At 41.0% G+C, this 72,089-nt stretch overlaps 1 protein-coding gene across 3 annotated transcripts; it reads right to left on the bottom strand.

The window, feature by feature from the left end:
- Nucleotides 1-31,666: 31,666 nt before the first annotated feature.
- On the bottom strand, nt 31,667-70,257 carry DSP (desmoplakin). 3 transcript variants are annotated; one of them, XM_064663939.1, is made up of 24 exons: nt 69,738-70,257; nt 60,878-60,980; nt 59,209-59,357; nt 58,695-58,869; nt 56,439-56,567; nt 55,353-55,403; nt 54,216-54,377; nt 53,171-53,275; nt 51,891-51,986; nt 51,552-51,677; nt 50,494-50,646; nt 49,274-49,428; nt 48,744-48,870; nt 47,999-48,203; nt 47,274-47,491; nt 46,311-46,477; nt 45,865-46,003; nt 43,706-43,899; nt 42,666-42,828; nt 41,997-42,080; nt 40,969-41,076; nt 40,235-40,333; nt 37,097-39,388; nt 31,667-35,544 (listed from the first exon to the last, which is right to left on the bottom strand). In XM_064663939.1, the coding sequence occupies exons 1-24, from the start codon at nt 69,938-69,940 to the stop codon at nt 32,350-32,352; spliced, it is 8,598 nt and encodes a 2,865-aa protein (XP_064520009.1). In that variant the 5' UTR covers nt 69,941-70,257; the 3' UTR covers nt 31,667-32,349. The 3 variants fall into 3 exon arrangements, with proteins under 3 accessions (XP_064520009.1, XP_064520017.1, XP_064520026.1); XM_064663947.1 differs by having other exon boundaries at nt 38,423-39,388; nt 69,738-70,084; XM_064663956.1 differs by having other exon boundaries at nt 38,891-39,388; nt 69,738-70,084.
- Between the last annotated feature and the right edge of the window lie 1,832 nt (nt 70,258-72,089).

Below are 72,089 nucleotides of genomic sequence, written 5' to 3'. Positions count from 1 at the left end.
TAATGGTGTTGCCCTCTGAGCTTAAAAAGCATGGTTGGTCATTAAACTGATCCATTTGTGCAGCTTATGAAACATGAAAGAGTGAAAAGGGACAACTTTTGGTAACAGGATCTCAGCGACCATTTGAATGGCATGGCAGCCCTGCCTCATGCACACACAACACTAGCAGCAATCCCCCAAGCAGTCTAGACAGTCGTTTTGTGGTTTTAAAACTTCTATCAAATCTAGCAGACAGCCTGTGCATTCCATTACAGTGGCCATAGCTGCTGTGTCCACAAATCTGGGGATGAAGTGTTTGGCAAGCGCAAAGGCGGAGCCCTATGGAAACGTCTCAGGCCACCTCACGCTAAACTCATGCTGCTGTTTCCTATGTGCCTTCAGACTGACAGCACCATGACTGAACTCACCATTTGGATAACCTGGAGGCTGAGCAGTCTGCACAGGATCCTGCTACTTGGATGATAACGCTTTTATCATCCCTGCATAATAGCTTAGGCAGATAATCTATGACCCAGACATCCCAGCATGAGTGAATCCTCAGCTGCAGACATCACATAATAGCATGTGTCTGCAAGGGAAACTTTTATGCCTTCTAGAGATGATCCTAGCTTGATTTTTCCAGTTCCTCTCCATCTTAAGTGAGACCCTGTTGAAAGTCCTTTTCACTCCAAAAGCATCTTCTTTACTTTTGGATGCTGCTAGTCTCAGGTATATAAGCAAAGCCAACTTTCATCTCATCTAGTGCAAAAGTTTTTGAAGTTAGTATTTTGAGCATTTTCCTTTAAGAAATCTCAAGCTTTTGCTGATAGATGGCCTTCTTCAGGCCATTTGTGAGTATTCCTGCTCGCTTTTTCTCCATAACCTCTCACTAGATAAAAGAAACACCGCCAAATAATAAATATTGTAGGTCAAAATACATGTATCTGAACACCATTACAAAGTGGCTCCCTAGGTCTTGCAACCAGGCTCTGGCTTGAGATGTGAGCTCTTTACTACAAGTTAGACTAGAATAGTGCTTTGGAGTCTGATACAGGCCCATTATGATACAGAATCAGCTACAGCACTGTCTGTTAGTAACACACACTCCTCACTTCACAACATGAATATGGAAACTTCCATATGTTCAGCTATCGTTTTTAAAATGTGGTTTCCTGTTTGCTTTTTCAGTGAACGCTCTTCCTTATAAAGTCCACAAACCATAAGCATTCTGCAGCAAGTCTGGACTAAACTTGAAATATCACTTCCAGATACCATGCTTATATCTGTTGTAAAACATGTACTTTTCTTGTTTTTAACCTAAATATATTTTTAGTCCTTAATGCACCAAATACTTGTTACAATCAGTCTGGGCCTTTCTACTCTGTCAATACATGAGGAAAGTTTTGGAGGAAAAACCTCTAGAACTCATTATATCCAATTTGCTAAATTTACCTTCACCTCCTGAAATTTTATTGAATTACTGTTGAATTTCTGTTGGTTCTACATTCTCCTGTAAACAAAATCAGAGGATGAAAGGAGGAAAGATAGTCTTCATTTCAGTAGCCAAAATTTCACCCAGAGTTCTAAGCTTCAGGATGACTAAATAATCGGTGCCATTTCCATATACATCTACGGCCTTTAATAACTTTTTGTCAGAATTTGTAGAATGGTAAATGGTAAAATGGTAAAAAGACTGTTCTTCACACTACTATCAATCTGGATACGTCATTTGGCAAACTGTAATGCCTTTTTAATTATTTTCTGCTATGGAGTGTTGTGTCTCTCCAGAAAGAATATTTGGCCAGTTACACAAGTCACCAGGTTTCCAGTAAATTAGCTGATGAGTAACAGAGGTGGTCACAGTAGCCTCCCTGCTGCCTGTAAAAAAACCTCCAACAATTTATTTGCGAGGGGCTTGGCCATTACCCAGAGAAGAACTCTGAAAGCAAGGAGGCAGTTGCATATCTAACTTGGGCTAATACATGGACTTTGAGGAAGTGATTTAAGTAATATGTGTATAGTTGTGTGGTATTTTAAAAGACTGAATAATGTCTGAAGTAGAAACCCTGAAAACATCCTTCTCTAAAAAATAACAAACAAGGGAGACATAAGCTTAGACTTTCTTTCAGGATTATTAGTGCTGATATTTTTCAAAGGACAGTCCATTGTATGGCGCACTGCAGTGTCGTGTGATTGCCTTTCATTCTGTGGCATCATGAGGGAAAAATCCATTGGTTAAAGTTCCCCAGGGCAAGGCTGTGGCTGGCTAATGTGGGAGGGAAACTGAAAGGGGTACACTTTCCTTGTTCCCCATTGCTGTGACTAGAAGAAATAAGAGCCTCAGTATGGAAGAAATTGGAATCTGCTCCTCAAGTACCTTCTCTTTGGGAACAGATGAGTTGGGAAAGGGTGTGAATTTTGCCCTGAGGTCCCTCTCCCACTCTGTGGATGCAGAGCGGTCAGGCAGAGCCTGGGGGTACTTTACATCCCCTGGTAAGACCTGCCAGTCACTCTATTATGGGATAGTCCACCAAGGAATGGTCTCCCTCCTGAAGCAACATGTCCTTACACCACATCATGGCTAAGTGAGAAGTTCTGATAGCACCAGTCAAGGCTGTATACATCTATTACCAGACAGAAGTCACAAACATACTTTGGCTATGGAAAAGGAAGGAGCGATGCTTGGGTTGGGAAGTTTTAAATAACATCTTAATCTGGAACTTCTCTTTCTCTACCGGACTAGCCACTATGAATCATGCAAAACCTAAAGATGAAACAATTTTACAGTACATTGATTTCCTTCTGTTATTTTTCGGTGTGGGGTGTGTTGGTAGTAAACAGTAGTGTCCTGACAGCAAAGCTTTTTTTTCAGACTTGCAGAGGCAGTGGCAGATCCCTAAACACAAGTTCTTCAGCAACCAGAGATTAAACTCTGGTATCCTGCCTTATCGTTCCTCCTGTGCTTTCTCTCTGCTGAGGCTGATAATTAAACAATTAAAAGGGACTCAGACTGCATTCGCTCAAAAAAACTTTTGGACTGATTACTTTTTTTACTTTGTCAATACAGCAACTAATTTCACAAACTCAATCAGTTCATTATCATGGCTAGGCTTCGCGAACGAAGATTTAGGAATCAGTTCATTAATAGATCACCTATAGGCAGCAGATCTATACGGGCAAGTACAGATCCTTGGTCATCCTGAAGATGGGAACACCAGATAAACAGTTATACAAGACTGTTACCTGACTGTTTTATTTCTGAAGGATTTGTTTTACAAACTTAAAGCTAAGCGCAAACAATAAATGACAAACTAGAAGGCCAATTGCCTTGCTGACCATGTACCTTGTTGCCTGTGTTCCCTGTGTCTCGAGGATCCCATTCAAAGAGAAAATAATTAGAAAATTGCATTTGAAATTACTCTGAATGTCCTTAATGTGATGTATTCTATTTTTCTCCCCACCATATGTCAACCACATGTCTCAAGTTTCTGTTTCCTAAGTGACTCTGTTGAGCCCCACCCAAGCATGTTTATAGGCTACATTTCAAAAAGAAACACATTTTAAATGAAGGGTCATATGCTTAGAACTTGAGGAAGCATTTGCAGTTTGCTTTTGCAAATGTTCTGTAGTGAGGTAAAGACTTTTTTTCTTTTTTTTTTTTTGCAAGCTTTCTGGAAAAAAACTTCACTTTTTGAAAATGTTTTCTGGGAAGAATTTCTTTCATTTGATAATGCTTTTGATTAGAGAATGAATATCTAAAATATTTGTGTGGGAGAGGCAGGAAAACATCAATTTTTTAGCATAACTTTATGCATCAGTAGAATTAGGAAAAACATAATCATTTTCCCTAGCCTAATGGCTCCTTATCATTCACATATTCCTCATTTCAGGGGACATAATTGGGTTTAATATCAAAATATCTATCAAAACCAAAAAATTGATGTTCCCTTTTAATGTTCCAGATGTAACTAATTTCAACTTTAAAGATCAGGAATATGAAATCTTGAATTAAATTAACCAACCTATTTCCATGGGACTTTGAGATTGCTATATACTGATGGTTCTTTGTGGGTTCTTTTCCTTTGTTTTTGGATTTTTATCATATGTTATATCATTTTTGTAGGTCTTAAAAGATTAAGAAGTATGTCTAGGTCTCAACACCATGGTGCCTGAGTGTCTTCTAAATTATTAAAAAGAGATATAGCAACATCTATTTTTATATATAGTGCAATTGTTAGTACTCTGACCCCCATTCAGAAAATGATGTACAGTCAGAAAAAAATCCCAAACAACATATGTCTAACTAAACATTTGAATGCACCACATGGAAGTGGCAAGTTTTAAGATCAAAACTGGAGCTTAACAAGGTATTTCTGTGAATCATGTATTTCATCATATATTCAACTATCAGTGCCACATGAAAGTAGAACTGAAGAAAAACCCACTTGCTATTAAATAAAATATAGTTCAGGACCAGTTTCAAGACAGTTATACATTGCCTTTAAGTTACAAATGAGTATAAAATTTCTGCTTATCCAACTGCTTCTTGCAGAAGTTTTATCTTTCTGCAGAGCTTCACTAATTCTGACAGATATGTGTAAATGGAACCAGGAGCAAATAGTCCATTTATTCCAGCCACAAGAGAAAAACCCAGAAGAAAATTTGAGGCTTAAATCAGTGGTAAGTGAATTAAAATTATAACTTCCAAGAATGATTCCTAGTCTTCTGGAACTGTAAACAGACAAAATAATACATTGATTTATATTGACTTACAATGCCTTTACCAGTTGTAAAGAAGGATCAGTAATCAAAGAGATGATTTTTGCAAGGAACTAATGCCAAACTAAGAACTCTAAACTTTACAGTAATAAAGCTACCAAGAGCCTGTATAGAATACAGTGACCCTTGGAAAGCAATTCAGTTGTTACACATAGATACAAAGCTTTTGGTTTTGTGTCAGCAAAATCTGGTTGAAAACAAAGTTTGATTTCCTTTCTCCAGTTTTCTAGTCACAAAGCCAGGCGCTCCATCCAAATGAGACTGACACTTTTGCTAAAAATCTGTCCCATCCAGTTTGACCCAGTTATTTTGCCTCTATATTTCTAAGGAAATAAAATTCATCAGTGATTTTCACTCTGTCTCTGAAGACCCTTATAGGTCTGCAGTCAAATTTAAGGTATTCATGAACAGCAATTCAGAAAAGCATCTCTATTACTAATCAGCTTTAGTTGGGGATTTAGAGGCTGTTGTCTTCCTGGAAAAAAAACAGATGGCCTGGCAACGGAAAAATAAACCTCAGTTATTTCTATGTGCCTTTTGTTTGTATAACTCTGTGCACTATTTCATTTTCCCAACCAGGTGCAGCAGCGAGATTCACAACCCCATTCCTGGAAACATGTGCACGAGTTTCACTGTCATGTCGTCTAGCTGAGCCAGGCTACAGCATTTGCACTGCTTATTGCAGGCTGCAAATAGCTACTAAGGTCTTACCACTGACCGCCTTGACTCTGAAGCCAGCATGGCCTTTGGTCTGACCCCGAAATTTGCATAGATAAACTTCGCTTTCTGACACAAAAAAGACCCCTCTATGAAGCCACTAGATGGCACTTTGAAAACATGGTTTTTTGCACACTCTGTCCAGCTAGCTAGGGATCTGGGTCTGAATCATAAGGTACACTGTAAACCTTCCGATTTATTTGATTTATTTCATAAATAATGAATGCTGTTCTCTGAAACTTACGCTGATTACCCTGAGCAACACGCATATTCAGGAGGCTGACAAAGCAATTTTACCAAGGACAGAGTTTCTCCTACTTTCCTCAGTGGCAGCATCCTCCCTGAAACACAAGGCCATCAGTATATAACTGTGGGCTTGCTTAGTATGACATCTAATAATCCTTAAAGCATCTGTAGGGAGAGAAACTTCATGACAGATGAGATATATGGTATAGTGGAAGAAGCAGTCTCTTTCCTAATTTGGAAACTATCCTAAAGACCTGTATTTCCAGCCATGAGACTAGAAAATCCATTGCATTTTGAGTATATTTTGTATGCTTATTTCCTGGTTTATCCCTACTCAGCCACTCATGCTAGAGGCAATATTGATGAGGGAACTCAGTTTTAAAAAACAGAAAATGAAAAAACATATTTTAGGCTACAAGTTCTTCTGGGCAAGGCCGTCTGACTCTTTGTATGTTTCTCTAGTGCTCAGCACCATGACAGGGCACATTGAGTGAGGTCTCAAAACTTTCTTGTAGATGATTACTTCAAAAATAATCCCATCACAGGACATCATAATATCATGCTAATTAGCTATTCAAAGTAAAATTATACTTCTTTTACCCCAGGGCAGAAAATATGGAAATGTGCTACCAGTGCAACAGAAGGACAGGATCTCTCAAGCCTCTTTATAAGAAGGTTTCAAATCAAGGTAACCTTGCAACACCTGACATACAGAAACTGCTAGGCTGTGTGCTGATATTCAGGATTCATCATCATGGATTGAAATTTTCTAGTTTTATTTTCATTTTCATCACTTATTGTGTACTCCTGGCCACCAACAGTCTGTCAGCAGACACTTTCAGTCCTTGAATCTTGTTAATTTTTGCAGCTCTGGACATGCACAGTACATGGTGTGCATGTACAGTACATGGGTGTAGCTGGGGTTTAATGGCTCTGGGTAGTTTTATTTTCATGTCACTAGAAAGACTGCCCTTATAAAAGTTATATGACCTCAACTCTTGAGGTGTTTCCTGCAGACGGAGTAAAATGGATAATCCACAGCAGGACCAGTAGTGTGCTAGGTATTTGACTGTTTGAGATACTAGAAGCATAAAGCTCTGGTATAAAAGTTCTTATGGTTCAGACTTCAAGAAAAGGGGCAGAAGATAGCTGTGTTCCTGAACCAGGCAAAGCTTTATTCCACTAAGCTAGCAATCTTGTTAACTGTGATGGTCGGCTTAGTCTGCAAGGATTTGAAATTTTAGTTAACAAGGTAGCATTTTAAGTGTTTTCCAGGGTAATTTCTTTGTGCAAACATGAGGAAAGACAGGTTTTATGAAAATATGTATGTCACATACACCAAAAAAAATACTGAAAGAACCTCTTTAAGGTGCAAAGTTGAGCATATAAGAATCAAGAAATACCAGAACTGAAGTTAGTTATGGACCATTAATTTAGTTCCTTTGAGTCTACAAATTGTGTTAGTCTTTAATTTCATTATATTAGGTTGATGGGGTTTCTTTCCATGCCAACCTCATTTTATTGGGAATAAACAACAGATTGTCATGTTATTTTGTTACTGATATATATTTTGTCTGATGCCGTTCGATGTATGACCCTTATTTGCTTCACATTCTTTTAATCCTTCTAAGAATTTTCTCATTAACTTTTCTAAAACATTCATATTTGAATAGCAAAGTGCCTCATAAATAATTTATTTTCATAATGCTTGTGGTAATAGGGGGTAAATGAGAGGAGATCTTATAGATGGAAAAGGAAGCAGAGGTTAAAAACGTTCCCTTTTGGTTGCTTAGCCGGCAGTTCCCACAACATGACTTTTTACCTATTTATCATTATATGTCAGTTTATGTGGTCAGTTGGGACTCTTGTGGTGCTCATGTAGTAAATGAAATAGGAACAATTTTTTTTTCATGAATTCTGAGTGTCTCATTAACATCAAGACTAGAAGAAGCAAACAAGTTCAATGGAGAAGCATATATGTCATAACCTTATGATATCTTTCCTTTTTTTACAACCATTTTACTGATTTCCAATGATTGATGGTCCAATATGTGTGACAAAAGAGAGAAATGCAGACATTAAATCGCATCTTCACTACATGGCCTTAACAGTAAAAATTCACAGTAACAAAGATGGTGTCTTCTTTGTGAGTCAGCCCTACAGGGAACAGCAACATGATACTTTGCCTGAAAAATGGCAAACCTCTGGAATGACCTTTTGGTGAAGAAGTGTGTACTCTGGCAGATACAGATTGCTTTACCCATTCAAAAAGAACCCTTTTTGTTCACCAGTCTGTATCATGCTCTTGTCCTTATTCATCTTTGCCATCTTTTCTGTAGTTCTAGATTCCTTAACTGCTAAACCTGCATTGGATTTTTCATATTGGTTCAAATCTCCATGCCTTTTCCCTGCTACGCTCAGGACAGGGTCTCCCTCCTTGCCTTTCTATTGCCCTTTTTAGATTCTTTGCTCAAAGTTTCTTTGCCCTAACTTTGCCTTAGTTTCTTGTTCCCACTTCTCCAATCAAGTTGCCTCCTACTATCCCATCTCCATGACTCCCAATCTGTCTCCAACACCAGGCTTTTCCAATCTCGGTGACTCTACCTTTATAATGCATTTATTTGTATCCTTCCCTGGACTTCTAAGGGGAAATATTCCTGTAGTATACGTGTAAAAGAGAAACATTGTTTTAGGATTTGCCATATATGTCCTGCAACTTGGGGCAGTTGGTCTATTGTGGCTTTTAAAGTATTACTTTTTTAGTGAAACTACACTCTACATGTGTAGGTTATTTTTAAAAGAATAAGGGTTCTTTAATTTAGTGTTCTGTACTTACCTCAAATTCACATTTGTCATGTATTTATATCAACTGCCCTGACTGCCCTTATATGTAAAACAAACCTCAGGAGAGGAATCTTTGAACACAGACTGAGCTGGTGCCTTTGAGTCATCTTACCACTTTGCATTGTTCACTACTTTAATTGTTGACTTTTTTACACCCTGAATAGGATATGATACATATTAAAACCACAATGCCTGACTGCAAAGAGAAAGTACAGAGGGTTCAGAGATATCATGAATATGGAGGGGAATATTGATCAATGCATCTTTTCCGTCTGTGGCATTTTCATGGAAAGCTATTGATAGTACTGCATATCTTTTTGATTTTAGAATTTTCTCTATGGAATCATCAGGCTCAGAGCAATGGCTTAAAATCACCCCATCCACTCATACTTTCCATTATTATCTTCTCACCATTGTTTTTGCTGTCAAGACAGTTGTTGTGCAATTTGACTATTGAATAAGGCCTAGGATAATTAAAAAGTGTAGAAGGTGACACAGGATAATGCAGGAAAGACAAAAATCTAAGGAGCAAGGAGTCATCTTATACAAGACACAGATTACAACACACGATTTTTTTTTCTCTCTCCTGTCATATAATTTCTATAGGGAGAATTAAGACATTAAATAAAGATGACACAGAATCAAGTTTCAGGGGGTTTTTTCTTCTGGAAAAGTGAAAATTAGATTGGTTTACTTGTTGGTTTGGGGTGCTTGGGTTTTTGGTATTTTTTGGGGGGTTTTGGGGTTTTTTTGTTGTTGTTGTTTTTGTTTTGTTTTGGGGGTTTTTTGGAGTTTTTTTGTTGGTTGGTTTTGGGTTTTTTTGGGTTTTTTAGAAAATAAATGTCACTTGTCAGTTAGACACTAGTATAAGGGGCAAAGTTCTAAAAATGCTTTCCAGATTGAATAAATGGCTGTACAATTCTGCTCTTTGTACATCAGTACTGTAGGTACTGAAAATTTCTGCTTATTCAAGCACAGAATTTGAGCAAGTCACTATTTAGAAATACTACCTGAAGAGTATGACTAGTATGTCTTACAGAAAATGTTTTGGTGCACAAGATTGCTTCATTGTAGATGAAAGATTATTATCTGAATAGCTGTGACTCACAGTCTGGCTAATCAGAGTCTGAGTCAGAAACAAAAAGCAAATTCAGTGAAACTGGTTTTTATCTAGTAAGAGACAGGCTATTTTGGTTCAGGTTTTGTTTACAACGTCAGGTAATTGGAGAACACAAAGCTCTAAAGATGTGGATTATATGTTCCAGCATCTCTCCCTTTCCTTCTCTGGATATCCCTCTTTATTCATTCAATGCATGACAAAAGGAATTGCCGCATCCATTTCCAAGAGACAAATTGTCCAGTAAACACAGAAGCAAGGGCGAGGACTTCTCACAGCAGCACTGGCATGTGCAGTACCCCAGGCTGCTGTCGACCATGAGGACGCCAGCGTCACATCCCATGAAGAAAAGATTGCAGGAGTCGCGTGTGCCCTCGCACCCTTTAGAGAGGCGGCAGCTCCCCGGACCGCGCCCTGGTTCAGCACCACGGACAGAGCCCGAGCCCCCGAGCCCCGCTGTGCCACTCTAGGGTCCGTGCCTCGCCGCCCCCTCCCCCTTGGGAACGGTTACTATATGTGTGTATGTGTGTATTTGCAAAATATGTCAGAAATATAAAGAAAATATATTTGAAATGAGGCTGTATTAAAAGTATTCTAGGAAATGTCCTTTACTTGTCATTTCTGCACTTCAGTGGGACACAGGCAATATTCCCCTGATAAGAGTTTTCATGTTTCCTTCTTACAAGAAAGAATAATGAAAACTACAGAAATCATAGATACTAGTTAAATCCCAGATCATCCTGAGTTGAGGGATGGGTAAAGAGGCAAGACCTGAACAGAGAAGATAGGATAGTCAGATACATTTACATTTTGGAAGCAGGTATTTCCCATCATTTCGAGACTTGCCACAGGCATGGCTGGAGCACAAAGATCAGCACGCAACAATTGCCAGAGAGCTGCTGGTGGAAAACTTCCATTATACCAGGGAAGGGGCAGCCAAGGAAAACAGAAAATATACACAAAAGTGCAGCTATGAATGGCAAGTGTTAAAAGAAAAATTGTTACTATGTGTGGAATTACTTATACCTATCTGGTCAGTCCCTTTAGAGGCCAATCACTGCAAAATTAAATTTGACTTGGAGACAAAGGTATAGTAAAACTTTTGTTTTCCCTTTTAAATTCAGTTAACTAATTATAAGCCTCTTTATATCTCCATTCTGAATAGTATCCTCAAAATTAAATGTGGAAGACAATGTGACTTTTAAATTATTTATCCTAGTGACAGAATCTTACAAAAAAAGATTTCCTGAAGTGTATTTAGGCTATCTAATTTTGGACTGATCTTTCATTTTTATGGGCATCTATTTCCATGTCATATAGCAAAGCTGGTCCTCTTTATTTATTAAGCTAATGTTTATGGTGTGACAGTAAATCAGACACCTTATGTGACTGAAAAGAACAAATATATAGCATATTTTGCATGTGAAGAAATGGGCAAATGTGTTTATTCTTCTAACTTCCAACTAGAAAAACTAAAATGGAGTGAAGAAAAATATACAAATAATTCATCATACCGTTCTATAATCACCTATCATTAAAGGTGGACCTGCCTGCACAGTCACCTATGCAGGACAGACCCTTGTCCTTCCTCTCCAGTGGAAGCTAAATAACAGCAATAAGACTTGATTTTCTAGACACTCTGGCAATGGTATAACAACATACAGAATAGCTGACAAACTACCAGCATGTGAACAGACTCGTTGAGATTTGCATCTGGGAATATTCAGGTTGTTTTTTGACCGATCTGGCGGGGGGGACTGTTCAAGAACTTCTGTCACTGGGAACCATGGTCAGAGACTGCAAATGAGGAACCGTGTGATCCATGAAACAAAAATGCTTCAACAATGTGTTGTCTCCTCTAAGAAGTGATTCCAGTACCACTACCTCAGTACTGATTTTCTGTTTAAGTCTTCACTCTCTAGGTAATTAAGAAATAAACTAATATTTAATTCAGACCCCCATAGCCACTTCACTGGAACCCCTTCCGCTCACTTTAGATTGGCTCCTTCCAGCTTTCATTTCAGCAGTTCCCACATCAATGCCAAGTGCTGAGTTTAACAGCCTGATTTAAATAGCCTTCTACCAAACACCCCATTTAAAACTAATGGAAATGAAATGGAAATATTTTCATGTCCCAAGGGAGAATACCCAGACAGGATGATAATCTGCAAGGCAAAACTGTACCTCAAAGGTTATTGAGGTGACACACACATCTGAGACATAGTGCAAATTACTACACACTGATAACTTGGGTGGCCTACTTTGGTAAGCAGTTGCTCCTCATGTATTACAAAAGCATATATATATATATGTACATATATGTACACATATAAAATATACATGAACATGTATGTGTCTCTTATTATGACATACATGTCAAATAAAAAAGTATCTGTTATCAATCTTTAGACGAGACTGCAGAAATCAAGTAACTGCAACAGAGAGCTGTAAACTGTTGACTTTTAGGACTTCCAGACTAAGAGAGTAAGCTGTTACCAAATGGTTACAGGGTCAAAAACACTGTCAGCCTGGAACAAAAACTGGGAGACAGAAAGTCACTGCTTAAAGTTGTAACAAACCTCATGACTTTCTGACACATCAGAGTAACGGGGCAGTTGATTAAGTCACTGCCATTTCAGAATTTTAAGCAACTGTGACTGCAGTAATTTGTTAGTAAGTTTTGTTCCACTTCTAAAGAAATTTATTTCAGAGAACCACTGTATCATTAAAGTTGCCTGTTTTCATCGCTGTGTTGATCTGTATTCATTCATGCTCAAAGGCAAGAACCATGTACTTAACCATGTACATAATTTTAAACACATCTCCAAGCTCCATAGTATCTTTATTCAAAATTAAAACTGGAATTTGTTCGATGAACTGGTGCTTCCAACAAGAGACAACTCCTTTCTCCCTCCCTATCTTTTAAAAAGAAAACAAGGCCACCTTTCTTAAACCTCAGAAGGACATTAAAGTAAGTGACTCTCCAATAAGAGGCAAAAGAGAGCTTCAGTTAAGAAACCTGCCAAGTAAAGGGATTAATGAAACAGCAGAAAGGAATCCCAAAGTCCATAGAAGAAGACTGATTTTGCAAAAGACAGGGATAAACATTGATGAGGCCATAGGTTCACATGACACAAGATTTTTTAGAGCAATGAGTATTAGAGAGATTTTTGGAACTTTCAGGGGTCATTTCTAGACCAGAGGGCACCCAAGCTGTTATAATTCAGTGTTGCTAAAGTATGAGATAAGGTACACCAGAAGAAATAACATGCAGGAATTGCTGTGTTCCTACAGCCATCTAGAGAAAGGGCTGTCATTCACATAAGTCTAGTTTCCACTGAAATCTTATTAAAATTTATTTTTAAAAATGTATTATCAAATATTTTTACATCATGTTTTATCTCATAAATCGTTGAAAGTTATTATGTCTAGTGCCTCTAGTGTCCAGTCCTGGGCTCCTCAATACAAGAGAGACATGGAGGTACTGGAGAGTTTCATAAAGAGCCACTAAGATGATGGAGAGAGTGGAGCATCTCACATATGAGGAGATGCTGGGAGGCCTGGGACCATTCAGCCAGGAGAAGAGAACGCTCACAGGGGGATCTCATCAACGTATATAAATACTTGAATGGAGGGTGCAAAGAGGACAGAGCCAGGCCCTTTCCAGTGGTGCCCAATGACAGAAGTAGAGGCAATGGGCACAAAGAGAAACTTGGGAGGTTCCCTCTGAACAGCAGGAAGCAGTTCTCATTGTGAGGGTGACCAAGCCCTGGCACAGGTTGCCCAGAGAGGTTGTAGAGTCTCCATCCTTGGAGACACTCAAAAACCTGAACATGGTCCTGGGCAGCCTGCTGTAAGCAACACTGCTTGAGCTGGGGGGTTGGACAAGATGATCTCCAGAAATCCCTTCCAACTTCAACTATTCTGTTAATTTATGTCATTAAATGAATGCTAGTGATTGAGTTTAACCTGCACTCATTTGTATATACTGTAATTTAAAGGGATTTTCATTGAGATTTCTGGGTGTGTTTGCCAAGGGACAAACCACTAGATGAAAAAAGCAGGCAGTTAAAATTACCACATCACAGACCAAGAAACCTTAAATCACATTTTAGCTGAAACCATTTGCATTTTTTAGGTCTTGGAATTTTGTTCAATTCAATCTTTATGTGTATGTCTGTATATAAATAAAAACACTGTTCATTAAAGATATTGGATCAGAAGCAAAATTCACACTAAGATTTTGAACTTGCCTGTTGATTTCACAAACTCAAAGAACCAATATATCTCAGCAACTTTCCACATCAGGAGCTCTTCCTCTGTGTTCACAAAAGACTCTGTGTAACCTTCTCCTGTAGATAGCAATGTCTAGTCTTGCTGCCAGCTGATCTTGGTTAATCACATTCTTGACCAGATTTATAGTTCCTAAACACTGGGGAAAATTGTAACTCAATTCCTTCCTTCAAATACAATTTAAGAAGTGTTAAGGACATTATTTTTTAGAAAATAGGCAAAAATTAGATAGGCAAGCACAAAAATAAATAATGAAGAAAATTATGCTAATGTGTTTTTACATATTTTCAAGCTTACCTTATTTAAAAACAAACAAACAAATAAAAAACCCAAAACCAAACCCCAAAACTTTATTATTAGGCACACTGTTAAAACAGTAAAGGAATGGATGAGAGGTAATGTTTTGGTTTTTTTCCTAAGCTTATTCAGTTACAGAAATCCTCCAGTCTCTAACATTTTATTTTTTTTTAATCTCAGGGTAGATTACTGAACTATTACACTTTTTGTTAGTGATCTTTGAGTCTGATTTAAAAAATAATTGCAATTCAGGTAATTGCCTAAGCCTAGTACTTCCCATTGACATGCACCCAAGCCCTGCATGTTCCAGATATTACAACTGAGGTGGTAAAAAGTTTTCCCTCTCTGAGGGGGAACAACTGAGTATTGGTGTGTTGTGGTTTGTTAGCCAGCACCTTTGAGTAGTGGTGTGGTAGCCTGTGTGCCAGCACCTTTGAAGAGTTTGTTTTGGGAGTTGAGAACTTATTGATGTGTACTGTATGAAATTAAGGGCTTGTTAGCCATCGCTCTTGTGGAAGTGTGCTGTAAGAATTTAAGGGCTTGTTGGCCAATACCTTTTCAGTCTGAATAGTGGGCTGGTTGCCAGAGTTATGGCAACTGTAGAGTAAGTTCCCAGACATGTGTCCAGTGTCTTTGCTCAGCCTGACAAGGATTTATAATGAACATCATGCCCCTGACCGGTGGGTCGGGACAGCTGCCCCTGTCAGCAGCAACATGGTGGCAGAGGCCCATCCTCTGATGTGGTGGCGGTGACCAAGACTCCCTGTTTGTCCTCCAGTCTCTCTAGAACCCCTGAGGTTTCCCTCTGGTCCCCTTAACACAACAGTACTCTGCTTAGAAACCCTTCCAAAACCATTATGGTGAGGGGAGGTGGTGATGCAGCAACAGCAGACACATTGTTGGACGCCTGGACAATCACGGGGAGGCAAAGCTGAGCCACTCTTTCTGTGCCTTGTCCTCGCTGTGTGGCAGGGGGACTGCCCTGAGCAGAGACAAATGAGGCTTTTCCTGGGGAAAGCCTCAGCCAGGGGTCAACTTCTCAACATAGCCTGGGCCAGTGGGTGTGCTGAGGGGAAGTTGTCTGGCAGGCAGTGGTACAGGCCAAGCAGGATGCAGTCTGCTCAGGATGCTGCGCATCTGAAGGACACCACAGGTTTGGACCTATTGTTCCAGATTTATTATATCACAGCCATCCTCCAGATGGCTCAGTGGCCAGAAGACCAGTACTTGTAGCTTGAATCTTGTTTTTTGCTGAAGATTTGAAGTCATCAGGACTCCATTTTTCTGGCTTGTATGAAAGACAGTGTTTCTTTTTTTTGATAAGGTCCATGCCTGGAAAGCTCCCCAGGCAGCCACCAGGCCCCAACACGGCAGCAAGGGTGTTTGGAGCAGTTATCCTACCACTTGACTCCCAGCCCACACCAAACCACCAGCCCCAGACCCCTGGATGCCAACATGGCTGTCCCTGATGCCACCCTGCTCACCAGGTCAGGTGTCTCTGACAGCATGAGGAGGCCTTCGAGCACCTGGGAGGCTGGGAGTGTTGGAAGCTCCTCATCGATGTTGAAGTCATCATCCAAATCATCATCCAAATCATCCAGATGAAACTGCGTGCTACTGTCACTGGGGAATGGCTGTAGAAGCAAGCACAGTAGTAAGATACTGGCAGAGTCTGCAGGGCTCGTGGCAGGGGATCAGGTGCTTTTCTGATAACTCACAGCCAAGTCAGAGATGGAGCTGCTTTCTGAAGAAGAAGAGCTGGGACTACTGGGCGGCCAGTCAACCCAGAGCAAGACAGAGAATGCTCATAATATCCTGCGTTTTGGCTCAGAGAAGATCTGTGCTACAGTTGCATGGCCACTTCAAGGCAGAGCACTGTCAGCGGGGCTGCCTTGACCACAGCATGGCCTGGGCCAGCCCCACATGGCTTGGGGTGCCTGGGGGCCCTGCCTGGGCAGGTAGGAGGGGAACTGAGGTGGTGTTCCCCATGGGGCTGGGAGCAGCATGGTGGCTCTGGGCTGGCTCAGCCAGCTTTGGCTGCTGCAGGCGCGGACAACCCACCAGGACTGGAAAGCCTGGTGGGATGGAGAACCCTGCTCCTTAAAGGTGTCCTGCAGCATTCCTTGAGTCTGGGAGCCAAAGAGTCTCAGGGTCCCTCTCTCCACAGCGAACAAGCCCTCAGGGTTTTCAGGGCCAGTACCTGTCTCCTTGTGGACCGATGCTCAACAGTGTTGTGACTACCTTCCTGGGGAAAAACTCAGCTACCAGGAGAAGCAGCGAGTCAAAGCAGTGCTGCTTTGGTCCTTCCTTGATGCTTTGCAGGCTTTCATGCACAAAGCTCACAATCTTTGGCACCTGGAGGGGACACAGGTGAGGATAGTGCTGCCACTGGAGTGCAGCCTCAGCTGCCCTTTCCATACCTGGGTTTGGGAGGGAGGGATGGAGGGAGGAACAAGGCCTTAAAGGGTTGAAGGGCAGGGCAATCCAGCCACAGGCCACTTACATCTGTTAGCAAGGGGCATGGGTTACATGTGGCCACCCACAAAAACTGTTTTGTGGTATTCCAGCGGCCCGTGTGGTTTTTTTCATCTCCTCCATGGCTGCAAGGATGATGTGTGTCCTCTCAGAGCATGTGAGGTACCTTTCAAAGGGCTGTGGCAGGAAGAAAGAGAGCAAAGATGTCACACCAAGCATTCTGATGGTGCTGCTTAGCTGGGCAGCAAGAGCAGCCCTGGCCAGAGGTGCCCAGCAGTGCCATCAGCACTGCCCACAGTCACTGTGTGGGGGAGGATGAGAGCAGAGGGTCCTTAGGCTGAGGGCGGAGGGCTAGGCTCATGGTCATGGGGTGCTGGCCCTGCAGAGGACCAGGGAGCTCATTACCTTGGTATGGTACTTTTTGGAAGTCATCAGCAAGGAGCTGATTTCACCTTCTGCATGATGTGCACAGCGTTTACTCCTTAGCCTTGTCCTGCCTATAGAGTGGGGCAGACATGGAAGTAGCTTTGCCATTGGGCTTTCCAAACCACTCTGAGATCTATTTGCGAGATGGCAGGACAGGAAATTGTGGAGGGTGTTAGATTGGGGTCCACAAACTGCCAGGTGAAAGGAGCAGGGAAGAAGAGCAGCAGAGAACAGATCCAAGACATGAGGAGAGCATTCAGCTTCTACAGCGAAAGAGAGCTGGGATGCTACGGGAAGCAGCCAGAGGGGCAAAGGTGGTCAAGCAGAGAAGCAGAGCTGTGAGGTGATGTCTGTGTGCAGAGGGATGAAGGCCACCACAATGTCCCTTAATTTTTTGCTTACGGATGAATTCACTGAGGTGATGAATAGCCTTCTTTGCTATAGGTCTCATTTCTGAGGATTGCAAAAGGAGAATATGTCCCAGCAGCTGTCTGAGGAATGAGATCCTGATGTCATCACAGTGGAGTCCTCTTTTTTAAGGTGGTTAAACTTACCCCCTGCTCTAAGTAGTCAGACAGTGAATGCAACTACTGAAAGGCCAGCAGACGAGGGTGAACATGTAGAATAACCACTATTGGTAGGCTATAGCAGAAATGAAGCCAGCACATAACAGAGCAGCCTTTTCTCCAGGCCAAACACTCTCAGCTTCATCGTCAGCCACTCCTCATCAGACTTGTGTTCCAGACCCTTTCCCAGCTCCATTGCTCTTCTCTGGACATGCTCCAGCACCTCGATATCTTTCTTGTAGTGAGTGGCCCAAGCATAACTGACTGCCGGACTGTATACTAAAAAACCCATATTGTGTCTGTATCTGCTGAAAATTAGTATGTCTCCACTGGATTTAGTGGAACCTGCAGTTCATTATAATTCAGATCGAAAATATGATAATATGAGAATTATAATATTTTATTTTACTCATCTGCCTGGGTATTTCTCCTTCCTCTTTGGTACATTTAGTGCCCTTCTACTGACAACCATAATTTCCCATGCCAGCTATCAAGGGAGCTTCATAGTGTTTGCCTCATAATGTTGCAGTGACAACTCAGAAGAAATACTTGTAAAACTGTCTGGTAGCTTGTTTCTAGATTTGTTCTTCCTGAAGAATACTCCACTGTCCCCATCTTTCAGAATAAAAGAGAATAGTTCTAAGATGACATGGGGCCTCTGGGAGACAGAGGACAGAGATGGGGCTGACCAGTTCAGGATGCACCTCCAAGGGGAGAGAAAGGCAATTAGTAACTACAATGAAGCTGGAGAAGGGTCTGGCAGTGAGAGTGCCATCTTTGAGAACACAGGAAAAGTTTTTGATGCAGCCTGGCACAAACTTGCAAGGGGAAGACAGCTGTGTGTAGATGGCTAGACTGCAGGCACAGCCCCCATCAGTCACTAAGAGCAAGGAGGGCAGATGGAGATAGTGCCCTGGCAAGGTGAGCCTGGGACCATGTTCCTCCCTGGGCCTTATTGTGTATGGAGATCTCCACTTGACCTCGGCTGCCAAGAGTTACCCTACGCACAACTTTGGTTATGTGTTATAATAGCAGAAATTTATTACTTCATCCCCCTTGGGATTTCTGCGCACCAGAAGCAGAGCTGCAGTTTGTGGTCTGAGAACAGTGTTTGCTTTATTTCAGGTGCAAAGGATGTGCTTCACAGTAACTAGAAGCGACTGGCTCAAAATTCTTTAAGCCTTCTGTTTAACAGAAAGGACTGATGAGTGTGCTCTGCCCATTGCTTTGGTTCCTTCAAAATACAGAACTAGTCTCTGTTCCCTAGTCGAGATAACCTTGGAGACTGAAATTGGCAGTCACAGCATTTGCCTTCCCCAGGAGGCCCTGACTTGCTGCAAAATGCCACCACTGAAACAACACAAGGCCATCCAACATCGGAAAAGCAACACAGGATTTCATACACAAAAAAATTCTAGAAACTCACTTTCAGTTGAGATTGCTTCAGACCTTACCATCTTCCACACTAAATGCACAATAGACTTCCTTGATGTTTAATATTTCCATGATTAGTTTTTAAGATGAAAGTACCACAGCACCAGAAATCCTCTCCATCCCATGCAGACAAACCCACAAACCTACCAAGCTCTTTCTCCCACAAACTGGGAATTAATTATTATACTTAGTCCTATGTTTGGGAAATACTCACTCTGTTAGTGAAGGTATCTGTATGGATAAGCAGACAGATTGGAGCTAGACTGAAGCTGTTCAGAAAGTTTAAAACCTCTCTTCTGATTGGCTTATCCTGCAGGTTGATGTGCCACTGCTTGAACTTCATGTAGATCATAACATGGCAACAGAGGAAACCTGCTGTGAAGTTCCTGGGGTGGTGAGCTGACTGACTGTTAATAAGACATCTTTGGGGATTCTTTTCCCTGAGGTTTTAAATAAATTCATTTGCCTAGTTTTCACTGTCGTTTTTTCCTTCACCTCTTCTTACAGGAATATGAGCAGGCAACTTTCTTGCTTTATGGATTTGTAAATAGGGAAATTAGACACACTTATTTTTTACCACTTGGTACATATAAGGGAAGTGTATATTAAGTACTACTTAAATGAGCCAAGTTTAGCCTAGCTATTCTCTACTTACTTGCTTTTCTTGTTGCATATTTCTTCCCTTTCCCACAAGGATGTTTGTTTGGGATCTGTGGAAACTCCCAGAAGATCAGAACAGTATTTTTAAGAGAACCAGGTTGTGCCAGTCCTCCTGGTAAGGAGGACAGACATTTATGGCATAAAGTAGAACAAGCCTCTAACAATACATGAAACATTAAGGGGTTGCAAGACTGTATTACTCATTTGCTTAAAAAATTGAGTTTGTTTGAAAATATTAAAGGACTAAGGCAGAAAACTGGTCCCACTGGAATCAGTAGTCAGTTCCCTGTTCTTTTTGTAGAGCCAGAACTTCATCCTAGATCTCCAAGAGGCAAAGCCTCTCTTCTTACAGCTGCAAATCAAAGTACTTCTAATTCTTCTTAATTTACCTAAGATCATAAAGAGGTGTGGTTACCCTGATTGGGATCTGTATTTATATCCAAGTGTAAATTTCAGCTCTAAGCCCACTGCAAATTTAAATTTTGGAAAAGAGATGCTTTTTCTAGTCTGAATATTTTTCTTTCTTAACTCTTGACAGGCACATTAACTTTTACTCATAGTGATGTACACTGGGTTGGGAGAACGAGTCATAAATATCAAAGACAGCAAAATACTAGTATGTTATATATTATTCTGTAATTCTAATGTCATAGGGAGGACAACCATGTCGTCACATCTAGGAATAGCAAATAATGTTTATCTGTTGGATGTTTAGAAATAACATAATTTTTTTTCATACTCTAACTTTATTCCAAATATAAAAGCCAGTATCTTGCATTTGAACTGCATCTAACAAAAAGTGATAAGGTCTGTTAATAATGTGAAATATATGAAATTCTAAGAATGGCTGTAAGAAAATAGAAATTGCAAGAAATCAGTGATTGCAGTAAAAATTACATTTTTGGCACTGCTGCCCACTTCTCCATCCCACAACCCTCACATGTCTCTAACATCTTCATTGACTTTTATCTGGACAGCTTTTAATCCAAAATCCTTTGTTTAGGTAGCAAATCCTTCCTTTATCAGACTGTCATCCTTATCTTCTGACGGGTAGTACTAAAAAGGAAAGTGGTGGCTTGGCTGAACAAGAACATCCACGACTAACATATCAGATATGATTCTTACACAGCTTCTCTTTGAAATACTACAGGGTCATTATGGATTAAGATGGATGCTTTCTCTTCCTATTTATTTCCCTTCCCAACAAAATGCTTTTAGACCAGTCTAATACACATATATACATAAAATCATAAGGCATATGGTATGTATGAGTTAATGCAAAGCATATCACCAAGTGTTGTAGAACTACCTTTTATCACTTTCATTTAACACTTTCATCCTTTTGCCATCTTTCAGGACTACTCATGGTACCAGAATATCAGCTTGAAAGTTATTTCACCTTATCTGTAATATGCCTGCTCCAGAATTACCAGTTAGTACTAGCTTTATACTTGACAGGTTATCTCAGAGCCAGTAGGCTCTGGAAGATCCTCTGGCTACTCAGGACCTATGGTAAACAATCAAGATCCTTGAACAGCACATGTAATTACAAAGCATATACCAGTTGCTGTGTTCTTTTGTTCCCTTCCTTAAATATTATCTTTTTTCATTATCAGATATCAGGTTCCAGGGATTAGGCACAGCAGTTAGCGGAACTTCAATAGCTTTGGATCTGTGTGATTCCGAAAGAGAGAGACGTTTTACCACACGTTACACGGGCTTAAAAACTTCTTGCTTGTATTAAAAAGGGTTGGTTTTTCTGAAGAAAAAGGTAAAGTTGATTCTAAAGGTGGGAAAGCAAATATTCTGCATTGCCTCATATCTCACCTTTTATACGAAGCTTCATTTATTCAATTAGTACATAGCAATCTCACCCTTGTTTACGTGTCTTGCTCACTTGCAAATTCCTGTCCTATATTTAGATTGCGGCATTCCCCAGTCTGATGCTATCTTTTGTTAGTTGTTTTGATGAAGCCAAGCAGCACAGCACTCTGGTAGTTCAATGACCTTTCTCAAAGTTAGTTTTGATGCATTCATGCTTAGTAAGGAAAAGTAATACCTGATTATATTGTGTGTATTGTGATGCTGAGAAATGATTGAATTGATTCAATGTGTCTATTTTTAAATGCCTGAATTTTCTGATTTTCCAAAAAAAGGAGATCCCAGCTTGCCAGGTCTAAATCAAAACATGATGTGATACACAATTATTACCCTGCATTTTTACATTGTTTGCTGGAAGCAGCTAGGTAAGGATCAGTGTAATCTTACTGCTCATTCAAAACCTAATAGTAATAGCTGTTTTTGCATTCCAGAATGGTATTGATAGGAGTGAGGGAGATGGTTGCTCTTGTGCTAGAAAGAAGGTATGAAATATCAGCCTAATTGCAATTTGCATTTATGAGATTTGATCTTGTTGCTGAGTATGTAGGAAATAGAGGTCCAAAAAATGAGTATTCTCAATACTAACATTTCACTACAGATAGACATGTAATCATTGTACCTTCTGAAAATATTATCCTTAAGATAAATTTCAGTTCAAACACCAGTATATCTTCTCTATGCAAGTGACAATCTTCATGTTTACCACCTTCCACCAGTTTAATGCATTGAGACACATCACTGCTCATTAAGTTACTATTATAGCCAGTGGGACCCACCACAGATCCTATATATTCTCTTTAGGTGTAGCTTACAATCAGCAGAAGCCAATCCTAAATACCCACGTCTGTTTTCTGCTCAGGCTATATAAGGAAAGTCAGCTAAAGTCAGCAAAAGCAGGATGAATGCAGGATTTATCCCAGTGCTGGTACTCCCAAAAGGTGTAGACAGGCCCAATACATTCTAGACCGCACCACGGTAACAAAAATGCTTTTACAAGTTACTATTTATGCTCAGTCATCGAAATACCTTTCCCCAGAATGAGTCCTCCCAATTCCAACAGGACTGACACTCAAGCACCTAGAAGATTGCAAAAATTAGGCTTAAGAAAGTATTCAGTGATTTTCAGCAGGCTTAGCTGAAAGACTAGAACTACCAAAACCTGCCTACTCTTTAAGGTTGCTATTTCTGCACAAATTTCTTAGAAATGACACAGAGCACTTTAGCAATCTCACTTGGTTAGCTAAAGGAGAGGATTCAAATATACAGCTACATGGTAGACAGAAACACTGTAGCCTTAAGATTATTTTTTCATTACTGTAAAAATTAAGGAAATTACTACTCTACAGGATGATTAGTCCTGACTGTGGTTTTCGCAAAATATTTTCTAATGCTTGTTATTCATAGGATCACAATCTTTTTGATCTTGTATAAATTTCAGGCAACTCAATTACAGCATCATCCCTTTAATTTTGCTAGAGTTAAGGTTACACAGGAGGTATGGGAGAGGCTGGAGAAGGTGAGCATATAATATATAAAACAAGGTCATTTTGTGTTTGGGCCTACCTCATTGATTCTGCCAACGATACTGGAAATTTCTGTAAAAGCAAATGTAATTTTTAAAGTGATTTTTAGGAACTGACAATGAAAACATTCTACCCTACTTTTTCCTTTTTTGAAAATTGCCAGCATCCTTGCTGTGAAACAGCACCTTATTCCTACTTCTGGGAGGACTTAATTACAATACTTGGGCTTCTCTGCATTACGGCGTGGAGATGACGACACTTCCCTGAAAGACTAACAGGATATTCTCTTGAGGGGGGCATGAGCTGGAGAAGGAGCAAACTGTTCCATACATTGTTCAAGTGGCCTAAAAATCAAAGTTATACACTTGTGCCCAAAGATATCTAACTAAAAGCATACAAGCGGAACACAATGGGTAAACTTCCTAGTATATATTCGAAATAACTATCTAGTGGTATCAAAGCAGATTACTGGAGAGCATTAAATTCACTTAGATACACAAACAATAGCAAAAAAATCTTCTGAAACACTAAGATATATTGAGCAAGATGAGGAACTTTATTTGGAGTGCTTTGTTATTTCCAGAGCGATGAAGGGCACGTGGTATCTCAGGAGTGAATGGCAGTCCAGGGAAGCATGAGAGTTAGGGTTCGCTTCAAAATGCTAATGAATCCAGTTTGCAGGCACAAAAAGCTTACCCTGGCAAAGATTTCATTGTTTGCTCAGTGTCCCTTGGAGATCACAGCACTAGGGCTAAGACAGTATCCCTGAGTTCCAACAGTCAATACAGTGTGGCTGGAGCATTAAATCAGTTTTAGTACTCACAGTAACTGGGACATAGAAAAAAAAAAGAAAAGAAATAAAATTATAGCAGAAACTAGCATCTTCCAGAACTTTACCTTTCAACAGCACACAATGGACTTTACTGCAAAAAGATTTGCCAAAAATCTAAGATTGGCTAAAGAACTCCAGATGATTCCTACAGCCTGATTTTTTACTATGATTACACCAAGAGACTTGCCATGCAATACAGTAATATCCTTGGCTATTGCTGCTGCCTTCTAAGCTTCTCCCGTCCTGCTGGTCAGGGTTGCTGTAAAAATGAACTAGAAATAGATATTTTATTGTTCCTCCAGAACTAAAAAATAAATAAAAATTTCATAACTCATGATGAGCCCAGCTTAATAACTCTTCTAAGATTCACCTTGACTGCATAATGAGATTGTATCAAAGTCTATTGCCCTTAACTACCCTTTTCTAGAAGTGAATGATCCCAAATGTTTTCAACTGCCTTGGCAGGAGGTAAGCGTGAACAATGTCAAACATGCTTCCCAGGAAGACTGGCCTTTACTGTGTTACATAGCACAATCCACATCATCAGTGGTGGAGCTTGGGTCCCTCTTTTAGGACCCAGAGTGGTACAAATACACATGTGGCAGTGTGTGTCTGTCCACGTGCCAGTATAGTAGGAGGCAGCAATTTCTTATTTTTAATTTATTTTTTTTTTCACTTCTTTAAATGCCATTTCCAGTTTGCTGTAAAGCCTAGTAGGAAAGACAACATTAGGCTTAGTGTACTAAAGCGTAATGATACCTTCTCAGGCAAACACATAACTACAATCTTCTTGCGAGTTATATGGATATCTGGAGTGTGGCTGGGACAAAGGGAAGGGTCACCTTCCTACTACAATGCAGAATCCTACTTATCCTTGGAGCAGATGTGCAGCAGTCACAGCTCAACAAGGTTCAATGAGAATTGTCAACTGAAGGTGTTTCCAAGGTTTCCAGTGGGAGGGGAAAGCCTTGTTTGTAGGAACTGCTTTTGTTTCCAGAAGGAGGCAGGAAAGAAAAATCTTCATGAATATTTCTGGAGACTTGCTTACCAAAACTTTGGGAGAGTTCAAGATCCAAGGCAGAATCTGACCTAAAGATACAGATATTTCAAATACTGAAATTAAAGAACTGAAAAGCAGACAAATCTCAGAAAATCTGCTCAAAAAATGACCTCTAGAAGGAAGATAAGCCAAATCTGCCATGAGAGCGGGGTGGGTGGGGGGTGGGTGGGGGGTGGTGAAGGGGGCAAGGTAGCGGGGAGAAAGAAAGCAAACTTACAAACCTCTCACCAAGCATATGTAAAAAAGTAAAGTAATACACTATTAATGTTAAGTAAAATCTACACTACTAATGTTAAGTAAAATCTACACTGTTAAGTGAAATCAAGCAGACGTGTAACTGACCTTTTAAACAGCTTCTGTGCACATTAGCAGAGAACTCAAGACACAGATTGATATTGTATATCCTCCAGAAGAGGTCTGGTTAACTGAGAACTGAAAATAGTTCTTGCTTGACTTGTGAATATATGTAAAATGTCCATAGATGTAAATAGAGCTTAATTCAAAATATAATGGGTAATCTTTGCTTGCTGGGAACTTGAGAGTCCTAATTTAGCTAGTAGCCTGTAATTGCCCTCATACCACTTCCCACATGCACCTATAGGAAATAAAATCAATTTTATATTACTGGCATTTTTCACCTCCTGGACTTGCTCCTTTCTCAGCCAGTGCATCAGCAAGTGGTGATGGTTTTACTCTCATATCTAACAGTTATGTCCACCACAAAGGCCTGACCTGCCTTGCAACATATCAGGTCAGGTTTATATAATTAATTCTTTTGATCTATTAAAAGTGACTCCTGAAATATTACCCATTCTTTAGCTTTCTCTGCCAATACTTCACACAATTGGTTGTGCCTCTTTTATCTAGTAATACGTGAGCGAGTCTCACTCTCTGCTCAAGAACGCCAACAGTTCTTAATTTGATTGTCCACCCTACCCCTTGCCAGAAATTTGGGGTAGATGTTAGGTTCATTGTAACACAGTGATGAGCTTTCTGTGAGAAATGCCCCAATGATACTTAATCCAGTTCCTACTAATTTTATCCTTTCCAAAGTTAGTAATCTCACAGCCCTGGGAAAGCAACTTGGTCCCAGTCAAAAATTCCTACATTCGCCAGTCTCAAGGCATTGGAAAGATGAGCTTTGGAGAAGGTATCTCCCATCCCAAGACTAGTTCCTCACCGCTCACGAATTCCAAGATCACCATGACTGTTCTGGGGTGCCAAATCAAGGGTTTGTAAGTACGTAGTTTTCACATTGGCTTGGCCTGCTAAGTACATCAATCATGGAATATTATATCCCTTCAAGATGCCCACTTTGTAAAATGGCTTCAGTAGAGTCTGCCCAATCTGCTTTTACCATGCATTCACTTTTCCTAGTAGGTGCAGCTTAGATATTCCAACCCATGGGTCTATATACAGGTATATCAAGCTATTTTTCAGAACTATCTGGATCAATCACACTGAGGAGTGTTCCATTTATTGTACATGCCAGACAGTCACTGTTCATGTAAGAGTCATTCACAGAGTGAATATAAAGCCATGGCACTTCTCCCCTCGTGTTTTGAGGTCAGATCACAAAAGACCTCTAAAACTTCAATATTTTCTGCACTCCATTCCAAGATTTATTTTAATAGAACCAAGTTATCTGCTAAGGCCAATGTCAAATTTGTCTAAAAATGGTGGGACCCACACCCTTCCTCTTCCAACTTGTACAGCAGAGGGTCCACAGATAAGTTGAATAAATTTGGAAACACTAGATTGAAATCTCTAATAGCATCCTGAAAGAAATGAAAGCTCTAAAGTTCCCAGGCTACAGATAAATGCATTCCTCCTACTCTTCTCCATACACATCCCACCAATTAGTTGCCAAAAACCCTAACAATGTTAGATCAATTACAACCATTTCAAAACATGTGCTAAATGCCATGAGCAGTCTTACAAATGAAAACAAAAAAAACCCACAAAAAACTAGAAAGGTTTTAAGATTTTCCTGATATTTCCCTAATGCAAATATTTATAGAAAAATTTTAACATTGAACTAAATTCAATAATGAAGTTTTAAAAATAAAGCAGTATGAAAATTGGATTATGTTTTTAAACTCCTTAGCTCAGCCAAGCACTATCCCAGTTCTATCCTTACTTCCTTGTAAAAAACTTTGCAGTACTGTGTTTTCATAGGAGAAAAAAATATAATAAAGAACAAGCACATTACTCTTGGCCTAATTAAAAAAAAAAACAACTGCAATATTTTTAAAAAGAGAAATCTGATCTGCCTGTACTTAATGGTGACCCTGGACCCAGAGGACCTATGAGATTTTCTGGAGTGAACAGGGGAAACCAGGTAGGAATCCAAAAGTCCCTTGGTCAGTTCACAAAGTAAAATTGTACAATGGCCAGATGTGCTTCTCCTCTTATTTTGTGTCCTGCAAAAGACAAAGAGGTAAAAGGGCAATTTGGGCAGAGGTGTCTCTGGTTTAGATGGATGCCATGGTCTTGGAGGTAATGTATACATTGAATGACAGCCACCTCTAATTAAATAGACACGATTAGGTTAAAAGCTAGACTTGATGACCTTAGAGGTCTTTTCTAACCTCAATGATTCTATGATTTGCATGGAGAGTGCTGCACATACTGGGGAATTTAAGAGAAAGCGTGTCTTCCCCCCGTGCTTTGCTGCTCATTTTCCACTGACCTCCTAATCCTCATCATTTTCTTGTGTTACTGATACTTCTCTGAAGCATGTGCTGGACTTGGATCCTCCTCAAATTTTACACTAGTACATTTTCACCCCATTTCATGGATTCACTCCTGGTCAAAGCAGCATGAGCAGATGACTTTGTGACGCACGGTGGAGAATTCACTCTTACAGAATATTTTCTTTATACAGACTTGCTTTCCCCTTTCAGGGTCCCCTGGATATCCCATGTCTGCCTGAGATAGGCAGCCAGGCAAAACACAGCCCTCGAACACAGTGGCCACTCTGGGTATCCAGCAGTCCCTTGTTCACCAGGTGCACTTGGACTGTGTGAAGCAAACAATTGCATTATATACTTTCCCAACAGAACAGAAATCTACAGAGGGGTCAGCCACTTAAACATCTCAAGTATTAACAGATGGATGTTAACTCTCCTAAAGTAGCCTCCCAGTGGATTAATGCTACCATAAAATATTTTGCTGATAAACTACTAAAGCTGGAACTGGCTCTGGCAGATAATGAATGGAGCCCCAAATATTGCTTTTTCTTTATAATATGATGCAGATATAAATGTACCAATTGTGTATTTGATGCAACTGAGGACAAAAAATATTTAAACTTCATCACAAATACATAATCATTAAACGCCAAGCTATTGAACACAGGACACAGAGAAGCAGAGGGGCTATGCACAGCCTGCATTGCGGGGCTCAGGGTCTCATACTGTTTGGGAAAAAAAGTATTTTCTAGTATAACATTATCCTGAGACAATTACACATGTAAATTCTGCTCCTCTCGAAACAGCCGAGATTCACAGAAACTCCAACAAGGTAAATAACTCTTCCACATTTATATTATAAAACCATATAAAAATTGGAACAAATCCAGAACAAAAACCAACCAAACCCCACCCTCTGTGTAAATACTTATAATTTAGTAATAACTGAAACATTTTTATACAAAGTCATATTTTTGCTATTCTGTGAATCTCCCCACCCCCTTCCATATTCATAAGGTTAGGCTATTAATTAACCATGGCATGTGTACATTCCCAAAAAGCCCAAGACAGACAAAACTCTGTCTTGAGCACTGCTGGATTGCGCAAACCATATGGTGCTTTACACACTTTGGGGCAGTAGTTATTTCCCAGCCTCTAAACGAAGGACAGCAAATTCACAACATCAAGGCCATTAAATCAGTCAATAAAACTCTTGTAAATATATTTCAATCCTACTCAGAACAAAGCCCAATTCTCTTAGGAGTTGAGCCTGCTAATGACTGAACCGTCCCCAGCCACAGCAGCCAAGTCAGCACACTGGGCAACCATTCACCATTGAAAAGAGTGAGCATCACCTACCCTGAGGTACAGGGAGGAAGTAGGAGACAGAAAATTCAGAGGAGTGACTGGAAACTACAAGGCTGCTGATGAGTACACTCAGCCCAGCACTCCTCCCAGCACAGGGAAGCGCTCACTGCTACGGGCTGGACCAACAAGTTCATTCAGGCTTTTCAATACCAAGGAATTACTGTCTCAGCAGCAGAGATCATCCAAAGTTGCCAGTCTTTCTTTTTAGAATCCATGAATAGAGTTCATTCCACCTGGGGTGCAAAAGAGTAACAGATCCTATGAACACCCAGTCCCAAATCCACAGCAGGAGCCCCACACTCATCTCTGTGCCCCGGCTACATCACACCATAATAAATCACAGCCTGCCTGCTCTTCAAACCCTAGGCAAGGCTCTCCCATCTCAAAAATGCTGAGCACTGAGGAGACAAACGCAGTCTCCTCAGCACTGCAACACTGGCCCCCTGGGCGTGCTCACCTGCCATGCGTCTGTCTGCCGGACCTATCCACAGGGTTGCAAGTGCCCAATCTCAGCTCTGGAAATGAGAGATTCTTCCAAAGCTCCTTCCTCAGCACAGTTGGGAGGAAAACTCCTAACTCATCTCTTTATTATCCCATGCAGCAGTGTCTTGCCCCACCTGCTGCCTACTCTGGCTCAGCTGCTACTCAGGCCCTGGGCACCTGAGTCTCCTGCTTCTCTGGCTGTATAAAGCCACCACTAATGCCACACAAGCAGCTGCTGCTGCTGCTGGAGCGTATGCAAAAGGAAAGCACTGTCATCATAATTTCTGTGAGATTACCTCATATTTCAGTCACCATGACAGGACAAAAGGTTGATTGAGCAGTTAGAAATGTGGGTATTGTGTAAGGATGGAGCTTTAAACAACCTAAAAGAGATGCTAGGAGTGACCTGAGCAAAAAAACATAAGCCCAGTCTGCTGTGAAGTGTGCAGGATTTCTCAACCCATGCAAACTGCAGGGGTGCATGCACCCAACAGTGGACTTCCCTTCAGTAATGACCAGTTTTGCTTTTTCTGTAGACTGCAGGAACCTCATAGTCATTTAAAACTGCAGAGGCAGACTGGGATTAAATAAAACTGATTTTTTTACAGGATTGTTTCTCCCTAGCAGTCAAAAAGCTGTTCCAACATTGACTCTTCCTCTATGATACAGCTAATGAACTCAGCTGTAGAAAGAAATCTCTGAAACTGTGGAGTTTCCTAGGAGACAGGAGGCACTTTCTCACCTACTTTCCAACATTGACTTCCACCAGTCCATTTAATTTCTTAGTCCAGTAACTGAGGATACTTTATATATGGCAGAGATTTTATACACAGCTCTTATCTTCAGAAAACACTGAAAATGCTTCTCAGGCTAAAGGGTAAACTTTATCCAGAGAGAGCAGGATCAAAACATGTGCTATTCCTTACTGCAGAAAAGAAATGTGCTACCAAAAAATTAGGCAGCATCATTAACAGTGACTAGCATTTATGCCCATCAGCTTCTTTCTATCTATAGCAACTGATCAAATTCATAGAGTATGTACATGGTACAGGACTAAAAGCAGGTATGTGCTTTAAACTACTTAAAGGAGGAATTTATTTCAGCTACTGGCAAATTATACTAATAGTTTTATCATTAAAGCACTGTATGAGCAGTTGTATAAAACCATACTAAATTCTTGTATGTGATCAATGACTCTGCTGAGAACATAGTGCCTACTCAGAGGTATCTGCACACCCAGAGGTGTGTCAAAGGGGAGAGGACGATGTATACAAGTCATTTTCCACACTGGCTAAGGAACATTAATTAGAGCGGAAGTAGCTTCAAATCACTTTTGTGTCCTCTAACACCGTGGTCATTTCGTCCTGCTCTGGTTTCTCATCTGAGGAACTTTCTCAGCTCCGATAAAAGGAACCAGAAGGCTGCCAACAGCCTACATAGAAGTGAGGACAAGAAGACATCATGCAAACGTTGATATCCTACTGTTATTTTCTCAGCCTAGGCTTTTGGGAGCCAGCAGAAGAGGAGGAAGGACATTACAGGAGGTGATTGTTCAGGTTTTGAAAGATGCTCCTGTGCATCTTTCATACTGGCCAGCTAAGCCAGCCAGTTCTTTGTTTTGCTCAAGTAACATCAATGTGTAAGAGAGAATCTGACTCAGTCCCTTGCAGCTGCAGAGATAATGAGCTGGATGACAAGCAGAAGAAATATGCTTCTGATCGTCATCATCATCATCAAGTCTATAAACAACTATGCAAACAGGCTTTCTGCTTCTGGGGCATAGTTTCCCTTATTGGTGCTATCTTCCTTTTCCTACTGAAAATATAGAATCAGAAGTCCACATTCATAAAAGTGATGTCTCAGCATCATGAAAAATAATGTGCCTGTACATTCTTTATAACATAGCTAGTGTTTGTTACTTTTAAAAATGGTTCTTTCTTTAACCTGCACCTCCAAGAATGTCCACAGACAAACTTAATAAGTACACACCAAATATTTTAAAACTTCAGAAGTTTATTGCAAAGAAGAGGTCACATGGTGCATTTAGATTTTATTTTTTTTCGTTACAGGGAAATCAAGCAAAACAGTAGAAAATGTATATGGGTAACAGTAAAACAAAAGCCCAGTCCAATAATAGCCCTTTATATCCACCAAGCTATACTTCAGAAAATGAGTAGCCAAACATAAAGAAGTAGAGCATCTGAAAGACAGTTTCATGTTTATGGTATAGATTCTAAACCAATATTAAGGGCATTTTCTATCCACATTGTTAATATCTTTTTCTTCATAATAGCAAACTGAAAAAGGTCTGTGGAAAAAAATTAACTACTGCAAGATTTTCAAACCTCAGTTATCACCTTATGGATTGACAGTTATGGATAACAGGAGAAGGCACGACACAGTATTTAAAATATACAGATACCTATTAAAATCCAAACACTAAAAGGAAATCGGAACCAAAACTCAAAATTCACAAATATTACTTTTGCATTCCCTAACCTGCAAGTTTGCATTCAAGCATTTTACAGCTTTTTCAGAAGAGAAGTGTAATACTCCCAGAAAAGGCTTCAAGGTTTTGCTTTGGGATACTTTGTTGATGTTTTTTTTTCTTCTTGGAAAGGAAATATAGAATAATCTAACTGATAATAAAATGCAGACACATCCCCTCACTTGTTATTAGCGCCCAATAGACCCACTGCTGAAGGTTGAGTATGAATAAGAATATGAAGAACTTGCTGATGCATCAAAACTTCCCCTCCTAGACCCACTGCGTGAGCCTGAACGTGAGCCAGAGCGAGAGCCGGAGCGAGAGCCGGGTGCAGAGGAGACATTGTAGGGACTGGATATGCCTTTAGAGGAAACAGAGGCTGCTTCCAAGAGTTTAAGCCCTGTGATGTCTTCCACCATTGACCGATTCATTGCATCTTTGTAGGATATTTTCAGCTTGGTTTTCGGGCAGGTCAGAATTTTGGGATAGTTGTTGGTGTCTTGTAATTTCTGGGCAGCGCGACCGTCAATCAATCCGTTTCTAATGGCTTCTTCAGTGCTTATTCTTCCACGCACTTCTGGGTCCACAAGACCTCCAGTGAGGTACTGGAATTCAAGGAACCGCTGCCCAGCCTCATAAGGCAGCCATTTTTCCTTCACTGCTTCAGCTGCAGACATCCTCTTCCGTCCTCCCTTTATGCCTTCAAACCCTATGAAGGCCTTCTGGGCTGGTTTGAGACGTGTGGCCATATCCTGATCGATGATGCCTTGACCAGTGGCTTCCTGAAGCGAGAGCCTCTGGCCGGTAGTAGGGCATATTATACCCCCTGTGCAGGCCTGGGCTTCGAGTAACCGCTGCCCAGTGATGCTGTCCACAATGCCCCGCTGTATAGCTTCTGAAATGGAGATTTTCTCCAAGTTTTCCGTGTCAAATATGGCTGCAATAGGACTGCACTCATCTGGGGTCTCTGAGAAAGAACCGCTTCTGATCAACGAAGAAGAACTCCTGACACTCAGCACCGTGGGAGACCGAGTCACTGACTCATGCCGAAACACCTCATCAGTGCCGTTGCGGCAGGAAATCATGTCTGCAAACTGCGTTAGGCTTAAACTGCCAGAACGGTACTGGTCAAAAAACTTCCTCTCCACCAGACCTTTATCAATAGCATCTTGGATGTCATATTGGCTACCTGTTTTTCTGTCAACAAGGACAACTCTGCTGCTGCCATCTGATCCTGTAATAGTTATTTCTTCCCACTCACACTCCTGCTCAGCTAGTTCTGTATAGGTGTCATAATCTATGAGGCCTTTGCTGTATGCCTCCTGCACGGACATTTCCCTGTTTGTTTCTGGATCTACAATGACAACCCTGCGCTTCCTAAGGGTGTTCTTCTGTGAGGTGTGCACCACCTTCTTCTTCTCTCTCAGGGGTAGAAGGCAGAGCCCTGTTGCATCATCCTTTATGCATCTTTCTTTCAGTTGCAAGTAGGTCAAGTTTTCCTCTGTGTTGGGATCAAAGAACCCTTTGGTGTCATCACTTGGATCACTAAGGATCTGGTTGAGCTCTTCATTGAAGTAGCCGCGTTTGTAGGCTGTCTCTACTGGTAAGCGGTAGCTCTCTTTGGGGTCAATGATTCCTCCAGTAGCAATCTGGGCCTCCAGCAGACGAATACCGTGGCCTCTCTCTATGAGCTCTTTGTTCATTGCTTGGAACAGAGAAATGATGTTTCCAGTTTCTGGGTCTTTGTACCCAGTGACAGCTCTTTCAGCAGAGAGAAGTTTCTCTTTAAATTCAATTCCAACAAGGCCTCTTTTGTAAGCTTCCTCAACTGGCAGCCTCACGTTGCTGACAGGATCCACTATGAACCCTGTGGCCGCCTGGGCTTCTAGGAGTTCAAGGGCTGTCCCTGGCCTAACCAAACCTATTTTCATAGCTTGGTAAATTCCGAGTTTCTCTTTAGTAGCCTCATTATAGATACCAGCTATACAGCTAGAGCCCTGAAGGAAATCAATAATTCTCTCGCTCACTTCTTCCACTGTAATTGCGCCTCTTTCCAAGTCATTCCTTGTTGATTCCTTGATTATTCCAGCCTCAAGCAGTGCATCTGCTGAGACGGGCTGCCTGATCCCTTGGAAGGACATACTCCTCTTCTGCACTGGAAGTAGGAGCAGACCAGTGTGTGGTTCAATCCTGCATTTTTCCTTCAGCTGCATGTAAGTGACTGCCTTTTTGGTGGTGGGATCAATGAAGTTCTTTGCATTGCCTTGGCAGTTGTTTAGTAACCTGTAGAGGTCTTTGTCAATCAACCCACGAGATAAAGCTATATCTTTGGGTAGAAAAACACTGTTGACAGGATCAACAATCCCTCCTACAGCCAGCTGGGCTTCCAGCAGACGAATCCCAGTTTCTCTGTCAACCAAATTTTTCTTGATGGCTTCAGATACTGGCACAGTTTTGCCTGAGAAAGGATCTTTAAAACCTGTAATAGCCTTTTCTGCTGTATAGATTTGTTCTCTGTCATCAAAGTCGATCAGATCTCTGGCAATAGCACTGTCCACGGTCAACATCTCATTCCGGTGCGGGTCTATCACACCTCCTGTTGCTGCCTGGGCTTCTAAGAGCAGGACTGCATTTTCTGCTGTAAGCAGCTGATTCCGTTTGGCCTCCACAAAAGAGTACTTCTGTCTGGGCGAAAGTGACACCCCTGCAATAGCTCCTGCCCCTTTGAGGTAGGGTTCAATGTCAGCCGCGACTTCTTCCACTGACCTCTGCCCCTTCAGCAGTTTATCCAGTGTGAGTTTGTCTATCAGTTGACATTCATACAGCTGCATTGCTGTAATCTTCTTCCGCAACCCACTGAACAGCAGCTTGGAGGCATCAATACAAAAGTCTTCCTCAGTCTGCGTAGATCTGTGAGACCCATATGGGCGTTGTTTCAGTTTCTCAATCTCTCTTTGCAGCCTGAGACGCTCGGACTCCAGCTCCGACTGGTTTTTGACAGTGGTCTCTTCCAGTCTGCACCGGTATCTCTCCTCAATCCGTTTGATTTCCATCTGCAGCCTTTCAATCTCGCTCCTCAGGCTATTCTTCTCCCTCTCACTCTTCTCTCTTTCACATTGGATCTTCCTTATCGATTCCTCTGTTCGGGAGTGTTGGCTCTTCCACTGATTGAGGTCATTCAGTATTTGTTGCTTCTCACTTTCCAGGCGTTGCTTCAAACGTGACTCTGATTCCAGGGTAACTTTCAAACGGTTCAGCTCCTCTTCTAATCTCTGCAGCCTGGCTTTGTCTTGCTCCAAAGCACTCATTTTTATCAGCAGGGTTTCTCTTTCTTGCATAATGTGACTATACTGATTTTTGGATTCTTGAATCCTATTGGATGCCTACAATTGTGAAGAAATAAACCAAGAAAGGATGGTTAGAGTTTATGCTGGTTAGAGTTATGTCCTCCACTTACAATGCTCTTCAGCCTGTCATTTAACCTGCAGCAAGCTTCCACTGGAAAACATTCTAGCACAGCAGTGCCTTACCCGAGACCATAGATACACTTAAACCAGAGAAGGTACATTATCCCTTCACTGACAGTGTCTCTAGTACCACCTGAGACTTGGAGACTCCATTCTGTTATCCATAGCCTTGATTTTCTGCTGATTTAGTTCTCTCTTTATAACTTTTTGATACTACTCACAGTACACCAACAAATACACAGAGCATTCAAGACTAACTAATAGTCTGATGCTCAGCAGACATCCCCATCCCTGGCAGTCCTACTAACCTGGGTGAATTTCTATGGGCTGAGGACTGGTCATACATGGATAAAAAGGAAATATATTACTTGATTTTTGCTTTCCTGTTAGTTTCATATGTTACTCCAAACAACTTTACCTGTGTTGCTTTACGTTTTAATTCACATAATGTCTTCATACCTGTACACCCATACACAAACACCCACAAGCATGCATATTTGTATGCAGTCCATATTAAACTGAATACAAGTTTATCTGTTTGTAACACATGCATATATATATATGCACAGATGTTATATAATCCTAAATGTTAGTATTTTTTAGAAACCATTATTAAGATTTTTAAAATAAAGGAAAGAAAAACTGAATAAAGGAAAGAATAACTGGGAATGGGAATGAGAAAAGGGGAAAATATAAGAAAAAACAAAGAAACATTTTCACAAGTGCTCACTTGTATGTATTTAAAGAGTACCTCTTTGAACAAGAAACCATGCAGAATAAAATACGAAAAATATTTTCTTTAACTTATGTTGTCACCTAGAGTTTTAGAAATAAGGGCCAATCATAAAATTTGCAAATCCCCTTGGTGACTTAGGAACATAAATCCCCAAAACAGTCAATGAAATGTAGGCTTTAAGTACTTTAGGTACAGCTGACAACATGATCTTTAATCCTCACTTGTAGTCACCACCTTACCAGCTAAGCAGCACTTTGACAGCTTGTTGGTTCTGGGGTTTTTAGCCAGTTTAGTTTGTGACAGCACTCAGGTCAGCCTCAAAGGACTGCTTTAACCCATCCTGTCTGAAATACCCCGGGGAAGCACACAGCCAGCAGGGCATGATTAAAGCACAGTTGTACTCCATTTACTCTCATCTTCCCCTAGGATGGTTTGGTGGAGGCTGGCACGGAGCCCATGTTTCTCCTGGGGCAAGGGCTGAAGGCAAGGCTTGGCTAGATGATAAGACAGCTTATGGATCCCTAGAACTTCCAGGGAGTAAAGAGGCTAAGGAAGTGGCCAAATCCTGCCATTTTTATTTAAAAATTAATAAGAGAAAGTCATAAAGGGAATGTTAATCACAAGTGCAGTGACTTGAAACAGCAAAGGGTGAATTAATTTGTTCAAATGGACACTGCAATTAATTATATAGCTGAGAGACAGTAAAGCTGGGATCAAAATATATTTGAATACCTCTAGAGCTTGCTTTTGGAATTTTTCAATTTCCTGTCTCAATTTTTCCCTTTCTTTCTGTAAATCATTAATCAACCCCTGAAGTTCCAGGGTTTGCTTGCTGCTCATCTGAAGCTGATTCTTTAGTTCAGCAATGGTGGTATTTTTCTCATCAACTTCACTTCTGATCATTCTGAGATCATCGTACTCCAATCTAGCATTTCGCAGCTCTTCCTCCAGTAACAAGTGTTCCTTCGTTAGGTTCTCGGTGAGAGACTGAAGCCTTTCGATTTCTATTTTGCACTCATTCAAGGCTTTGCTTTTTTCCTCAGAGGTTTTCTGTAAGTGCTCATATCGTAGGTGAGCCTGTTTTAATTGCTCCTGTTCTTGGACCAACTGACGACGTAAAGTCTCAATATCAGATGTGTATTTTCTTATCTCCTCCATGTATCTTTGCTTCTCTCTCACATGACCATCTAATACTTCTCTTTGGTGTCTAAGGTCATCTTCATTTCTCTTCTTTACAATAGATACTTCCTCTATCTGCTGTGTAAGATTAGTTATTTTAACTGATTGGTCTCTGAGAGATCTCCTCATGCCTTCTACTTCCTCCTCCAATTTCTTCCTCCTGGACGTCTCCTCCATTAAATTTTTATTCTGTCTGCAAAGTTCCTCCTCCAACTTATGTTTCTGGATCTGCAAGTCTTTTACAGTGCTCTGGAACTTTGCAGTTTCTTGATCCCTGCCTTTTTTCTCTTGTGAAACTCTTTCATAGTCAATTTTCAGTCTGGCCAGTTCCTGCTCTTGGATCCTCAGCTTGTTAATTGTCTCAGTAGCACTCGTGTTTGCTTTCTGCAGGTCAAACTGGACTCTTTTTAACTGACTGTTTTCATCCTCCACTTCTTTCCTCTGACTTGTTTCTACATCCAACAACTTTCTCAGCCTTTCAATCTCTTTGTTTCTTTCCTTAATGGTCTTAGAAGCATCATCAAGTGACTGCTTGTACCGCATGCTTTCATCAGAGTGCCTCTGAATAACTTGTTTTAGCTCAATCTCCAGCTGCTGTTTCTTCTGAGAAAGCTCTGAGCCAGCTGCCTTCTGCTGCTGAGCATTCTCTTCTATTTTCCGTAGATTGTCTGTTGTCTGACTTATTGTATTCTTCAGTCTCCTAATTTCCTCACACAAATTCCTATTTTCTCTCATGGCATTATCAAGTTGTGTTCTATAATTATTTGTCTCCTCTTCCTTTTGCATGGTCACCTGGTGAATTGTGTTCTTTGTGATATTAATCTCAGTTTCATATTTGTTCTTTAAACTAATAATTTCCTCATCATAACTGTTTCTTACCTTAGCCAATTCATTTTCAAGTTCCCATCGGCTTTTAGCCTCTTCCTGAAGCTGAAGCTTTAGCCTTTCCAGCTCCTTAGTTTTATCCTGAATAGTTGAGGCAGCCTCCTCAAGAGCCTGCTTGTATCTTGAGTTGTCTTCACCACGAAGCTGAATGATCTGTTTCAGCTCCAGCTCTAACTGATGCTTTTGCTGTGACACCTCAGAACTGCAAGCCTTCTGCTGAAGAGCATCTTCTTCTGCCCTCCGCCGTTGATCTGTCGTTTGCAGAATGGCATCATTCAGCCTCACAATCTCATCCTTAAGGTCTCTGTTTTCTCTTGTCAGTCTGTCAACCTGGGCTCTGAGGCCTTTGGCATCATCATCTTTCTGTGCAGCTATCTGCTGGATTGTGGTCTTCTTAATATTAATTTCTGTTTCATACTTGTTCTTTAAATTACTCATCTCCTCGCTAAACTGGTTTCTTACCTTAGCCAGCTCATTTTCATATTCCCTCTTCCGTGTGCCTTCGTCCTGAAGAAGAACCCTTAATCTTTCTATCTCGTACTCCTTCTCCTTGATGACCTTCTCCGACTCTAACTTTTGCCAACCAAGGCTGTCTTTCTCATTTTGTCTTGTTTTTTGCAGCTGGTCATAGTCATTCTTCTGCTGCTCATATCTATCCTCCAGCAACTTCCTTTTCCTTTTCTCATCTTCAGTCTCATAAGTCAACCTGGTTATTCTGTCATTTAGATCCTTTATTTGGGCATAGCATTTGTCCAAGTTTTGCTTAGCAGAATTTCCATCCATTTCAGCTTGTCTTTTCATCTCCTCCAAACTCATCAGCTTTGCCTTGAGCTGAGAAATATCCATCTGGTACTTCTGCAGATTTTGCTCCAGGAATTTATGTTTGTTGCTTGTCTCTGAATTTGAATCCCTAGCAAGCCTGAGTTCTTCTTCCAGAAGTTCAATTTTGGTGTTTTTCATCTGCAACATGATAGCAGAAAGACAAACAAACAGAAAAACTCACATAAATGCTTGTGACAACTGTTGCAAAATCATCACATGCAATACAATATACAATATGTATTTGTAACACTGACAACTTGAAAGTATTTTTTTCACTCCTTCAATGACAGCTAAAAATCCTTTTTTATTTAATGTCATCAAGACAAATTCTGGAATCCTTATTTATTCAGAGTCAAACCTTATTCAGAAAAAAGCACAATGACTTTCAGAGGGGAAATGATACTTGATGAGGGGAGGGAGATGCAATACAGAGAGTAAAATCTGGTGTACCAAAAGTTCACTGGCGAAGTATGAAATAGTCGCCTTTAGAACCTCCACGATTTTCAAACAGGGGCATCACATTCTGTATATGTGACTTCCTAAATGGGCCTCTCTGTTTCACTGAGCTGTATCAAAGCAGGAATTGCTCCTTTTGATACACTTTAGAATATGGCCTGAAATGAGGTGCCCTTAACTGTGAGGAACAAGTTTTCAGCACTGACATAACTGTACTCTCACTGAGGTCAAGGCTGGGATGGGTAGAGAAGGATCTCTTACATGCTTTGATGAGCACCTCCTATTTACCAAGAAGGGCAGTGTTCTCCATCTCACCTCCTACATGACCTTGGGGGTAACTTTGTAAGACACTGTACTCTTTCACAAAAAATGCATGACACTGCTAGTATGTCTCCTTCATAGGACACCTCTGAGTTCAGGATATAGTTTTGTGCACTATTTTACACTGTACATTCTGTCTCTGGTCAGTGATAGTTTGCTAATATATGATAAAAATAAAAGGTAAAGAAAATAAAAGGATTAGAATACCTTCAAGTCCTCCATACTCTTTAACATTTCACTCAAGAATCTGTAATAATCTCCTGATCTTGTAAGAAGCTCTATATAGCGAGACTGAGCCTCATTAGCCTTAACAAAAAAAAAAAGATAATTGTTAGTAGCTTGTACCACAGAGTTAGATATGAATATACCTATGCCCAGATCATTTAGAAGATTCCAATCCACTTGAGGAAACATATCACTTGACAAAGTAAAAAGCAAATTCTCCTCACAAATTCACATGACTTTCTGAGGATCCCAAATATACAAATTTTTCCTTCTGAAAAACCCACACTTTTTTTTTCAAGATTGTTTTCCCCCATGGCTGATCTGATATTAAACCCAAGCCTTCATCCCCTGGTTCATCGTGCTCTTCCTGTCTGACAGTCACGAGTAACCTCAGTTAAATTTTTAATAGTAGTTAATTCCCAGGTTGAAAGTGATTAAACCACTTGGGGCACGAATCTTCCTTTCTCACAGTATGTATGCAATGGACACTGAATAGGAATGAGGTAAATTCCTGAGGGCTAATCTACTGTCTAAACAAGCCCAAGTCTGATTTTACAGCACAGAGACTATTCTGCACTAATTCCTTGTGCTTACGTGCTTAGTGCACATTGCCAGTGACAGTGCTAATTTTTAGAATACATCTGGATATGACTCAGAATGGCTTACATGGACAAACAAATGTATTCAAAAGATTAGTGGGGAGGAAAGAAAGATACCTCTTGTAGAATCAGCACTGCAGGAGACTGAACCACACTCTTCTTGATAGGTATGTTGAGCAATGTTTCTAATCCTGAACTGTAGGAAGCAACCTGTAGTTCATAGTCCTGAAAAACAAGACGAAAAGTAAGCCCTCTTTAGCAACTGCCAAGGAATTCTGTGGGAATCTGTATTTCAGAAAATGCAAAGTTTTGGGTTGTTCTGGTTTTGTTTTCTTAATAAAAGCTATGTTTTTCCCTTGTTTATATTTCTGGCCATGTTCAGATGATCCTCTGTCATAAGCAGAAGCTCATCAGTTCAAGTACCACTGTGGAGATTCATAGGGGAGAATGACAAGGAAAAAAGAGAAAAAATGTTTTACAAAAAAGAGAAGACAAGTGTTTCTGTTAGTTGAGCACTATGTGGAAATGAGAAAGATTAATGGGAGCAACTACTCTAAGCACTGTTATCAACCAAAACTTCATCAGAAATAACTGTCTCTCCATCTCTTTTGTATCACATATGCCATGTCACATATTTAGCAAAATCTTTGTCAGAGAGAGTAAGACTGAGCTGCAGAAAGCACAGATATAAAGGTGACATAAAAATACAAGGACCACAAAACCATTCCCTCTGTATGTTATTGGTTTGCATGGCTATTGCACACCATTCCTCCTGCTAACCTGCATTTGTCTTTCCTCTTAGATCAGATCCTAATCAGATCGAATTCATAAGATATCAATCTGTTCTTCACTCCCTTACATTTTTTAACATGTGAACTGGAAAGTTTAGTCTGGCTAGAAGGAGGCTTCGCTTCACCTGAAGAGAAGCTCTCACTGGTACCTTCTGCATGATCCCATAGTCTTCAGGTGGCAAGTACAAAATTGCTTTCATTGTATTTTATACACAAAAGTGCTTTACCCCAGCAATTTCTGTACACACACATCAGGGAGCCAACTTCTCACCCGTCAGCAGAGAATGACAATAACAATGAGATGCGTCTGACCATGAAAAACCACACCCCATAAAAATGCTGAGACCCAAGTACCTTAATTGCAGCTGAGCACTGATCTGCATGCTTGAGAAGCTCCTCAACTTTGTCTCTCTTCCCACAGATTTCACTGTGCAAGTTCTGTCAAGAAAAAAGTGAGCCATGAAACACTCCCTCAAGATTTACCAGTATTTCCTCCTGTACACGCTGCCTCCATCAGAAAGCACCTGCAGCAGGAGACTACTGCAACCCCTGGGGCTGAGACCTGAAGTGACCTGTAGGTGGGCAGTTTTTGCAATAGCAAGCTCTCTGTGCACGAGTAGGTTGTTCTCAGAAAGAACACCCAACAACTGAACACACCCCAGTGGTGGGGAGGGAGAGTTCCTTGGCTTTAGTTCAGATTATTTCCTCACTTTTCATTTTTGTGCTGTAATTTGTCCCATAAATTGCACCATCTTACAGTCCCTTGAATTAATTCAAAGCTGATGTGTAAAAGTGTCAGTGTAGGAGCCAAAAACAGTCTTGTTCATAATCAGTAGCAGTGCTGACAGCAAGTAATGAGGATAATAATATTTCCTTTCCCCTGCCTTCTAGACACGGTGGTTTTTGGTAGCTTATGTACTTTTTAATTGAAAACAGGCCACTGAATTGCAGACCGCATTGATACTGATATTTTCTGTACAGCAAAACAGATAACAGAAGACAACTCATTCAGGTGCTGCATACCTTCTGATCATGTAGATATCTCATGATAGTGTTGGAATCGCACAGCTTCGTGGACTCAATAGAATCCTGCCGACGCTTGGCATCACAGATCCATTTGCACAGAGCCTGGTAGAGATCTCTGTAAGTTTTCAGCTGTTTGATCTGCCTTTCTAAATCCCACAATCTAGAAAAAAAAAGGGAAAAAAAAGTCAAAATGAATGTCAAAGTGCATTCTCTTTCTCTCTCTTTGCACAATTTTCAAAAATGAGACACAGTAGTAAACCATGTAAAACTATGGGAAGCTCTGAATAAGAGATTCTGAACAAAAATTTCAAATAAATGAGAATTTTACTGATTATTAGTCATCCGATATGGGGTTTTAGTGCCTTATTTTTGAGTAACTAATACACAGAGGTTGGGCCTTCCTGTCAATTAAGTTAGGAATGGATAAAACTTTGCAGTCACAAGAGTCAAGTTCATTGACTTCAGGATTCTTGTTCTAAATTTTCACTGAACAACCAGCAATCAGTCAATTTTTATTAGTAGTACTACATTTTGTCCTCAAGTAAAACCAAAATAAACTGAACCAAACAACACCCTAACCTTCCCCCCACTCACAAATAATCAGAATATGCCTTCAGTTTAAGATTCAGATACAAGATCCAGATTTTTTTACTTAATTCCTACTGTTATTTTTTTAATCCTCAGGTATAGGGTATTCAGCAATAAACATGATTGCTTTGTTTGGGAGGGAAACCACTGATTGGAAGTACTTAATCCAAGGATATTATCAAGAATTAAAACAAAAAAGAAAATGAGAACAGCTCCTTAGCACATAAATTTGACATTTACATGGCTACCTACATTTTTCTGCCTGGACTTACACAATCCTTTTTAAAGTATGTTCAATCTATTCACAGTTGCTCAAGTCTTATTGCCCTGAAGACACCATTTGTCCTTTGGAAGTGAAGGTTAGCGCACATCAGTTCTTTTAGACTCACTGTTAAGATGATCTTGGTAGCAATAGCAATAAGAAAAAAGCTGTGGAAATATGAACAAACCTGTTATCTATCTGCTTATCAGCTCTCTGCCAGCGGTCTATTAGCTGGGTAACTTTGTCACAGTACTTTCCAATGTCCATGTCATACAGAGTATATGACTGGCAAGACTGTGAGTGAATCTGAAGTGTTCTCTGCAGCTCATTTTCCAAGGTATTCAGTAGTGACTTCTTCATATTTAGGTCTGCTTTCATTTTCTGGAGAAAAAAGAAAATGCTATCATATATTTTATTCTTGAGAAGATACTGAAATTTATCCAATTTAACAGCATGCACAATGTGTTGGGATCTAAAGATATTGTTTCTAAATCAATAAGGTACGTATAGTGATGTTAGCTGGAGTTAATATATTTAAAGTGAAACACCTACTTTGGTGAACATTTTGGCTTAAAAATCTGTTTAAAGTTAGACTTTAAATAATTTGCTAAACCAAAGCCCTCTGCAGTCATATTCCGAAGAGAACACTTCAGTTTCTCAGAATTATGCAGAGCAGTTACCAGAGCAGAACAAGAGACTTGCTTGTTCCTAGAAACAACTGACTAGAAAATTTCACTGAAGCACAAAAATTCCTGCACTTGCAACAGCTGTGGAATCAAGCCTTGGGACTGGCATATCTAGTTTTTAAACATCTAAAAATCAGCACGGATTTTTTTTTCCCCTGTTTACAATTTTATAAACATCTTACATGGAGATGTTTCTTTACACACACACTTGTTTGTGTACACATAGTCACATATCGTAGGGTATCACCAAATGGAACATACAGTGTAGGCAGTGGTCTGCCTTGCATCCCCCAGTCACAGGGATGGCTATAGCCTTTGATAATATGCTCAAACGTTATTTTTTTTTTCTGTATAGCTCAAATTTACACCAGTTAAGAACAACTCCCAGCAACTAAACTGCAGCTCTCATTTAAAATGACAAAAAGGTGACTTGCTAGTACTCCATTTGTGACACCTACACATTTTTTCCCTACTACACCTAAGAACAGGAAACAATGAAAGAGTCCTTGTTCTCCCAAATGCACTCAGTGCACAGAAGGTCCAGCTCAATGGCAGAAAAAGACTGGATCTGCAAGCCAACTTTGTGCTCAGCACAGTTATTTGCCCTCTCCCCTTGTACAGGATGGATACTTTTCACTATAAGATTTGACAAGGACCCTATACCAAAACCAGGACACACAATAATACTCAAATTTACGTGTTACATCTAGAGAACAACAGGGGCAATTAACAAGCCTGTTTGCAAGAAAGGAGATACTGCTTTCAAATCTACCTTCACGAGTGATGCAAATAAACACGGATAATACTGTACAGAAATGGATAATGGACAGCTTCCATGCAACTGCTTTTGCTGCAGGGGCAGCAACAACCTGAGGATGGAAGAAGTAATAACCCATATATTCCTTTCATTAATTCCATAGAATCATAGAATACTGTGAGTTGGAAGGAACCTACAAGGGTCATTGAAGTCCAACTCCTGGCCCTGCACAGGACAGCCCCAGGAATCACACCATGTACCTGAGAGTGTTGCCCAAATGCTTCTTGAACTCTATCAGGCTTGGTGTTATGACCACTTCCCTGGGGAGCCTGTTCCTGTGCCCAGCCAACTTCTCAATGAAGAACTGTTTCCTAACATCTAATCTAAACCTCCCCTGGCACTTTCATGCTGTTCCCTTGGGTCCTATCACTGGTCACCAGAGAGGAGAGATCAGTGCCTGCCCCTCCACTTACCTTTGTGAAGAAGTTGCAGACTGCAATGAGGTCTCCCCTCAGTCTCCTCTTCTCCAGACTGAACAGACCAAGTGACCTCAGCCACTTTTTGTATGGCATCCCCCCTAGACCCTTCATCACCTTAACAGCCCTTTTCTGGTTCCTCTCTAATAGCTTTGTATCTTTCTTATATTGTGGCCCCCGAAAGTGGACTCAAAACAGTGCTCAAGGTGAGGTCACGCCAGCACAAAGTAGAGCAGGACAATCACCTCCCTCGACCATCCAGTGGCACCGTGCCTGATTTACAAAAGCATTGTATGCCTATGTATAAAATACAACAAGATCAGCAATTCTATCTCCAATAGCTTTCAAGGGTTCCACCCAGCTCAACAGATCAGTGCTAGCAGCTACAAATTTTGCCTTTCTGTGTCCTTGGGTCTTGGCCTCTCACCTTCAGACAAGCCCGGTAAGCCTCTACTTTATCAAGATCCAAAGGAACAGTCTCTTCTTCAGACAGCCTGACTTCAAAAACTCTGATCACATCTTCTGTTTGTAGAATAACCTGGAGCAGACACCTCAGTGCATTCAAGCTAAAATAAAAAATACAAGACAAATCCATTGTGGACTGGGGAAGGAAAGGTGATATTTCTAATTGCAGATGTTTAGTTAAAAAGAACAGGTAACACAAGAATTTTCTGTGATACCCATGATTCTCACTTTCTTTTTTTAAAGTATTCCAGAAGAGAGAAGAAATTCACATGTCTGTTTTTACTCACATGTACAGAATTTGTAGAAAAGAAGGTGCAATTTTACACTACTGTTAACAAAAGGCAGGTATCTGGACTAAGCATTATAGAACAAAGTGACTATTTATGGCTATAACCTCAATTTTCTTACCTGTCTAAGTAGCCAGCAGAAACACCATTAATATTTTCCAGCTTTTGAAATAGGGCATTTATCTCTGATTGCAAGTACACATATTTTTCACAGCCTCTGAAGTTAGGCAGCAAGTCCTTATGCTTATTGAGGGTTTCAGCCATTATTTGAGAGTCGTTCTGCACACCCTAAGGAAAGAGAATGCCTGGTTTACACATTTTTGGTTGGCTGATCATTCTACAGCACATGTGGAACTGGTCTCCTTATCCAAATAGTCTACTGTTATATAACCAGCCTGACTGAGGACTGAAGCAGTGACTGAGCTTGCTTTCTTCGAGGCAAGTAATATTGAGCAGTTTCTTTTTGGACAGTCTGCAATAGGTAATACCGCTTTTTGAGCCCCTCCACTCTGAAACTCACCTCTGTTGAAAGCAAAGTGCTTTACTGCCAGCTGCCTACTGCACTGGGCAGACATGCCAAGGTCCTTCTGCTCTTAAGACCTTTGCAACCTCATTGATTTAGGGGAATTTCTCACATGCTAAACCTGTTCTCCCTTCTAACTAATCTTCTCTCTCCAGCTTCCTATAAATCTTAAGAACTAGGAGAGGGAGAGAGTTTCTAGGACTCATGTATCCAGTCTGCATCCACAGACAGCACTTCACAGTTAGTTAGTAAAGTAGGGTCCTTGGAAAAGGGTTTTAACAGTGCTTTACCCTGGATGAGGCTTAGCACAAGCTCATGTCACTTGAGATCAGTCTTCCTGTATTCTTTGCCGGGCAGAATGCTACTTCTAAAATTCAAGAATCAACTTTTTCTACCTAGAAGCTTAACTCCAATCCAAATCATCATGGTTAGCTTCCAACTGAGAATTTTCTGCACAGGATGTGTGTCTTCCCCAACTGATCAGAAGCAGAACTGCAGTATGCTCTGCAGCATAGAGTCATGCTGAATTTGAGATGCTCCAGGAAAAATATCCACGGTTACCTCTAAATCCTTTATTCTGACTGAAAAGTCATGCATAGCCCCTTGATCCACTCCAAGAGGAGCTCTTTGAACCATCTGAATCTCAGAAGCTTCAATCTGACGCCGAAGTTTCTGAAGCTCCATCAGCAGCCAGGCCTCCTGCTTCTCATGCTCTCGGTTTCTCTCATTAACGATAACCGTGTTTGAGGAACCCACAGGACAGGTCTCAGTTGGGACCACTGCAACGTGAATTGGGTAGATGTCAACTGCCAGAGAACTGAACACCCACATACAGGAAGCCAATGTGCTGCCCAAGTGATCTAAGCACTGAGTGGATCTGTAGAACTGAGAACAGGTAGAAGATCTGGGCCCTTATGCAGTTGTTTCAGGGAATGAAATCGCTCTTTCACAAAAAGACAAACTTGCTTCCCCAGTCACAGCAGTGAGATTTTGCTTCCTAATAACTGAAAACATATCAAATAGACTAAATTCCTCTCATTTTCCCAGCAAGTTCCATGATCTTTGGAGGACTATTCCCAGATTCCCACCAAAGGAGGAAAGAACAAAATCTTCCCTGCACATGGCCAATTCTGTTACGTTGGGAGACAGCAGAATAGTTCTTGAACACGTTTCAATTCATTTGTTCAAGAGAACATTTTCACATAAAAAGAATGTACCATGCACAACCCTTGGAACAAAGAAACCCAAGCAGTCTAAACTCTCCAAAAACCAGGAGGATGACAAACCTATTTGTGGCTGTCGTGGTTGATTAGGCAGTTGTATAATCAAGGTTTGGTAGTGTTTCTGAGCATCAGTGAACTGAGTCTGGATCTTTCGTTTGTCTTCATCACCAAACATCTCTGAGCCTTGGCTATTCCTGAGGAACTCTTGATAATGGATCTCCAGGTCAGTTATTATTTTTTGGTAATCTTCCTTACGCATTGTTTTCAGCTGAAATAAAGAAGAAGGGAATTTATGAAAAAAAAAATAAAAAAAGAAAAGCAACCGGGAAAGGTTTATGACTACTTAATCAATATGGATGAAACTAATACACCTAGAAAAAACCTCAAAGTAATAGCTAGAACAAAACCTACCGAGGCTTACTCTAGAAGTATGGTGCTAAGAGTACACACTAAGCTAATCTATTCTTATTACAATCATTCCATAACCTAAGAATAGTTTGAAATTCTACCTCTTACTCTGTCTATCCATGCACTTGCACAATGGGAACAAGTACAGCAAGTACATAATAGCTAATCCCTTAGCTAATCTTTCTGTTTATCCATATCATGTTTGAATAGGAAATAATTTTGCTTCTCTTTTAATAAAATTGCAACTTCCATATGTAATTGTTTGTGCAACCCAGTGAAAGGAAGGCTCATGGTTTCGCAGAACATAGATCTGCACAGGATACTGCAAGCTCTGTTTGGGACAGTAGTCATCAGGTCATGGATGTCTCTGGTCTGCAGGTAAGGCCAGCTGGTGTCTTACCTTGGCAATAGTCATCGCTCTGATCTTCTCAATGTCAATCATACAATAGTGCCAAGACACCAGGCTCTTCATGTTGATATACAGCTGGTTCCACAAAGCTAAAATAGCTTCATAATATTGCTCAATTCTGACATGAGAAAAGAAAATTCATGATCAAAATGCATCTGTCCTTGTAGCACAGCTACAAAACATCCCAAGAAACATTCACCACATGAGGAGTGCATTAAGGCTTGTTCCCTACTTGAAAAAATCTTGGAAATTAATTTATCCATGACTTTCATTATTAGAGATGAGAAAATCCTTGTAGAAGCTCATGTTTAAATATTTTTGAGCCCCAACCTAGATCCCAGCGAGTTTCACTGAAGTATGACCTTCAAGTCAATGGTCTAGTCCTTAATCCTCTACCCTTAGGGGCAGAGGGAGTGAACTCCGATCAAGGCTCAGATCATATTTTGTGACTGGTTGATATTTTGAGTGAACTGCTCTATCAAATCCCAATGGCAGGTGTTCAAATGCAGGCAGCAACTCACTTGGTAGCAAGATCCACTGCTAAAGGATTGGGGGGTGGGATGATAAGACTGACAGATGGCACCAGCATATCCACTCCTCCAGGGCCAGTCACCAGCCACTTGCTGCGCTCATTATTGTCCTTCAGGATGCATTCATCTCCTTTTCGCACTGTTTTCTGTAAGGAACACATAACAATTGTTTTCTTTAGTTAAGTAAGATGGAGTTTCTAGGAGAGACAGACAAGGAAGATGTATGACGATCACAAAAGCAGGAGTGCTTCCCAGCTGCCAGGTCTGGGTGTGCACATTGGCTTCATACTGGGGCAAGACATCAGCATAGATCAACCCCTTCTCCCTGAATCTGGTTTCCATGTAGAGAAAACAAAAACAAACAAAAAAAGGAAGCAGGAGCCACAGAACACTGAGCAGTTGCCAGTCTGGTTCATCATCAGGCTTGGGGCTTGCCCTGACAAACATCAAAGACTGAATGAGTACACATGGCCATGGTAAACTATGCAACCATGTATGGCTGTAAGCCAGTGAGCTCGAGGCCTAAGCATGCATAGTGCTGTGTCCATATTTGCAAAGAGACTGTGAGTGAGCATGGCAGAGCTAGATTCACCAAGCCCCAACTGCCAGAAATCCTGACACAGTGCAGCCACAAGTGTGGTCATGGAGTAGGAAAAAGCACGTATGCAGAAAATGCATCTAAGTCTATTGCTAAGAAAAAAAAATACAGAAATAAACCCAAGCAGCCTCAGTACGGAGGAGGAAACAAAAACATCATCATTCATTTCATACTCCACCAATTAAAAAAATGGGGATACCAACGTACCGAGGTATCCTCCTCACCTTTTACTAGATGAAATGTTCACCTAAGGATCCAGAGAGACACTGGAAAGGTGAGCAATCACCAAAAAAAAGTGTAGACGCTGGGAAGATCTGTATCAACAATTCTAATCCTATTATCAACAAGACTTTTATATGCTAATTTGAAATGTGATTATTAACGATATTTAACTGATTAATATTAGTAATTACAACTAGACTTATTAACCAACCAACCAAATTACGTTTATTCATAGTTGCAAGAAAGTAAGAGCTTTTTCTGTTGAAGAAATTTAAGCGGACCAAAAGCAGACAAAGGGATTATACCTGCGGGTCAACGGTTTATTTACTAACTAACTTGCCATGTTCTAGTTTATGTGATGTTTGTTCTCAGCCAAAAAGGGATACAGTACCAGATCCTGTTTGTAGTCACACAGAGCCTTGAGGATAATGGGCTTGTTACTCCGGTAGTCTGGGTTACGCGGCTTCAGCTGCACAATCTTCTTGGATTTGTTCACCAAACTCTGCACTTGCCTCTTATATTCAAGAATTCTCTCTCGTTCATTCTGCAAAAATTAATTGTATATAATGAAATAATTCTAAAAAGAAATGTCATCTAGTTTCCACTGTTTTATTAAGAGAGGGATTCATCTGGAGCTTACAGTAGGCAAAACTTACATTAGCTCTAGTGGGATGAATCTTTGGCCTATAATGTAAAACTGCAGTTTTAAAAAAAGAGAAGAGAAACATCAAATTAAGTAACTTTGCAGCTCTGGCAAGATGAAAAGTTTTCAAAATTTTCATAGCAGGTTTTCCATACAGATCTTCAATGTGGTTACAGTGATGTTTAAGAAACACAGGCCTAAATTGAAAGAATCTAACAAAATAATTGCTAACAAAAAAAAGGTAATAACTACACTCTCAAACCTGACTTCATTAATTGGTCTTTTACATCACAACATTCTTCTCCAATTTGAGATTGTAGTACTTAATTCATGACAAGCAAACAGCTAAAAAAGCTGAGTTTTGTCCTTTCAAAGAGACAAGAGTGATACAGTGACATGAAGAACCATTTATTGAATGTATTTATCCTTTGAAGTAAAATCTATTCTACCACCTAAGAAAAAAGTATGTCATTTTTTTTAATTTGTTGGTATGTCAGAAACTTGGGAATTTGGTGGACTCATTACAGGTTTAGAAAGAAATTAGAATTTCCAAACAGTATTACACAAGTTAAAAAAACACTGGTCCATTTGTAGGCTTTCTGACTTGATGATCCTTGTGGGTCCCTTCCAACTCAACATACCCTGTGATTCTGTGAAATGGGCAGGAATATACCATAATAGTTTCAAGTTCCTACAGTACTGTATATAAACATTGCTGTGCACCTGGGTTTACATTTGGTATTTGAAAAGGGCAGCTGATTTCCAAGAAAAACAGAACATAACCCGCCAGGTGAGTGTGACAGTACCTCCAGCTCCTTGATCTGCTCCAGCAAAGTCTGCAGTGACATGCTCTTATCACAGATGAACTTCTTTCTGATGGAGTCTTGTAAGTTTTTCAGATAGCATTCTGTGGCTTGGGCCTCTTCAAAAAACTACAGAAGAATAGTTGTGAATTTGGTTGTACATGGCTCTTAAAAATATCTGCTAAAAATGTATGGACTCCTTTAATGAGAAATCCCAGTTCATCTCTGGCAGAATGGTAGCATTTGTAACGTGGCAACAATGTGTTATGCACAATAAATATACCTGTGATGGGATTCACACTTTTAACAAAAGTAATGTGAATCCTCCACATCACTACTCACCTGAAAGTAAGCCGCATTCTCTTTCAGATGAACGTCAATACATTTGGTAATTTGAAGAATCCAGCTCCACTGAGTTTGCAATGTGTCCATGTAGGCCTAACAAAAACATTAATATATACAACTCAAACCACCACACTGATCTCTTCCATATCTAGACTCAAGCAAAATTACCTATGCCCCACATAAATGCGAATGAAAAATCTGCAAAAACAAATTCACGCAGACCAGAACAGTGTAACTCATGCAAATAGTTCCACAACTTCTGAGCATCTACCTCACTGAAATGAGTTAAATACCTGCTTGTGAGACACAAAGAGAAGTCTGTTCATGTCTTGCATGAAGAGGCATAAAGCCTGAGGTGCATTAACAAAAAAGAGTGAAATGCATAAGCAGTACTGCAAATAAAATATTTCAATTGCAAATTGCCATGTTCTCCTCCTTCCAAGGAATACTGCCTAACATGACTTTTTATGCTGGTTGTTTTTAAATTCAAAATCTTCACACAGTCATAATGTATATGCTTTAGAAAATTACATACAACTTTTACTTCACTGCTGGAGCTTACAAGGATCTGTCTTTTAAGAGAGAAACTGACCACAGGATAAATAGGAATAGTGATTTTACACAACATAGTAACAGTTAAAAGCAAACGCACTAAAAAGCGGAAAGGATTAATCTTTTTTTCCTTGTAGCTTCTTTCGGTTTCAGGGTTCTTATGCACTCTTAAAATTATAAGAACTGCAATATTTCCTAATAAAATGAGGTCTTCCAAATTGTTGCAGCCTTCATAATTGAAAGGTAAATGTATGCCAAGCTGCAAGAGCAAAACTGTCTTGGCTAAGCTGTAGAAAGGCACCATCAATTTCAGCTGGAGAAAGTATTTGCACCTGGATTAAATATAAACCCTCAACAAAGGGTGTGACTTTTTTCAAAACATGCCAACTAAGATAGCAGAACAACAGTGATATGCCTTCCTACCATAAATTCCACTGCACTGTAGTTAACTCAAACAAGATACAGCAATTTCATACCCTCAGATAACTCCCCAAGCTTAGCATTAATTTTTACATGCATCTATCATTGTGCAGTTGTTACGGCCAGGTTTGTAGAGGAAGGTAATAACATTTATTTAATAGAGCTGGGTAAAATGGACATGCTTTTTGACAGGCAAACCCTTCTTGTGTCCAGAGGCAGCTCTTCATTTGTGGACTTTCACTGAGAACTTTTCTCACGTAACAACTAAAGAAGCATGTGAAATTGCACAAGTGTGTCTAACTCACCTCGATTTTGTCTGAAGCAGGGTGCTGGTTGAGCACTAGCTGGTCACTTTCTTGCTTTAGCTTGTTGAGTTCTTTTTCTTTAAGCTCCAGTTCACTCATGCGTTTCTAAACAAGCAAAACACAGCATTAAACAAGCTCCCAAAGGTACACTGCACAGGATGATTTGTTCTAAATTTTCGAGAGAGTTGTGATAATAATATAATTATCCCTGCTAACACTATGTAGTAATTCTATTTGGTGTACTGAAGTTAATTATGAAGGCAGTAGAATCAAGAAAGGTACAATTATCTCAGTTCTAGTCTCTGGGCTCGCTGCTTCACACAGCAAAGCACACAAAGTTCTGCCTGTCCTAGGAGTGATGGAAGTAAAAATGACTACATCTTGCAACATCCAAAACAACTGAACTAAAAAAAGAAAAACTACCTCCTTAGTAGTGTGAATCTTCATCCCTTTTTCAGTTTGATGGTCAGCACCAACACTGGTTAAACAAACACACATGCTCAATTTCCCTACATACCCACAGATGAGAAGGAGCAGCGCAAACTACATCAGACCATGCACTTTATGTGCTGCTGGCAAAACCATCAGAGGAAGAGAGCAGTTCCCTCTGGTACAGCTCTGCTTCCTGATGACAGATGATCAGGGCCAAATACAGGGACCCCCGAGCCCCTACATAGTCCTAACAGGGAGAACTAAACTGCCTGATTCAAGTCCCTTAGTTTAGCATGCCAACATAGTGACTGGGTGCACAAGCTGTATGTGATCACTAGTCCACAGTGGACTGTGCCAAGAAGGCCAGCTTCCAAGGTCAGAAGAAACCATGACAACTGATTGAATAAGGGCACAATCTTCTAATAAATGTCCTATCTTGACTCAAAAGGTTGTCACACTGTACTTAATTGAAAAGGGTTGACAAAATCCCCAAGAACTTTGAAACATGAAGAAATCCCCATCCTCTGATGAGTCTGTCCCGAGAGAGGTTGTTCCTTCCTCACTATTCCAAAAGAGGGCCCATGGGAAGTGGAAGGATATTGAGCTGTCTTACAGAGAAGGACTCCTGCTTCCTGGCAATATCAGTGTTTCTGTCACTCCAGTCATAGAGAAGCTCCTCCTCCTCACAGTCATTGATCCACATGATCTCTCTGCTGGTGGCCTGAATGAGGTTCTGGAATTGACGAAGCTGATCCATTCTCTCAAAGGAGTATTTCTGCAAGGAATTCCAGAAATGAGAAGCCATAAACACAGGAATGCCTGGGCTGGGTGGAGAAAGGGAAGCTGAGAGAGCAGCACAGCATGTCCTCTTTTTTTTTAACTAAAATAACAGTAAAACCCACACATCTATAAAACCTGTTGGCAACGGACAGCAGATAATGTGCCTGGGCTTATTGAATTATGAAACCTAATGGTAATGGACAGTGGACAATGTGTCTGGATTTATAGAAAAATGGGAACCTGACAACAGCAGTCATTGCAAACACACGTGTAGCAGACATGCAGGCAAGCAAAAGGGCATGGAGAAGAAATGTACAAAAAATGTCTGAACACTTAACATCACTTTTACTTGCATTTGCTGCTCATGGACATCTTTGATGCTGTAGAATCACCTTTTGCACAGATGACACTTCATGAAAAAATACCTTCTCTGTCTTCAGACCATAATACAGATCCTATTGCTTGAAATGTGCACAGGAATCAGCTTCCGATCCCAAGGGTTAAATAAACCATTTGCACAAGATTCTCACTGTATTTTATATGAAAATCCAAAGCAGGGAAGATGCACTGTCCTACACAGAACTTGGTTCTAATCCCACCTTTGAGTAACTTTTTAGGCATCGTATACAGTCTGATTTCTTCGCTATGCTTACACCCATTAAGAAGGCAGAGTTCCACTCTCCACCTGCTTAGTGACCAACTCCCTTCACCAGGTGCAAACTAGAAACTTCCTTGTAGGAGTAAGTCAATTATACACCAGGCAATAAATTAATCTCAAGTTCATGACTCAAGATGAATCGAGAAACTAAAAAACACTGTCAGTTTACTGCTGAATAGAATTATTTCAATAATTCTGTCACTCTGTCACTGTCAAAACCTGAAGTGTCCCTTCACTACCATGCCAGTGTTAATAAAGCAAAAAGCACCTTTGTCATAGAGGTTATCAGAAATGAACACATCTCATGCTCACCAGCAGGCCTTCATATTCTTCCTCCAGCTGATGAACCGCAGCCTTCTCCCGCTGAAACAGAGACAGGAAATACTTAGTGAGCTTTTCACAAGTTGCCTACTTGCTAATATTTCCTTTACAGTGTTAATATCACAATAACTGCAGATGGTAACTTGCAAATGCCTACAACAGACATGGATGGATGTACCACTGGAGGACCACAGCAAGCATAAAACCAAGGCTCAGACAAACTTACTATCCTTAGGGATGCTTAGCATGTAAGCAAGTTTGCACATAACACCTGTAATACCAATGCAACTCTTGAAACTGGATTTTTTGCTGTACCAAACTCCTAGGCCAGCCAGTCCTGGAGCTAGCTTTGGACATTATGAAGTACTATAAATTACAATGTGAACAGAAGGCCACAATTTTTATTCCCACTTTTATGGCTGATAGCCTGCCCAGCCTTGGAACTGGTATTCCACAGGGCCAGACTATCACCTTTCCTATTTGAAACTGAAGGGAAAAAGGAGTAATATCCCTTTCACTCTTCAGCTTGGTTGAGAAATCAGAGCTCCAGAACAGAGTGCCTTTTCTTTAGACTGAACTCTCTCCTCCCGATTTAGAGAAAAGATGAATGGAAATGAAATAAGCCTCCTCTCTCATCTCTGTAACTGCTGGGCTGATAGCAGAGGAAGGTAACTGCATTTTCAGTGACTTCTTTATTCCAATCAGAAAATTCAGAGTGGAACAAAGTCTCAGAAGGGGAAAAAAATTAAAGAAATCAACACCTATGAAAAGCTTTAAGCTTAGCTCAGAATTTGTGCATGCTTCACAGAAAAAAACCTGATGATTCAAGCCTGGATCTGAGCCTTAGTATGCAACAACAAAAAGTTAAATAGCTACTAAATTTTCATTTCAAAATCTGGGAAAAGAAGTGAAACACAAATTTATCATGAAATTACGGTTGAAAGTGGTAGCTATCATGACACCAGTGCTTTCTGAAGAGAGAATGAACTACTCAATATTCCTTCTTTGTAGTGGAACACCAGTAATGCAAGGATATAAATCTAGATTAAGCAATGTGTAAGGGACGTCAGTAATTACCAGATCTGTTTTGACTTTGTCCAAGTGCCAGCGATAGTCTCCAATGGCATTGTGAGTTCTCCTATGGTCTCCTATTTGTTGCTCAATGGATGCTGCATCAAACCCCCACTTCACTAGCTCCATTTCAGCCTAGGAGAAAGAAACAGTATTTGTACTTTCATTTCCAACATTACTACCTAAACTGGAGCATAAAGGAATGGAACTGAAGAAAACATGATTATGCAGTAGAGAGTAAAACTGAACAAAGGAAAGTTCAGAATAGGAGGTGATAATTTCTTTAAATTGTCATCACTTAAGCTCTGTGACCGGCTCCCAAAGCAGAAGAAACAAAGTAGGAAAAATATTTTTTTATGATTAGACTAGATGAAGCACACTCAGTAGTGTACTTTCATCTGTTTTCTTTGGATCAAACTATTCTTTTATGTTCTACAGTATAGTTACATTCTTATCACTCTGAAAACAAACTATGACTTTATCAAACAATGCTGTTCATGCAATACATGTGAAAATACCCGGTTAAGTTCTGTAGCCCAATACATTATATTTCCATTTTAATTTTGCTCATGTAAACTTCAGTAACTTGAGTTAAATCCAGTCAAACTAAATGAAAGAAAAAAACCCAGAAGATAAACTCAAATTATTATAAACATTTTGTTTGTCTTGCATCTTGCCAACATTTATTGTAGGGTGCCAAGCAAAAGTCTCTAGAAACAGCCTTGGAAAATGGTAATACAATTCATAATTACTAATCCAAAAACTGACTGCAGTTCTTTGTTTCATTTTTTCCAAATACTAACAGCCACTGAATTCACAATTCAGCTCCTCAAACTCCAGATCCTCCTTAATGCGGTAAAGACACACTACGGCTCTGTCTGAATGCCTGTCTGTGCATGTGCACAGTCAAGAACCAGATATCTTCATCCTGGGTTGGGACTGAATTTGGAAGTTACCGGCCTGGAGTCAAATCTCTATGAGTCAATAGATGACAATAAAGCCAGAATGACACTCAAGCATGGGGATTCAAAGGCAGTGTTGAAAATGATCCAAGAAACAAAACCATTTTTCATTCAGCCTTTTACACGTTACAGGACTTTGACCCTTCTGGTTATATTTGAACAATCTAAAGAGACTGTAGCAACAGTGGCAGTCATGGCTGGCTGCCAGTATGTGAACAAAGGCTGGATTTCACTGTACTTTCTCTAATTCTGCATTGGAAATTTGACCAATCCTCCTCCCACCTGATCCTCCTGTCAGCAAACCATCCAGACAAAAAAAAAGCAGAAAAACACCAACAGAAAACCTCAGGTGCTCAGAACTTTTTCCCACATCTCACCACATTACTAGGGGAAACATTATCCTAGTCTCAATGGGAGCATGTACTGGGATACAGCAAGGCATGGTGGAAAGAAGAGGCACGATGGCAAGCTCAAAACAGATTTTCCCAGTGAGCTAAATGCTTACTGGCCCCACTTCAGCTTTTCTGTAGGGACTGAAGAAGGGGGAGGGAGAAAGAAACAGAGAGGGAGACAGAGAAATTCAGAGAGAGAGAGGGAGACGAAGTGAGGGAGAGAGAGAGAGAGGAGGAGCAGCACGAAAACAGACTGTGGGCTCTCAGTGTGTGTTTTCTACTCCAGGTTACACAAGCAGAAGCTATGCATAGGCAAATTTGTTCTGGGAATGCAACAGATAGTAACTTCAGCACTTTTGTGTGTATTTCAGCACTGACTTCTGAAAGTCTAGTCCCTGTGGCAATCACCTCTACCTTTTGGCTCCCACTGTGATAAAGACAGATAGAGGGGGAGAAAAATCGTAAAACACTGGATAATGGTTAAATCTGTGAAGATGGTCCTATCTGTGTAAAGGGTTAAAATAAATACGAATCAAAGGAAATCTGTGGAAGGAAGGAAGGAAGGAAGGAGGGAAATATTAAGCACAATAATTTCTAACACAAATATTCCAATGCCTTTTGTTATGTTAACAGCTGTGTCCCATTTAGCTTTCAAATCTAACTTTCACACTTTTTCCTCTGCAAAAGAAGACCCCAAATTCATGTTTGTATTTCAGTGGAAATTCACTGTACATAGAATACTGGGGAAATGGGTGGCGGGAGGTAAGGAAGAGGAACTTGGAATAATATACAAGCATTCATGAATACTTTTACTCTTCTACTGGCACCCAAAACATTACTACATATGAGGTGACATTCATTAACAACACCAAGTTTTAGCATTGTCTCTGGGTTTTGCACTGATTTACCTTCTGCTGCCTCATCCAGTTTAGACATTCACTTGTGACACGTTTTGTGTACTCATCCCAGCCTGAGCCACTTTGAGAGGAGAAGCAACCACCACCTTTGGAGCTGGCCCTCCTGGCACGGGGAACACTGATGGCTTTGTACAGGGCACGCATTTGCTCTTGAAGCTGAAGCAGCCTGAAAGTGAAGGAACCACTTAGTGTCTATGAGGAAAGCATGGAAACAATGTAATTTATCTCTCTTACTGGACCACCAGGTATTCAAAACAAAGTGCTGAAAGCAAAAGCTGTGGAAAAAATGTACTAACTAAAATTTCATGGAGACAACTAAGGTGTGAACTTCCATCAGGAATACATTACTGCAAGGCCCTTCTCCATGTTAGCATGCCCCCAGTTAGATGTAGTTCCACCTTATTGACTTCTGTCACATCCTGCAACACCACGGAAGGCAGGCACTTGAGATACCACAAACTTTTATCAGTTCACATTCCCACCCCCAACCTTTCCCTGATAATACCTCTTCTGATACATGTCACAGGGCTGGCCCATCTGCCTCATCTCTCTGATCAGCCCATCCAGGATATCCATTTGGTCATTTGCCTGTGCAAAACACTCTTCCAGATCTCTGTTCCCTCTAATCTGGACACCATCCCCATATTTCAATTCCTAAAACAAAAAAAACAAACAAACAAACAAAAACAATTTTTTTAAAAAAATGGGTGATTAAATTAAATATTCATCTTGGATATCTTAAAAGAAATGTTATGAGGACTGATTATTTTTGAAGCATGATAAGTTTCAACTGCCAGGTCTCTGATTGCCAATTTTAACTGACAGAAGGCCAACTAACTAAGGAGCTGCAGTTGCTGGAAAGTCCTTATTAAAATAAAATATGAAAATTATTAAAATGTAGTATCAACCAAAACTTTCCATAAAGAACAGCACATCTTGACTAATGCTTACTTCAGTGGAGCCAAGGCTTCACACAGTGTGCTAAGTTTTTAAGACACTATGCTTTTGTGTTTAGAAGATGAGAAGCAAACACTGTCCTTGTGGGAGTTGGCAGATATTGTTCCTGATTTTTCACAAGTTACCCTGAGATTCTAAGAATTCCCCCTCCTACAAAAACGCAGGTTGCACCCTGTCTGCCTGGCTCCAGCTCCATGCCCCATCACATTTGCATCCCACCTTATCACCCAAAAACTAGGCAAATTCTCCATGCACCCTCTCAGTCCAGTGGACCAGCATGGTCGTGGTGTTTCAATCAGGAAGACACTGCTTTTTGACCTCACCCCACACTGACACAGCCATGCTGAACAAAACATAATCCAGCTGATTTTGCAAATAAAAAATATTATGCACCTCATTACTTTGTCCCTTAGAAAGAAAAGAAAGAAACAAAGTAAGCAATGCATGTTGTTGCACCAAGCTGGAACTAAACATGTCTTTCTTTTAACTTCACTGGAATAATATTAATCCTTAGCAAAAGACAGTATTTACTCTGGCATTGATTTTTATATAAATGTGCTCTCATGTCCTGTATCTCTGAAAAGGAAATGAACTGCTAACCACAGAGTTCATTCCTGAAAGAATTTACTGCCTGCAGAGGGTCCAAAATTGTGCATTAAACTACCTTTACTGCCAGACCTGTGAAGGGGTTTCACATCTCAGTGGCCTCAGCAGCAGGGTGCACTCGTCACTCTGCATTTCCTCTGACTTTAGCAGGAGTAGAGGACATCCCATGTTTGCCAGGACTGAATCTAGCATCAATGAGTAACCCACTCAGAGGCACTACGGGTTTGTACCAGGTTACTGTACTGTAAAGATCATCTGTATGCATTTCAGCTAAAACAGTCAAGAATATTTTAATCTAGTTTCATATACTTCTTTATGAATCATCTGGAAAAATAAAATAAAGATAATGAAGGTATTTCCTATGGTGATTCAGGTTCATTATGGCCCAGCAAATGATGACAATATTCTACAGGACACACTGAAGGAGTACAGAGGGAAGAAAGAGATCCATGAAGGAGTTATGCCATTACACTTGCAGTTGCCTCACACAAACAGCTGAAAGGGGAGAAAGGAGATGAAGTAGCAGAGCCTGTGAGTCCAGATAACAACACAGCATTCACTCCCCGTAATATTCATGATCATGTTTGATAAGAACAACAAGAAGCACTCACGGGTTGTACTATAAGCTCAGCTCGCATCAGGCAATCCGAACAGTTTTGCAAAAGCTCCTGGATGGTGTTCTGGCGTCTGGACACTGTACAGGTCCCATTCTGACTGTTGTGGGGGAGAAGAAGATGAAGTAAAGACAGAGGAATCACATATTTTGAAGAAATACAAGAAACACAAATTTGAAACAGTTAAGGGAAGTTACATGGAATAATCCACCTCATTTAGGTTCACAGAGACACACACACATTATCTAGCCCTCCTGCAGAGCCACTTTATAATTCTGCAACAGCTGGCATGGACTGACTTTGTCACAGGATAGAGTAGAACATGGAAACTGGCATGACAGAAAGGAGAAAATTTTTCTTCCAGCACAGGTATTTGTAGTTTTGATAGACAAAACTTTGGCAGCTTTACAGTGGGAATGAATTATTCACAATCTTTGTTAACAAAGTCAATACCTAGAGCATGGAGTTGTGTGATGTAATTGTACATGTTATCACACCAGCCATCAAAAGTCAGGGCATAAAAGGAAAGCAGGATCCTTGGCTACACAAGCAAGTCCATTCAAGCATATGAAGGGCCTTTTTACCAGCAGAAATGCGCAAAGCCAGTGCAGTGTCTTAAGACGGAATTGCAAAGATGCTCAAGCTATTACAAAAATAGCTGTAGGGCCTGGAGTTAGAGTACATGTTTTCTTACAGATACCTAAAGTGTGAGTTTGGAGGTTCCAAGTAAAATTCCAGCACTGAAAACACTAGTGGGGGGAAAAGCCAAGGCAGGTAAGGGGGTTGTTATTGTTGTCTTACACATAATCTACTGCATCCATACTGCCAGAAGGTTTCTGGGATTCAGCCACCAAAATGAAACACTGCTAGCTGAACAGGGGTGAGGTGCTTCAAGTGAGGAACCATTCCTTGCTGATGGGATCAGACCTCTCAAGCAAGCCCAGGCGTCTCCCAAACCCAAAACCACTACTAACAGATGGTAAGAAACTAAGGTTCTTCCAAGCCCTACCTAGTATTCCAACTCCTGTGCTCACAGTAGATAACTTTTTCCATTACAAATCACTGAAGAGCCCAACATTCCATACAACACTCATGTCAAAAAGACCATTGGTGGGAACCTGTCCAACTCAGAGCCAGCAAGAAATCTGGATTCCATAGAGATCTTTCCACTGACTTCAACAGACTGACCATCCTTGATAAAAGGAATTGTGACAATGTAAAAAACTCAGCAGAACTGTCCTTGGGAAAATCACTGTAGCACTGAGAAACATTCATCAGTGTAATTTGAAGAGCTCTCTGCAGCATGTGCAGCTGGGGCATCAGCAGACTTCTGTTCTATCAGCTCATCTTGAACAAATGGAAAAGGTTTGCCCAACTTTTCAGCAGCTTCCCCCAATACCAGCGAACAGACCCTCAAAAATGTAGAGACAAGACTGGAGAATCACTGGATGACATAAAACAAGCCGTACATGTGCAGCCCCCTGCTTGTACTGTGACCCTTTGACTGCATAAACGCTGCGCCCCAGTGTGCTATGCACCACTGTGTACCTTGGAAACAGCTTAGAGAAAACAATTATGAAAAATTACATACGGGTCTGATTTTGTGCCAGGCTTTCCATCAGCTTCCTTTTCTAAATCATTCCTTCTCCTTAGGCATCACTGTTGTGTTTAGATCTAGAAGTATGTGACTGCACTTGAAATTTACATTTAATTACACCCACAATTATTCTCATGAATGAAACATAATAAGAGAGAGGAACCTTCCAAGCAATTTTCTCTTTTTAGAACATCAGAAGAGTATTTTTTCTTCAATCCCTTTTTCAATCATGTCCTGGCAGCTACAAGTGCCAAATATGCATTAAAGCCAAAAGAACTATAGATGGTGGCCAGACTTACACTTTAGTAAATTAGTATATCTCCACTGGCTTCAGTTATCTTCACTAACCTCAAAGGCACTGCTCTGCTTTACAATGAGAGGAGGTCTAAACAACGGCTATCATAGTTAACGTGGTAAAAAGTTGTGAAGAAAAGCTATTTTCAAATAAACTACTAAAACAAATTAAAATATAGAAGTAGAATTATAAGTATTTTGTGTTCATCCCAGTGATGCTTGAATACCACATCCAGAATTATTGTCCAAATAATAAAATGTTGGAAAAATTAAGATGGTTTAATACAGATGCACAAAACTCTTCCCAAAGCAGGAGCAGATGCCTTGAAGTGGGAGGCTTAAGCACACCCTAATTAGAGCTTCAAAAAGAGATCTACAAGTTGCTTGTTTACAGTTCACAGGGACCTTCACAAGAAGAAAGTAGCACGTATTTAAGGTTCTCCAAACCAGTAGACAAAGATATAACCAAAATAATGGCAAAAGTTGGACTTATACAAATTGAAACCAGGAAAGAGCACACATTTTATCAATGCTGCTTTTAATACCCTGGATGTTAGTTTTGTTGTTAAAAAACTAACTAGGTTTTGCTAGTTAAAATACAGAGATCAACCCTACAATAATGGGTAAAAAGGTAGTGGCCTGTTAGAGGCACTGGCTTTCAAATCTGTCAAAGGACCAAATGGAGCTAAATGGGTTTACAGGGCACACCCAGAGACAGCAGCTGCCACTATAGGAGATGATGTTTGACAGCACAGCTCCACCAAGTCAACAGGACTTCTTCAAATCTGAAGAAGATTTAGCTGTTCAAATATACTCAAGGGCATAAATCAATATCTGAATTTAAAAACCAAAATACTCAGCAAGACAATACCTCAGCATATACAGGTTGACATATCAGATGGCACTAGCACAATGTCATATAAGCTCATATTCAATACTTTTCACCCTGTGACAAGTATTTCATGATTAGTTTCAAAGGCCCTCAGTATAACATACTTCTTAATGAACCCAACAGGCCTCTAACGTGGATGAGTAGATCAAAGGAGAAACTCCAATGCAGAACAGTACGATATCCAACCTTGAGGCAGTAGCAAACAGACAGCCAAAGGAAAACCATTTCCAACATAAAATATACTGGACCAAAGAAACTGAGGTAAACCCTGAACATGCTGGATGGTATCATAACATGGTACAAAGTATAAAGCTGGATTTTTAGAGTAAAACCATGTAACCTACATGCTATATAAAAATATATTTATGTCCCTCAGGAAGACGTAGGATCCCAGCAATTCTCACAGAACACAGACTTAGTGGATTACTTTACACGGTATTTTGTCAGTGTCTTTCTTGCTTTGTCTGATTTTTTTTACATAAAACTGAACGAGTTTAAAGTAATGTTTGGTCATTGCAACAACTATGCTATGACATACTATTGCTGCTATGGCAATTTGATCTAACTCTGACAGCATTTAAAGCTTGAACCTATGAATAGGATCCTGCTGTATCAGACACTGTAGGCACACCATGCAGTGAAAATATGGACAGATTTTTCATTTGGCTTACTGCACCCCTGTAAATACAGCGTTATCAACCATTCCAGCAGAATGAGAAAGAATTGGAGGTTGGTCTTTTAGCAGGACTCATAACAAAAGAATGCAGAGTCTCTCCTACCAATAAATATATACATTGCAATAATCTATTTGCTGTGCTCCTTTGGTTCTGTAAATGCTGCAGAACAGTGCTGAGTGAAACAGCCCAGACTGCTTCAGACCTCAACTACCTTTTTGTCCCCACAACTTAACATTTTAGACTACCACATTTGTTTGGAAGGCAACTCATGAATTCCAAAAATATACTATTAAGCAGAATTCTTTATTAAAATAACTTAGTCTTAATAGTCACTAACTATTAAAGGAACAAAGAAAAACAAAAAAGGGGATAGCTTCTTTGTTTTAAAATTATGAAAACACTTCAAAACACAGATGAATTGCTTTTATTTGGGATCTTAAAATGTAGCCCTCTCTCTCTCTACCCTAGGAAAGGCATAGCACCTTCATGTTGTCACTGTACGGGAGTTGCCTTGTTCCGTGCATGTCAAGGCAGAACACATTGCTCCCTTGTTATACTATGCTCCTACTCTCCCAGAGAAATGAGAGGACAGCCCAACTTATGCTGACACTGGGATTTGTGCAGGACAGTAGCTCAGCAACACCTCTCTGCTGGAATATACCCCATTGGAGCTAAACTCAGCCATAACTTGAATTGAATTGAATCTTCTATTTCTGAACTTGGATTGTGTTTAACTGTTGAGCAGTACCAGTGATCCTCACAAGACCCCCAGTTGTACCAAAACAAGAAACCTGCTTTCAAGGCCATATAATGAGTTATGAGACAGACACAGCAAACCCAGTGGTGCTCACATCACTGGAACACAGTGGGGCTGAGTACTGCTGCCACTGACTTATTCAAGCAGTGAAAAAGTTTCCTAAGTGATATATTTTGAATAAATCAAATATCTTCTCTAAACACTCAGCTTGCACCCACAACATAGGCCCAGTATAGGAGCTGATGTCATTACTGCAGAACCCGAGGAGTAAGGAAGAAAGTCAGCTACCTTCTGCTTTCTCATTTGCCTCCTGCTGCTGAAGACCTGCACACTCCCAGCATAAACGACTGCAATGTGGAGGCAGCTCTGGCTTCTGCCTTTGTTAGTACACATGAAGAGGCCACCGGGTTATCTAGGGAGGGCAGGGGAGTACGATTAGTGTCTAGAGAAGCAGGGTGGAGGAGACACAGAAGCACATCCAGCTGTACTGAGGGGCCTTCCAGCAGCTTCACAGTTCCTTAAAGCTTTGGAAATACAAAGAGGATGCTCTTGTCTAGAAGATACTACTTGAAACAAATTAGAATAATCCTTGTTACATTTTCCAATTCCTCCCCAAAACTTTTAGCCTTTGTTTAATTCATTCTAAAAGTGAAGGAAGCTTTAGAAAAAAAGTCTTTGAGCAGAACCAGAGTATTGAGTGATTCTCATAAACTCAGTGAGAGCAAAAAAACAGCACTTCTTTTTCTTCACACTTCCCCCCTCCACACAAACTTGTTTGAACAAGCAATAGATTCATCAAGGGATTACCTGGTATGCCCAGAGTAGTCAAGTCAGAGGAAAAACCTGACCTGGAATCTCCATTCCCAGCACACAGCCTGCACATACCACTGGACTAAACCACCACCCACACGCCACCATCTGCCAGTTGGGTGTGGATGCCCCAGAAAATGCACTGGTATATGCTGGCTAAAGGTGGTGAATCACAATATCCATAACAATACAAAGCAAAATTAAAATATTATAACCCAGCTTTCCCCCCTCACCTAACAGAAGTTGAATACAAGTGTCAAATCATCAAGAGTTTCATAACTGGGTTCTCCTCACATGTCTCTGGTCTAACTAGGACCACTTTTGGCACACCATGGCCTCGCCAAACTAGTCCCATCTGCCAAGTATGCACATAGACTAAGGCATGATGGCAGGAAATCTCAAAAGACATCTGCATCTAGCACAATCAGGCTCTAAATACCTTTAGAAATGTGCAAAAATTTAGGAGTCACTAGTGAATTATTGAATTATTAAGACCCCTGAGGCTTAGTGCCCTCATGGCACGCAGGGTTTCACAAGGGATCCTGCCACACCTATTCACAGAAAATCCTCATGCTTTTCCCACTGGTATGAATCACTGGGAGCAACAGAACCGTTCTAAAGGCCACACCTGCCCAGTGCAGCAGGCTGCAGACGTGCTGCCTCTCCCACCACCGGCTCTGGGAGAGAGAGGTGGTGCCAAGTGCTGGGTCTAGCCTTGACCACGGAAATACACCTCTGCTGGAGAGCAGACACTCAAAACACAACAAACCTGCTTTGCCAGACAGAGGCTTTCACACCTGCAAAGGTACCAACATTCAAGTCTCACACATGTATCTACAGAACAGTGGGTTGGGACTTTCTCCTTATGGCGTGGCACTATCACCAGCTGTCACAGAAACCCATTTCTCTGCCAGCCAGAGCACAGCTGCAGGCTCTGCCAGCATGGCAGGTATTCGGCAGCAATTCAGACACATTCCTCCCTCTCTGTCTGAGGAGCTCAAAGGGGAAGTTACCATGCCAGCTCTACCACCACTCAGCTTAGTCAGGACTCTTCAGATCCCTGTGAGACTGATGAGAAGGGCAAAAATGTGGCTTTGAGTCAGTTTCCTCCAAGTTTACTTTGTCTGTCAGTTCCTGAAAGTAATGTCAGGGCACGGGATATGAATTTCTAACTCCTTTTAACTTGAAGCACAGAAGTTAAGTTAATCCTTAAGCAGAATTGTGTAAATTAAATTATGTTCATATCATTCAGTGACCATGAATCCTAGGCTACTTTTTTCCATAACCTCAGCAATGACAAATAAAACTGCACAACTTTGCATTTTTTTCCTTTCTCTCATAGTTTATCAGATTTTCTATCTCCGTAGCAAAGACATTGATAAATATTTTTCTGATGAATTGGCAGTTTAGCAGCATGTGACTCACTGTCAAGCTGAGTATCTGTACTCTGGGCCAAGCTCATCCTGAGTTCCCAAGCCAGAAGAAACCGGGAATGTTGTAAAAGCACCTTGCTGAGCCCTAAGGGTAGGGAGAGTCTCATATTGCTCTGTGAGTAATGTAATACTCAGCACAGACTTGTTCGGCAGAATACGCCCCAAAACTTACAAGACTAGACCCTACCTTGAATCCTTCTGCATTTAAAAATTAGGGTAGAGTGGTCTTCCCCATTGGAAAAAGAAGCCTCAGTTTTCTGAGTTCAGTAGACATCACTAAACTTTGGCACTGCAGACATCTGGCTAAATGCAATTATTCAAAACAATTCCACAGATGATGGCCCTGATCCTGATAGCACAACATACAGGATTTAGTGGATTTTTGGCACAAAACACATGTGCAAAATCAGGCATAACTGCCTTTTTTCATTAACTGGCAACAAACCCCTCGTTTTGTATTTTGGGACACATTTTAACTCAGATGAGCATTGACTAAAAATAAACCTATGCAACCTCCTTGTCAGAAATGGCTGCCCAAAAAGGAGATATTCGTATTACGTTATAAAGAGTAAATGAAAGGTTGTTAACCTTTTGATCAGGTCTGTCCTTTCCACTCTTGCTACACCACCATTGAACACTACAGAAAGAAAAGCCTAACAAACTATAGACTGGTTAAAAATATGTAACAAAAGCCAAAGAATAATAAATTAAAGGAAGGTATTCCTCCTCTAGCACAAGTCAGGAGTGATGGGGAAGACACTCTAGTGCGCCAAAGTGTGGAAAAAGAGAATGGCCAGGAAGTAAAATGCTCTGCCATTCATTTTTCATGCTTTGCTTGTGTCTTGTAACAGTAAAGGTATTTGCCATGAAGCACCATTAGGAAAACAAATCCTCACAAATGCAAGGCAGCAACAGCATTTTGGAGTCCTAGTATATGTACTCTCCAATAGTAAAGTACTGAATTGTTCTAATTATATAGAAATAAATAGGTATTCTCGTACTACTGTATTGGTAACTAGATGTGCTCTAGCTGCAATTAATCGTAACTAACTTACCTGCACATACACCAAACCGAAAGTCAGACAAAGAACAAAAACTAAGAACCACGCAAAGTAATAAACAAAAAATACATAGAATGCAAGTTTTGTCATTCATTCAGTGGTTCTCTAGCAACGGGTCTGACATACCTAAGCAGAGCACTCTGTGCTCTCTAGGATAATCGTAATTCTCTACAGCCACTTATAGATTTTGCTTGAGATAAAAAAGCCTGCTTGTTCTCACCTGCTGTTTATTATTTACTATGCATGTTTAATTCTTGTCCTTCTGCAATCTTATTACGTACTATTCATAAAATCAGGCCTTAAATTCTAACACAAAATACAAGTCAGTGCTTCTGCATCAATCCCTAAATCAGTGGCATCAATAATTAGACCAACAGGTTTAATAGGGCCTTTCCATGCATAAAAACCTGTAATCACAAGCAGCGTTCTGTATAGGTGCTGTATCATAAAACTGCTCTTTCCTTTGGTGACTGTAACTGCTGCCTGCTTTTCAGTCCTGTGAACTCCCAGCTAAGGAGATTAAAGAAGTCTTCATGACCACTGCATTTATTTTCATACATTCACAGGACCACTCTGGTCCAAAAAGTCCTTGCCAGACGTGACATGCACAGATTGCTGGTACAGCTGCATCCACAAGTGCAGGCATTCTCCAAGCCAGGATTCACAGCCGGCACCCTGCCTACAAGAGCTTGACTGTGCCTGCAGCAACAGGGTAAGTAGAAAGTTAAAAAGGTGGAGGGGAGGAAAGCAGACCGAAGTTGCTTGTTACACATCTTTTCTCCCTGGCACTAAATGTCAGGGATCGCCTTATAAAATATCATGACTTAAAACTCCCAAGCCCTAAACAAGCTAGAAACAAACTCAAAAATGAACAAGAGAACAATTCCCACTAGTTAAAATAGTTTTATAGTCTTAGTTATTGCAACTACTGGGGAGTGCAGAGCCTGGGTGTATGGGGTATAAAGCAATTCACCTCAGTACAGCTTTGTTTTACGTCACCAAGCAAAGCCAAGGTTTATCAGCAGAGAACTGATAATACAGCCAGCACGGACCCACTTACAGCTCTGAGTGCAAAGGGAAGACATTGCTTTTTGTTCCTGTTACTCTCTTCAAGGAGAGTCACCACCAGAAGTGTTTTGTTTGTGTTTTTATAAGTAAGTTCTTCGCTTGCGTTTAAATGCCTTTTAGAAGTAAAAAAGACTCCTCAGGAAGGAAGAGAAAAAAGAGACTTGCAAGCTTGCACACCTAGGAAATCAAACCGCAAGCAGTCTCACGGCAGCTCCCCGAAGGCGGCCCCGATCCAGTGCGGCCGAGGGTCGGCTGGACCCGCACCTACCCGTATCCGTCGGAGGCGTAGTCCCCGCCGTAGGTCTTCTGGTAGTAGTAGGTCTTGTGGGTGTGGGTGCCGCCGCCGCCGCCGCCGCCGCCGCCCCCCACCACATGGGAGCTCATCTCGTAGCGCAGGTCGGTGCCCGACTCTGCCCGCGCCATCCGGCCCAGGGTGTTGATGCGCGGGTGCGACCCGCCGTTGATGCTCATGGCAGCGGGGGAGCCGCCCGGGGCGAGAGGGGCCGAGGGGCAAAGCCACGGAGAGATTGACCCAGACCCGACGGGGGGAAAGGCATTCACCGCCGGGAGCGCTCGCCGCGGTGCCGCCGCTCCCTCGCAGTCCACCGAGGGCCGGGGAAGGGCCGAGAAGAGCCGGGGATCGGGGCGGCCAACAGGTGAGGGCTGGGCAGGGGCGCCGCGAAGCGCTGTGCGGTGCCGGGCGGCCGGCGGAGGCTGCTTGGCGACGGCGGCAAGAGCGGAGATCCCGTCTCGTCCCCTCCCCGCCGGCAGAGGAAAGGCGAGGCCACACCTTTCGTGGAGGTTTTAAGCGGCGCTCCTGGGCGTGGGGCCGCCGCCTCGCCTGCGTCCTCCGCGCCTCCTCGGCGGCTGCCTCGGGATTCTCCGCGGCCTCGGCCCCCGCCCCGCCGCGCCCGGCGGTGCTGTCGCTCCCCGGTGGCCGCCCGGGCAGCGCACGGCCTCTCTCACCGTCACACCGGTGTGTCCACCTTCCTCGGTACCTGTGCTGCCCTCGTGAGTTGCCAGTGCAGGTTGAAGCCCATCGGAAACTCCCTCCCTCCCTGTACCGTAACTACTGACTTGCCCTTGCCCTATGGCTGTGGCCGAGGCCCCGGGGCATGGGGCAGCTCGCCCGAGGACCGGGGGCGCTGCGGGGCGGATGGACGGGTCCGGGATGCCCTCGGCACCAAACACCCTTGTGCCACTCCGGAGAGCAACCGGCACCCGGACAAGGCAGCGCAGGTTAAATCGGCACCATTACGTCCAGGATGGGTCTGGTCCTCTGGCAGCTGCTCCCTCCTCTTCGCATCACAGGGTGTTGATGCTCGTCGGGAAAACAACGTGCGTGTTTCTTCAGTTCCAAAATACACAGGGTCCCACATTCAGGAGGGCTTTGGGCACTTCGAGCCCAGTGCATTTCTGAAATGGCACTGAAACTTGTACACCAGCACATGAATTGTTGTAGTGCCATGCGCTGACTGCATTTGTGCAGGAGAAAGAGGATATTCAGAAACGGGCATTCAAACCGACTTTTCCCCTCGGTTTTTCATTATTCCTGTCTTCTGGTGCTCTGAAAGTTATGCTTTACTCTTAAAAAAGTATAAAATAAGCCAGATCCTAGGAGACAGAGACAAAGTCATTTTAACACATTTGTGTGTGTACAGGGGGTCTGGAAAGGCAGTTTGCTGTAGGATGCCCAGCGGTGCCTTTGTTACCAGCTGTTGACCACTGGGTTAGTCTCAAAGATTGACTGGGAACTATATCTTAACTACTCTCAGTGGCACTGCCTGAGCTGGTCTGGCTACTTGTCCATGGTGTTAGAAAACAAGGATGAACAGGTTTTAAGAAGTAGCAGTCACTCATGAATAACCTTGTCAAGCTTTTCTGAAATAATCCTGAGGCTTTCATCCCAACATGCAGTACAGGAGCCAGCCATATCAGTCACCTGATGCTCTGCAACAACATATGTGTTAGAAGTTTTTTAAACTTGTGTGAGATCACCAGCAGCCCACACCATGCATAAGTTCTTGGGCCTGTGTATGTTTTTTCTGCACTGATTATTTTCCTGGTATTTTAAATCCAAGAGACAGTAGGTAACAACTACATAAACATACCAAAGGACAAGACTTTCTAAATTATTCAAGAGAAAACCAAACAAGAGCAGTTCTCCCCAAAACACTGAAACTGACGGGACTCTGTGAGAGCACCACTGTACAGGTTACATGAGAACCTGACCTGCTGCTGGAGGTGATGGGCAAAGTGTAGCGTAGTGGAGACATAAGAGCTCCTCCAGGCAAACGTGGGGTTGCTTGGCCCTGAAAGGCATCCTGATGGCACCGCCTGGAGTTGTACAGAATGCTACAGAGAGGCAGAATGCAAGTTGGCTATTATATGTGAAGTCATACGCTGACTTCTATATTGTAATATATGTGCAGTATTATATAGAACGTGAATCATTATATATGAGTGCATATATAAATACACACACATACATATATATTGTGTATATATGTGGATTTGGGATGCTGTTTTGAATACAAATTACATCTGCACAATTTGATTATTTGACATTACATTTCAAAGTCATCAGGGAGCAGAATACAAAAACAGTCAGGATGAGTAA

The sequence above is a fragment of the Pseudopipra pipra genome, chromosome 1 (genome assembly GCF_036250125.1).
Source record: "Pseudopipra pipra isolate bDixPip1 chromosome 1, bDixPip1.hap1, whole genome shotgun sequence".
Classification (NCBI taxonomy): Eukaryota; Metazoa; Chordata; class Aves; order Passeriformes; family Pipridae; genus Pseudopipra; species Pseudopipra pipra.
Note: the sequence above shows the minus strand (reverse complement) of the source record. Positions and strands in the feature narration are given on the sequence as shown.

What these genes read in the sequence shown, in the direction of transcription:
- DSP (XM_064663939.1), bottom strand. Translation starts at nt 69,940, where the DNA reads ATGAGCATCAACGGCGGGTCGCACCCGCGCATCAACACCCTGGGCCGG. An exon ending in ACCACGACAGCCACAAATAG is followed by an intron (nt 47,492 to 47,998) that starts GTTTGTCATCCT and finishes TTCACGTTGCAG; the next exon opens with TGGTCCCAACTGAGACCTGT. An exon ending in GATAAGCAGATAGATAACAG is followed by an intron (nt 42,829 to 43,705) that starts GTTTGTTCATAT and finishes TTTTTTTTCTAG; the next exon opens with ATTGTGGGATTTAGAAAGGC.